This window comes from Zalophus californianus, chromosome 13 (genome assembly GCF_009762305.2).
Source record: "Zalophus californianus isolate mZalCal1 chromosome 13, mZalCal1.pri.v2, whole genome shotgun sequence".
NCBI lineage: Eukaryota > Metazoa > Chordata > Mammalia > Carnivora > Otariidae > Zalophus > Zalophus californianus.
This window is the reverse complement of record NC_045607.1, coordinates 61,598,219-61,670,307: the sequence shown is the minus strand read 5'-3', so window position 1 is coordinate 61,670,307 and position 72,089 is coordinate 61,598,219.

Sequence of the window (72,089 nt, the reverse complement as noted above, 5' to 3'; positions counted from 1 at the left end):
GCATATTTGTGGCAAATATGAAGAGAGTTGCATTTCACGATCTGGGGGCCTCTTCCAATAGCATGGCCTGGCTTTAGCCCACATCAGAGCACATGGGATTCCAACGTGTTCTCTCTGCTCTAAGCTCCATGTTATCTCTGGTCCAAAGCCCACTTGAAAGAAAGATTAACTACCTCTGCTAACCTCTCACCCCTTTCCAGAGCTGAGATACCAACAACAATAACTAGTCCCTATACTAGTATTAATTAGGAGGGATATTACCCATCGGGTCAAAGATAGTTATTGCTTAAGAAGACAGCTTTCTTATCAGGAACTACTGGTCAAAAAGAATGTGAACAAAGTGAGTATCCAATAACCTCCAGAGTTATATCAGGCAGTTTTACACATATTAAGTCACTGGGTCCTCACACTACCTCTGACAAATATGTGAGATTATTCCTACATTACAGATAAAATATTGAGATTCAGAAGGGGTAGGTGACTAGCACATAATCACACAACATGAAAGTGATAGGACAATGATTAAAAGTGAGACTGGGTTTTCTCAGTCTTCTTAACTGTCATGCTGAAAGAGCACTGTGGGACCAAGAGTTCCTTTGCTTGTAAGACCTCAGCCTGGTGGACACTGCTGTTTATACATGGCACTCATCCTTCTTATCTATAGATGTGGCTTGGCATTGATCTGCTGGCACTGCTGCACCCCATATGTTTTGGGATGTCTATATTCAGAATTTTTTTCTGGGTATCTTTTTTTTTTTTTTTGATTGACATGATGTCTAAATCAGGATGGTGTTGTGAAAATTGAAGGGGTTGTTGCTTATAAGTTACAAGCTCTAGGATTTGGATTCCAGGTTTGCCATTTACTGGTTATGGGACTATGGGCAAATTACTTCTCTAAGCTGTATCCTTAAATTGGAAATCCTCATACCTTTGTGGCAGGGTTAACTTTGTAATAACAAAAGTCATGCATCCTTATTTTCTTTAAATCAACTTAAATCTGATTCTGAGCTCCCTCCTACTAGCTCACAGAAAATGTGTTCTCAAACAGTATAGGGGCTTCCCTTGCTAAGACTGTGAAAGACTATGTGTCAAAGACTTGTGTGGTATGTGCAAAATTGGGGAGGAAATTGGAAGGTTGCCTGAGGATCTCCATACCAGCCATTTACTCATCAAACAACCAGTATGTTCTACTCTGTGACAAATGATGAGGACAGAATGGAAAACACACAAGACTCAGTCACCACAGTAAGGCTGAGGAGACAAATAATGTTACAATAAAGTGTGATAAATAGTAGAAGAACATAGGGGTAACTAACTTAGTCTGGTGGTATGTGTGTGTGGTGGTGGTAGGGTCTCTTAATCCTGGCACAGAGAACAAGAAGGGAGAGTAGCATGAGATGGGGCTGGGGAGTTGGGAGGGGCCAGAAAGTTGAATATTGAGGTTCAGAAATATTGAGGTTCAGAAAGGGTAGGTGACACCCTTGTAGGATAGCCCTCAATCACAACAACTAAATGGTGGCCATGACTAAGATTGAGACTGACCTGTTCCTTTGTCTGGCTCAATCTTGTTATCAAGGCTCACAAAGTCTTTTCCCAAAGGATTTACCCAACAGCTTTATCTAAAAGGAAAATTTGTAAAGCAGAAGGAGAAATGGAAGCAACTGAAATTTATTGGTATGATTCGTGTATGTATTTGTTTCTTTAGTGTTTTTGGACATTTGCTGTGTGTCAGACATATTGCTATGAGCATTATCTCTTAAACACCTAAGGAAATATGCACCATTATCAATCCCAGTTTACAGAGCAGAAAATCAAGGATTGGTGAGGTCAAATAATTTTCTCAAGATCATACAGCTTGTAAATTACTTAACCATGATTTAAATCTAAGCAGTCTTATTTCAGAGTCCTTTTACCTTCTAATTTCCAACTAGTCAATTGGATAAATTGCCTCTTAACAGAAAGTGTATCCTAATGTTGTACATATAGAGTTGATACATTTTGATGGTGAGTGGAAGCTAGTTTTGGAAGGCTGTTCTAGAAAGTGAAAAGTGGGTGAAAGTGAAAGTCAAAGTGAAAGTCAAAGTGAAAAGCAACTATGATATTTGTGTGTGTGTATGTATATGCACAGTGATATAGTCGACTGAGGTCCTACACCACAATTTTTTAAGCTAAGCTCTGCAAAAATTTTAGTTTGACATGTTAAGAGATGTTTTTTCGAAAGAATGATTCTGCAGTCAAATTGGTTGAGGAGACATTGGGAAAAAATATTAAATTTCTTTACTGCAGGACTTCTCAGTTCTTTTATTATGGTATGTAAATAAAATATAACTCTTCAAGAGGGAATTCTTACTTTTCAAAAGTAATTGATACAAGTACCCATTATTACTTTTTCCTTGAGCATCTATTAAGTAACACCATGTATGGCATAGGTTGGGAATGCTGTTCTAAATAATCTTTATGGTTTTAATGATTTTCAATGGGTGAAATCAATTATGGTAATTAGTTTAATTTTATGAATAGCTTTTGATAAATATCACATGGAGGGATGCTTTCTTTGAGGTACAGAGATTATTTTTTATTGGCTTGTTCACTTTAATAGGAAGGGTCTTTATTATTGTCTTGGGGCAATCTGAACCTAAAGGAAAGTCCTTAGATACATTTTAACAGCTGTGGATTATACTGAAATTTAATAATACCTTCAATATTTTATTACAATGTATTTGTAGAGGTGGATAAATTTGGCACAGGAGGGATCCAAATTAGACTTTAAATCCAGAGATGGAAATATAAAGTCACAATATAAAGTCTTTTGTATCAAAAAGACTTACCTATGTTGTAAAGACAAGAAGATGAGAAACGGAGTGGAAATCTGACTTTTGGAGTTAGCAAAAGTAGAGAATGGAAATGCAAACAGAAGAGAGGAAGGGGAATTTACTGAATTGTAATTTCCTTTTAAAATCTGTTTGGAGGGTCCTTCGCTTTTACCACAATGTTCATCCATTACGCTTTCTCTTTTTAGCAGTAAGCATTTATTTGGGAAAATAATGGCTTCTGCTAGAAGATGAGAACTTCATTAAAAAATGCTACATTTTCTAGTTTATAGTGTCTTTAAAAAATCTGAAAGAAGAAATTACTAACTTGATTTTGTTGGTTTTCACTGGGATTTGTTTTTCAAATTCTTGGACTGTTTCCATTGATAGGAAACAATTTCAATGCCTATGGTTTGGCAGAGAAATGACTTTTATTTTTTTGTTGCCAATAATTGTTTTCTTTAATAGTCTCCAATTCAAAAACAAAAACTTTCTCCAGAAGATGAAAACTTGCTAAGGTTTGAGTGTTTAACAATTCCAAATTCATCCTTAAGAATGATGCCAATTAGAAGTAATCTTCATTGAATTTCCACATGGATCAGAAGGCTTAAAATTCAGCAAAGTGGAGCAGAGTAAACTTGATTCCACTCTTTGAGGTGAAAGGACAAATGCAGCCAGAGATACTTGTACCGAGTGACTCCAGGTGGCTGTGGTAGGAAGGAGGAAGTGAGGGGAACTGCTTTAAAAGTTCTTATAAGTTATATGGAAAAAGTACTCTCCAGTTTACATTGCCTTAATTAAATGTAATCTTGTGCCATGGGTGTTGCCATAATCCCCATTTTATAAGTGGGGAAAAGTGAAGCTCAGAGAGGTTAATAGACTGATATTCACAGACTGGGCAGTAGAGCTAACACTTAAACTGGGCTGTATTAACCAGGGTTCTCCAGAGAAACAGAACCAATAGGATATATACAGTATACCAGTTATTATATATATATATATATATATATATATATGTGTGTGTGTGTGTGTGTGTGTGTGTGTGTGTGTGTATTTGTATATGCATATATTTGTGTGTATGTACATATATATATATATATATATATATAGAGAGAGAGAGAGAGAGAGAGAGAGAAAGAGAGAGAGATTGATGATTGATTATATGGAATTCGCTCATGTGATTATGGGGGCTGACAAGTCCCAAGATCTGCTGTCAGTAAACTATAGACCCAGGAGAATGTACCTATAATTCTGCTCCGAGTCTGAAGACCTGAGAATCAGGAGAGCTAATGCTGTAAGTTCCAGTCTACAAGCTGGCAAAGCTTGAGACCCTAGAAGAGCCAGTATTTTGGGGTGAAGCTCAGGGCTGGAAAAGACCAATACCTCAGCTCCAGAGGTCAGACAGCAGAAGTTTCCTCTTAACCCAGCCTTTTTGTTCTATTCAGGTCTTCAGTGGATTGGATGTGGCTCACCCAAATTAGGAGGGGGCAATCTGCTTTATCTCTTTAAATGTTCATGTCATCAAGAAATACCCTCACAGACACACCCAGAATAATGTTTAACCAAATGTCTGGACACTCCATAGCCTGATCAAACTGACACACAAAATTAACCATCACACAGGCCTTCTGAGTTGAATACTATGCTCTGCTTTCATAATAACAATATTAAACCCCTTTTCTGTTCTATTTTTGAAGCTGTCATCAATGCTGTTGTTTATATTTATATTCCTGTAACAATTTTACTTATTGCCATTCATGGTTTATCTCTATGTGATTCTATTGATCAAGGCTGCCTCCTCAAAATTTTATATTTCTATTGATCCTTTAGAGCTAAAAAGGCTCAACCAGCGACAATTTTTGCCCTTATAAATATATGTCTGAAACATTTTTGGCTATCATAACTACAGTGTAGAGTGGCAGGGACATTTCTGGCAGCTGGTGGATAGAGGCCAGGGATGCTGGTAACAATCCTGCAATGCACAGAACAGCCCCCAACAACAGAGAATTATCCAGCCCAAAGTGTCAGTCAGGTCAAGGTTCAGAAACTGCTCTAGTATAAGGATTCTTAGGGTCCATGGTGGATTTTGGCGCATTTGTATATACCATGAAAATGTATGCAAAATTTTATATGTACATTGTTATTTCCCCCCCCCCCGGGGAGAGTCCATAACTTTTAACTTAATATGACAGAGTCCCATGCTCTTTATGATGGATATGGCAGATTAACACTTAGCATCAAGTTTCTTCTGTTGTGCCTTCCTGCATTGCAAAGTCTGGATGGCTAAAAGCTACATTTCCAAACTTGCTTGTAGCTATAGTACTGAGTATAAATTCAGTTCTTCCAGATATGTAGAAGGCAGAAACAAGGTAGGGTCCATATTCCTGCTGCTTTGGGTGTTTTCTGATCTTGGATCACTGTTACCAGAGAGTATGTTCTTGACATCCACAGTTCCAAAGGCAGTCTTCTTTGTTCCCATCTTTCCAATAGAGGCAAAGATTTTAGAAGCTACTCTGATGGACCATTTTTTGAATATCTTTCTGGGAGTCATTTCTGGAGGCCTGACCTGGAATCTGTTCCCCTAAACCTAAAATCTGAAAGCACCTTAACTCCTTATATGAAGTCTCACCCTACTTAAAAAAATGAGATGGGTATCTGTTTTTTTGTTTTGTTTTGTTTTGTTTTTGTAACTGAACCCTGCTGATACACCTCTAAAAAGTTTAGAATCACTGATTTGCTCTACTTCTGGCCTGATGGGGTTGTTGATTATTTTTTCACTGTAAAATATCATTTACCTAGATGGCAAGATCTTCTGGATATCTCTGTCAGGGAACTATTCAAAAATGACCTGGTGCATTAGTAAGCTTGTCGTTCTGGGGAACAAGCAAAGACCACAGTCCAGTGTGAAATAAAACAGACTTCACTGGCATAGCAGTATTACCATGCATGTAAGAAATATTGAAAGGTTAACACTAGAAAAGCCTTAGAGACCATCTAGTCCAGCTATTTTCAAAGTGGGAAATTTAAGGTTGTCACAATGACTGGGGAGTGCTACTGGCATTTAGTGCCCAGAGGCTATGGATGCTAAACATCCTGCCATGTGCAGGTCAAACCTATACCTTAAACAATTGTTCCTTGCCCATCAGTGCCCATAGAACTCTTGGAAAACACCAGCTTGATCTCCTTGCTTTGCCAAAAGAGCAAGTGGAGCACAGGAAAATAAAATGATTCTCCTAAAGTCATAGAACCCAGGCCCTCTGACTCTCAGAGCAGAGGTCTTTTCTCATTACAATAAGAGAGGTTCTCTGATGTCACCAAAGGAGCCAGGGAACCAGTTTATAGTCCTGGAAATGGAATTAAAGAGAGAAGGAGCTGAAGCAGATCTATCAGGTACCTGATATTCAGTCAACATGCACCCAAATAGCCAGACTGTTGTTTTATCTTGTATGTGGGCAGAGTGAGTTCTGATTGCTTGTTATTCAGTGCTGTAATGTTAACTGTTTTGTATATTATCCTGAGTTAGAGAATGTTGTTGATGAATAAAAGTCAATGGAGAGTTGCTGGTTTGGCATTTGACTTTGTTCTCAGCATGGTTACCCCATGTTGAGCTGTTTATTTCTCAGTGCACACAGGGAATTTTAAATTCTTCCTCATTACATTTAATTGCCACGCAGTAATCCACTTGCTATCATGTCTCGAAAGGACACCCCTCCCCATAGATTTTCTCTCTGTCATGGTATTTTCCTTTCTGAGATATTCTAGATTCAATGAGAAAGTTTTGCAAATGTTTTTGAGATTCTCAAACTGTCCCTAGGATTCCTGGTGCAGAACTAATTGTACAGGAATTAATGATTAGTTCTTACTTTGGGAAAGAATATTTCTTGGCTGAATAGGAAGCAGATTTACTGAGTAAGTTGCCGCTTTTCAGTGTAAAATACGACCATATTCACCTTTCTCTATGAATGAAGCTTCTGAATTATTTTGAATTTCATTGTAAGCCTGTTATTTACACATATGGTAATTTTTAAATTGTGGGTATTAGAAATAAGATAATTAAGTTAGAAATGAAGATATACTAAGTTAAATCTTGACATTTTTCTCTGCACATATAGGCAATAATCATCCATACCTTCTGTAACAATCAATTGCTTTTTGACAAGAGTGATGTCTTATTGCCTTTTCACCTGCACAAAGTAGGCATTCATTCATTTGTTCGTATCATCAACAAATATTTCCTGAGCACCTACAGTGTGTTAGGCACTGCTGTATATAAGAGATTTATCTAAGGTGACTTATCTAAGACTATTTTGCCCAGCAAGGTGTCAGTCTGTTTGGGGGTACTATAATTTTATTACTGGTATTTTACAGTGGCCTAGGTTTCTGCATTCTATTTCTGATTTTGACCAGAACCTGAAGATGATATTCTGCTTAATAATAGTACAATGAACTAGAGTTAAATACCTTATCTGAGTATTATAAGGATTAGTGAGAAAGGAAATAAAGAGTTCAGTATAATGCCTGACTCAAGTGAGTACACAATAATTTATAATGCTTATTATATTAGTTATTAGGTGAGTTTTTCATAGCTATTTTCTGGTTTTCTGCCCATCCCAAATGCATGGGTACCAACCAGTCTCCCTCTGTTCAAATCACTGTCAGTTTCACCTCCAGGCATCTGCAATAATAAAATTACTGTACAACAAACTGACTGGCACCTTGGCTGGGGCATAGTTGTAGATAAATTAGCTAAAATTTCTGCATTTGTTTCTCCATTCAGGAAATGGAAATCATAATGCATGTCATCTCCTCCTCCTCCTGGAGCTAGGAGGATTAATGGGAGAGTAGATTACAAGTTTATTAAGCATGTAGCATGTAGTCTTTCTCAATGGGTAACACACTATGATAATAAGCTGCTGTCCCAACAATAACACCACCCAAGCAGAACAACAGATAAAATGATGACTTTATGCTCCATTTGAAATTTGATATGTGTGAGGATGGAGTCCACACATATCATATAGAAAAAAAAGTGAAATTAATAGAGAAAACTGAAAAACACCCAAGAATTAGAACAAGAAAAATAATGGGGGTGCTTAGAAGACATTTGAAATGAGGAGTATAAGGTAGGCAATTGTGCGGAGTATGGTGTAAGCACAGCAACAGAATTTTACTCTGCAATGGAGAAAGATAGGCATTGTTTGAGAAGAGAGAATAGTCAAATCTGGGCTCTGGCTAGCAATAACCTGGTGACTTTGAGTGTCACTCAAGCTCTCTGGGTTCCAGTTTTCTCATCAGTCCAATATTAATACTTTCCTTGATCCTCAGAAATTGTCTTTAAGACTTGTGAGAATAGCAACAGTGCAAGGATAAGAAATGTATAAGGGCTTTGTTATGGGCTGAATCATGTCCCCCCACCCCCACCCTAGTCAAAGGTTGAAGTTTTAACCCACAGTACCTTAGAATGTGAGTGATTTGGAGATAGGACCTTTAAAGAGGTGTAGGAGTGATGACAATACTGACCCCATCTTTGGCCCTCCATCCTGTTCACGCCTGTGCAATGAAATGACCTCCCTGGGGTCTACATGTTCCATGTCCTGTGGAGGTTAATGTATGCCCTGACTAGAATGTGGGAAGGCTGTTCTAGTCTTCCCTAAAATTGTTTAGATAACTAGTAGAGATAACAGTTTCTTCCCCCACCATCAGACTCAGGTGGCACCACAAGGTCTGTTAAATGTTAGACCCTTTGACCTCACCACGAGGTTCTCTGCACGTCCTCTCACTCTATAAAATCTGTGGGCTAAGATCCAGACTGTGGAGAATAGCTCTATAGTGCCTGAATCATCACCTGCTTAATTCCCCCTATTGGTAAATTACTGTGAGTAAAACTCTGTATAAACCATATGGAGTCACTTCCTTTGTTTTCTGGTCTCAAGGTGCTTTCTCAGTTTGAACATACTTTACTGTCCCTCTACCAGCTTCTAACAAGAATTAGTTAAAGTTAAATGAGATCATTAGGGTGGGCCCTAATACAATATGACTATTATCCTTATAAGAAGAAGAAATTAGGACACAGACAAATATGGAGGGAAGACCATAGGAAGACACAGGGAGAAGATGGCCATCTACAAAGCAAGGAGAGAGGGCTCAGAAGAAACCAACCCTGTAAATGTCTTGAATTCAGACTAGTAGCCTCTAGAATTGTGAGAAAATAAATTTTTCTTGTTTTAAGCCACCAGTCCATGGTACTTTGTTATAGGAGCCCTATCAAACAAATACAAGCTTTGACAAGATAAACTACTATCTACTTTTTGTAGTTTCCCATTGCTATGGACTGCATACTTGTGTTCCCTCAAAGTTCATTTGTCTAAACCCTAATATGGTGGTATTTGGAGATGGGGCTTTTGGGAAGTAATTAGGTCATGAAGATGGGTCCCCATGATAGGATTAGTGTCCTTATTAGAAGAAAAAGAAAGGTAGTGCTTTTTCTCTCTCTCCCTGCCATGTTAGGATACAAAGAGAGGGTGGCCATCTGTAAACCAGGAAGAGAGCCTTCACCAAGAACCAGAGCATGCTGGCACCTTGATCTTGAACTTCCAGTCTCTAAAACTGTGAGAAATAAGTGTTGTTTAAGCCAACTGTCTGTGATATTCTGTTATCATAGTTCAAAGTGACCATGACACCCATGTAGCACTGAGCACACAATAAATTCTCAATAACTCAAATGGGGCTATCAATAATTCCTGGTAGCAGTGCCTGATATGGAAATATTATGGCCTGTTCTAAGTGGAGATGACACTGAAGGAACACAATTGAGTCATTTAGGCTGTAGTCTTTATTCTACTGAATAACTTAATGTAGAAGTTGAGAAGTATAAAACCAGGCTGACTAGTGTGGTAGCATCTTGGCAGCTGGGCAGGTGATGGTTCCATTTCCATGGATAGCAAACCCAGGAAGAGGAGGCAGGATCTGGGATAACTGATTAGGTAAGTTTGATTTATGCTGAGTATAGCACATGTTCATATTCCTAGATTGATTTTAGTACTTCCTATTCACTTAAAAAAAAAAAACAACACTAGGGTGCCTGGGTGGCTCAGTCTGTTGAGCATCCAGTTCTTGATTTTGGCTGTCATGATCTCACAGTTGTAGGATAAAATCCCTCGTGGGGCTCCACACTCAGTGTGGAGTCTGCTTGAGATTCTCTCTCCTTCTCCCCTGCCCCTTCCCCCCCCCCTCATTTTCACATGCTCTCTCTCTCAAAATAAATAAATAAAATTTTAAAACAAAACAAAACAAAAAACAATACAGTATCCTGTAGTTCTACTTTTCATGAGTGGTCTTAGGCAGCAGCCAGGTCGGCAGGGTCCTCCTAGGAGATCTGGCTGGCTAGGTGAGGGTAAGCAATTGTAACAGGGAGAAACTTAGCATGGCTGACTTCATATTACTTCTATTACCCTTACTGCCATGACCTATAGCTTGGAAACTTGTGCTTAGCCCTGTACATGGGTATGTTAATCAAAGGAATTTTGCTTACAGCTAATATTTCCAAAAACCACTTTTCGCCCAAAACCTACCTCACCTGGAGAGAGGTAAGCACAAAAATGACTATGCTATGTTTAAGATTTACAGGAAGGACAGGGCAAGATTCTTGTAAGCAAAGGTCAATTGATGAAGGACAAAGAAGTTATAGGAACTTCATCAGATGTCTACAAATGTCAGTCACTTTTTGACTCCAACCCCTTCACACGTCTGCCTTTCACTAACATAAAAGAAGCTCAAATCTCATGATCAGGGAGATGGTTCTTTGGAACAATAGTCTGCCATCTCTGTGATTTGCTGGCTTTCCAAATAAAGTCACTTTCCTTACCCCAACATCTTGCCTCTTGACTTACTGACCTGTCATGTGGTGAGCAGAATGAGCCTGGACTCAGTTATATAGCCACCTTGTTAAACAAGGAGTGGTCTATTGCCTTTCTGTGTGTCTAGAAGTTGCATTAAGGCTTTTGGTGCCAGTTAGCAATTACTACTTAATCAGGTCTTCCAGCTGAAATATTTGTCAGCAGCTACTGAGAATTGGCTTGGGTTTGAAGAGATATTTCCACCCTCATTTTGAGCCCAGGGAATGTGGATCAGGAGCTCATTAGCATGCAGAAACCATGCAAGAATGGCTTTTATTGCAGATAGCATTTTATCACCCGGAATGATTAGTATATTTACAAAGGGACTCTTCAAAAATCTTCCTGGGAGGAACATAAGCCCTGGCCTACCCAGCCTCCTTGACCCTCCCTTGTCCCCAGCTGTTGATTTGGGATTGCTGATTTCACGACTTGGTCGTGGTTGTTGTTTCAAAAGCACCAAGACCTCTCTGTGTTTTGTTTTGTTTTGTTTTGTTTTGTTTTGTTTTGTTTTGTTTTGTTTTGAGCTGACAAAATTTTGAAGCCAGTCAGACTTTGGGGAACTCAGTGGCCCCACTGTGTATTTTAAGGAATGAATGTACTAGAAAGGAAATAAACGAAATTTTACAATATATCTTTTTTTGCCCATCCTTTCTGCTGAAAACAAACAAACAACAATTCCATTACATCTTGTCTGATTTTCCAGGGTGGGGTGGGGATAAGGGAAGGATATAAAGCCTGGGAAAGAATAGCAGAAAAACACATGCACAGCACTCTCCCCCAGTCCCTACCCCGTGAACCTGCACCTCACCCACACTCAACCCCTGCTAAACCTGTGCAGAAAAGAGCCATTTCAAGTCTGAAGGGTGGAAGAGGCCTTCAAGTAAGAAAGAGAAGGTGTTTCCTCAGCTTCCTCTGTGTTTGAGCATTAACACGTTAACTGAGTAAAGCAACCACCAGGCACAGCTGTTTTATTCCAAATACTTGCTGATCCACACAATTTCTACAGAGCTCCAACAGTTGTTCTGGGCTCATAAAGGACATTTGAATAGATTGTTCTAATTCTGACTGGCACTGGAGTGTAAGATTCTGACCTCCCCAGAAACGGCATTTTTCCAAGGGGAGAGATGGTAAATAGAATATTTCCCGCCTCTTCCCTCCCCTTTATGGCCTGTGCCGGCTGGGCAGAATTGTTTAGAGACCGATTTCATACTCCATCTTCCTTTCAGAGAGGCTGCAACATTACAACTCAATTACCATATGGCAATATTTAGAAATGATCTGAATAAATGAAAGCAAACAAGCACATAAAGACACACACATACTCATATAATTTCTAGCTAAAGAGCTAATCTATTGAAAATGTAACTCTAAATTGGTAGTTCCTTATTGACACCCAGGACAAACACGAGGGCAGTAGATCATTACACATTTCTTGGTACCATTAAAATTCCTCCTAATGCAATCTGGAATAAATATAAGATATTAAAGACATCTTTACTGAATCCCTATCCAGAACATATCGAAGGTTTAAACCATTCTATTTTATCAAAAGTTCTTTGTCTCCCAACACTGTGAAAACCCAATCCCTTTCTTGATTTTTTTTTCTGTTAGTGGTTCTTGATTTTTTATTTTTCATTAGGACCACAAAACCACACACCAGAATTTGCTTCCCACTGTAGTGCTGCTTCAGCATGTCTGAATGACCTGTGGATCTTGGATCCAAGCACTGTGAAAGGGGAGAAAGGCATAAGTAGCCTGTACTTCTTCAGCTAGACTCTGAGCATCTAGTTTATCACGTAGTGTAGATAATCTAACACTATTTTTGTTTTGCCTCCCCTCCCCTGAAAGAAATATGTGAGCTGAGTGGTAGTTAGGGCAGTCACAAAGTGCCTCTGTTTCAGGGATTTGAGTGGAGAATAGCATCATTATATGGTGGTAGGATTCCTTTTTTCACACTTCTTAAAATGGCCCCAACTTGTGATCTCAGTATTAAAAGTATTGAAACTTAAGAGGTGTTTGTCTAAGCACAGCGTGTACATATACATCCATTTTGTTTGTGGAGATTCAACTTTTTTTTTTTTTTTAAGATTCTATTTATTTATTTGAGAGAGAGAAAGAAAGCACAAGCAGGGGGAGGAGGCAGAAGGAGAGGGAGAAGCAGGCTCCCAGCTGAGCAAGGAGCCCCACGTGGGCCTCAATCCCAGGACCCCGGGATCATGACCTGAGCTGAAGGCAGATGCTTAACTGACTGAGCCACCCAGGCACCCTGAGATTCAACTTCTTCACAAGAAAATTCAACACCTTTTGAGGTCTCACTAAGGGGAGGAACAGTGATCTGTAGTTAGAAAGCATTTGAATTTTTGACCAGGAAATTAATCATTACTGCAATTATAATCATTAAATAAAAGGTGGTATTTTTTTAGCATACAGTGTTTTATTAGCTTCAGGTGTACAATATAGTGATTCAACACTTCCATGCAACACCCAGTGCTCATCACAAGTGCACTCCTTAATTCCCATTACATATTTCACCCATCTCCCACTCACCTGGTATGTTCTCTATAGTTAGGAGTCTGTTTCTTGGTTTCTCTCTCTCTCTTTTTACTTTGCTAATTTGTTTTGTTTCTTAAATCTCACATACGAGTGAAAATATTGTCTGTCTTTCTCTGACTCACTTATTTCATTTAGCATTGTACTCTCTAGCTCATCATTGCAAATGGCAATATTTCAATCTTTTTATGGCTGAGTAATATTCCATTGTGTATATATATATATATATCCCTCTTATTTATCCATTCATCGATCAATAGACACTTGGGCTGCTTATTGTAAATAATGCCGCTATAAATATAAGGGTGCATATAGCCCTTTGAATTAGTGGTTTTGTATTCTTTGGGTAAATACTCAGTAACACAATTGCTGGATGATAGGGTAGTTCTATTTTTAACTTTTTGAGGAACCTCTATACTGTTTCCACAGTGGCTGCACCAGTTTGCATTCTTACCCTCAGTGCAAGGGGGTTCCACTTTCTCCACAACCTTGCCAACACCTGTTGTTTCTCGTGTTGTTGATTTTAACCATTCTGATAGATGTGAGGTAATATCTCATTGTAGTTTCAATTTGCATTTCCTTGATGGTAACTGGTGATGAACATCTTTTCATGTATCTGTTGGCCATCTGTATGTCTTCTTTGGAGAAATGTCTGTTCATGTCTTCTCCCTATTTTTAAATTGGATTATTTATTTTTTAAGGTTTTGAGTTGTATAAGTTCTTTATATATTTTGGATACTAAGCAAGAAGGTGGTATTCTTGATCCACAGTCTGCCCCATCTGCTCTTAGAATGGATTTGGTTTTGTTTTTGGTGGAGAAAAGAAGAGGCATTATTTTGTCTTCCTAACAATTGTCACATATAAAAAAAATATGGTGGTTATAACTTATACATTGTTATTCTTGAACTATTTGGTTTTATAAACAGAACTGAGACTAGGGTAAGGCAAGAGAAGCACCCAGGGCACAGAATTTAAGGAAATATTCACTCTTAGCGTCACAAAAGTCCCATTCCTATTTCTAAACATAAGGATCTACTTTCCAGAAGCAACACAGAACATCTCCATTCTGGGCCTTTGACAGAGGGTAAATCTTTGTCATTTGATCTTTAACAAAGCCCTGCTAAGAGAATGAAGTATTATTCAAAGGATCTGTTTTTCACCTATTCCTCTAGGTACTACAGGTTCTATTCTTGGATCAAGTTATTCTCAGAACAATACACAGCTGAACTCTTTTTACTTTACTGCTTTCAGAATTATATCTTACTGAGTTTTCTTTTTAATGGCATTCCCTTATCTTTTATCAGAAAATAGTATTTTTAAGAAGCCGAATCAAATCTTAACCATATCTATTGAAGAAACCTTGCTTAGGACCTTTCCTCCAGAGTATTCAGTGCTTCCTAGATTATTTTAGAATTCAGTGCTAGGAAAGTTTTACCTCCCTTGAGGAATAGTTCTGAATCATCTTGTGTTGGTTAATTTATGTGTCAACTTGACTGGGCCATAGGGTGACCAGATGCTTGATTTTAAATATTATTCTGGGTACGTCTGTGAGGGTATTTCTGCATGAGATTAACATTTGAGTTGGTTGACAGTAAAGCAGATTGCCCTCCCCAAGTGGATGGGCCTAATCCAATCTGTTGAAGGCCTGAATAGAAAAAAAGGCTGATTAAGAAAGAATTTGCTATCTGCTTGATGGTCTTTGAGCTGAGATGTCAGTTTTGTCCCACCTTCTACTCAGACTGGAACTTATACCATCATTTCATCCTGGTTCTCATACCTTTGGACTACAGATGTTGGGACTTCTCAGCCTCTCTCTCTCTCTCTGTGTATATATTTATTCCTATTATCTATTTATACCTATTGGTTCTGTTTCCATGGAGGAACCTAATACACACCTTTTCTGATAATTGATTTTATGTACTTGTCTATATCCTCTTTTATTTTGGCATTTGGGATGTTCAGATACAAATTTGAAGTTTACCTCTGACATTTATATTAACCACAGTTTGTCTGTGTCTTAGTGTGTTTGGGTTGCTACAACAAAAATATCACAAACTGTTTGGCTTATAAAAAGTAAGCATTTATTTTGTGGAGTTCTGGAAGCTTGGAGGTCCAAGATCAAGGCATCAGCCTATTCAGTATCTGGTGAGAAGTGGCTTCCTAGCCAGCTGTCTTTTTGCTGTAGCCTCACATGGCAGAAAGGACAGGAGAGGTCCCTGGAGCCTCTTATCTAAGGGTGCTAATCCCATTCATGGGGGCTCTGTCTTCATGACTGAATCACTTCCCTAAGATCCCACGTCTAAACATTGTCACTTTGGGATTTCAATATGAATTTGGCAGAGGGAGGGACATTCAGTCATAGCAATCTGCCTTTTTGTCTTCTTTTTTTAAAACTCAATTAATATATAATGTATTATTAGTTTCAGAGGTAGAATTCAGTAATTCATCTGTTGAATATAATACCCATTGCTCATTATATCAAATGCCCTCCTTAATATCCATCACCCAGTTACCCCATCCCCCCACTCCCCTCCACTCCAGCAAGCCTAAGTTTGTTTCCTATTATTAAGAGTCTCTTATGGTTTATCTCCCTCTCTGATTTCATCTTGTTTTATTTTTCCCTATGATCCTGTTTTATTTCTTAAATTCCACATATGAGAGAGATAATATGATAATCGTCTTTCTCTGATTGACTTATTTCACTTAGCATAATACCCTGTAGTTCTATCCACATCCTTGCAAATGGCAAGATTTCATTTTTTTGATGGCTGAGTAGTATTCCATTGTGTGTGTGTGTGTGTGTGTGTGTGTGTGTGTGTGTGTATTTATATATATACCACATCTTCTTTATCAATTCATCTGTCAATGGACATCTGGGCTCTTTCCATAGTTTGGCTATTGTGGACATTATTGCTATAAAAATTGAGGTGAAGATGCCCCTTCATATTACTACATTTATGTCTTTGGGGTAGATAACTAGTAATGCAATTTCTGGGTTGTAGGGTAGGTCTATTTTCAACTTTTTGAGGAACCTCCACACTGTTTTCCAGAGTGGCTGCACCAGCTTGCATACCCACCAACAGTATAAGAGTGTTCCCCTTTCTCCTCATCCTTACCAACAACTGTCATTTCTTGACTTGTTAATTTTATCCATTTTGACTGGTGTGAGGTAGTATCTCACTGTGGTTTTGATTTGTATTTCCCTGATGCTGAGTGATGCTGAACATTCTTTTCATGTGTTTGTTGGCCATTTGTATGTCTTCTTTGGAGAAATATCTGTTCATGTCTTCTGCCCATTTCTTGATTGGATTATTTGTTCTTTGGGTGTTGAGTTTGATAAGTTCCTTATAGATTTTGGATACTAGCCCTTTATCTGATAAGACATTTGCAAATATCTTCTCCCATTCTATTGATTGTCTTTTATTTTAGTCCACTGTTTCCTTTGCTGTGCAGAAGTTTTTATCTTGATGAACTCCTAATAGTTCATTTTTGCCTGTGTTTCCCTTGCCTTTGGAGACGTGTCTAGCAAGAAGTTACTGTGGCCGAGGTCACAGAGGTTGCTGCCTGGGTTCTCCTCTAGGATTTTAATGGATCCCTGTCTCACATTTAGACCTTTCATCCATTTTGAGTCTATTTTTGTGTATGGTGTAAGAAAGTGGTCCAGTTCCATTCTTCTACATGTGGCTGTCCAATTTTCCCAACACCATTTGTGGAAGAGATTATCTTCTTTTTTTTAATTTTTATGTATTTATTTGAGAGAGGGAGAGAGAGTGAGAAGAGAGAGAGTGTACGAGTAGGGTGAGGGGCAGAGGGAGAAGTAGACTCCAACTGAGTGGGGAGCCCTATGCGGGGCTCAATCCCAGGTCTCCGGGATCATGACTTGGGCAGATGCTTAACTGACTGAGCCACCCAGGCACCCAAGACTGTCTTTTTTCCATTGGATATTCTTTCCTGCTTTGTCAAAGATTAGATGACCATAGAGTTCAAGGTCCATTCTGGGGTCTCTATTCTGTTCCATCTATCTATGTGTCTGTTTTTGTGCCAGTATCATACTGTCTTGGTGATTACAGCTTTGTAATACAGCTTAGAGCCCAGAATTGTGATGCCTCTAGCTTTGCTTTTCTTTTTCAGCATTACTTTGGCTATTCAGGGTCTTTTCTGGTTCCACACAAATTTTAGAATTGTTTCTTCCAGCCTGTGAAAAATGTTGTTGTTATTTTGATAAGGATTGCATTGAATATAGATTGCTTTGGGTAGTATAGACATTTTAACAATATTTGTTCTTCCAATCAATGAACATGTAATGTTTTTTCATTTCTTTGTGACTTCCTCAATTTCTTTCATACGTGTTCTACAATTTTCAGAGTACAGATCATTTACCTCTTTGGTTAGGTTTATTCCTAAGTATCTTATGGTTTTTGGAGTAATTGTAAACAGGATTGACTCCTTGATTTCTCTTTCTGCTGCCTCATTGGTGTATAGAAATGCAACAGACTTCTGTGCATTGATTCTATATCCTGTGACTTTGATGAGTGGGTTTGACTTCTTTGCTGATTCGGATGCTTTTCAATTCTTTTTGTTATCTGATTGCTGAGGCTAGGACTTCTAGATCCTAGAATAACATCAGATATGTTATTCAGCATAGGACTATGCTGAATAACAGTTGTGAGAGTGGATATCCCTTTTGTGTTCCTGACCTTAGGGGACAAGCTCTCAGTTTTTCCCCATTGAGAGTATTTGCTGTGGGTTTTCCTTGGATGGCTTTTATGATATTGAGGTATGTACCTCCTATCCCTAGACTGTGAAGAATTTTAATTAAGAAAGGATGCTGTACTTTGTCAAATGCTTTTTCTGTATCTATTGAGAGGATCATATGGCTCTTGTCCTTTCTTTTATTTATGTAGTGCAACATATTGATTGATTTGCAGATGCTGAACCACCCTTGCAGCCAGGAGTAATCCACTTGGTCATGGTGAATAATCCTTTTAATGTACTGCTGGACCCTAGTGGCTAGTATTTTGGTGAGAATTTTTGCATCCAATTTCATCAGGTATATTGGTCTGTAATTCCCCTTTTTGGTGGGGTTGTTGTCTGGTTTGGGGATCAAGGTAATGCTGGCCTCATAGAGTTTGGGAGTTTTCTTCCATTTCTATTTTTTGAGACAGCTTCAGAAGAATAAGTATTAATTCTTCTTTAAATGTTTGGTAGAAATCCCCTGGGAAGCCATCCAGCCCTGGACTCTTGTTTGCTGAGAGATTTTTGATTACTGCTTCAATCTACTTGCTGATTATGGGTCTCTTTGGTTTTCTATTTCTTTCTGGTTCAGTTTTGGTAGTTTATATGTCTCTAGGAATGCATCCATTTCTTCCAGATTGTCTAATTTGTTGGCATATCGTTGCTCATAATATATTCTTACAATTGTATTTCTTCAGTGTTTGTTGTGATCTCTCCTCTTTCATTCATGACTTTGTTGATTTGGGTCATTTCTCTTTTCTTTTTGATAAGTCTGGCCAGGGGTTTATCAATATTATTAATTCTTTCAAAGAACCAGCTCCTAGTTTCTTTGATCTGTTCTACTGTTCTTTTGGTTTCTATTTCATTGATTTCTGCTCTGATCTTTATTATTTCTCTTCTCCTGCTGGGTTTAGGCTTTATTTGCTGTTCTTTCTCCAGCTCCTTTAGGTGTAAGGTTAGGTTGTATATTTGAGATATTTCTTATTTCTTGAGAAAGTCTTGTATTGCTATATACTTCCCTCTTAGGACCTCCTTTACTGTATCCCAAAGGTTTTAAACAGTTGTGTTTCACTTTCATTTGTTTACATGAATTTTTAATTTTTTTTTTAAGGAAAGAGCTGGTGTGCGCCAGTATGGGTGGATCTCACACAGCAGTCAGGGAAAGGCAGTGAAGCAACACCAAAGAGACTCTTTCTTTTCCTTTTTCTTTCTTTCTTTCTTTCTCTTTCTTTCTTTCTTTCTTTCTTTCTTTCTTTCTTTCTTTCTTTCTTTCTTTCTTTCTTTTCTTCTTTCAAGATTTTATTTATTTATTTGACAAAGATAGTGAGAGAACACAAGTAGGCTGAGCAGCAGGTAGGTGAAGCAGGCTCTCAGCTGAGGAAGGAGCTGATACGGGACTCGATCCCAGGACCCTGGGACCATGACCTGAGCTGAAGGCAGACGCTTAACGGACTGAGCCGCCCAGGCATCCCTAAAATTTTTCTTTAATTTCCTGGTTGATCCATTCATTCTTTAGTAGCATGCTCTTTAACCTCCATGTACTTGAGTTCTTTCCAAATTTCCTCTTGTGATTGAATTCAAGTTTCAAAACATTGTCATCTGAAAATAAGCTGGGAATGAACCCAATCTTTTGTTACCAGTTGAGACCTGATTTGTGATCCAGTATGTGGATCTATTCTGGAGAATGTTTCATGTGCACTCATGAAGAATGTGTATTCTGTTGCTTTAGGATGGAATGCTCTAATGTATCTGTGAAGTCCATCTCGTCCAGTTTGTCATTCAAAGCCCTTGTTTCCTTGCTGATTTCTGCTTAGATGATCTGTCCATTAGAGTGAGAGGGCTGTTAAAGTTCCCTACTATTGTATTATTATCAATGTGTTTCTTTAATTTTGTTATTAATTCGTTTATATAATTGGTTGCTCCCAGGTTAGGGGCATAAATATTTACAACTGTTAGATCTTCCTGCTGGACAGACCCTTTAATTATGATATAGTGTCCTTCTTCATCTCTTATTACAATCATTGGTTTAAAATCTAATTTGTCTGATATAAGGATTGCTACCTCAGCTTTCTTTTAATGGACATTAGTATGATAAGTGGTTCTCTCCCCCCTCACTTTCAATCTGCAGCTGTCTTTGGGTCTAAAATGAGTCTTGCAGATGGCATATCAATGGGTCTTGTTTTATCCAATCTGATACCCTGTGTCTTTTGATTGAGGACAATAAGCCCATTTACATTCAGAGTAATTATTGAAAGATATGAATTTAGTGCCATTGTATTACCTGTAAAGTAACACTGTTTCTGTATATTGTCCCTGTTCCTTTCTAGTCTATGTTACTTTTGGTCTCTCGCTTCACTTAAAGGATACATTTTAATATTTCTTTCAGGGCAGGTTTAGTGATTACAAATTCTTTTAGTTTCTGTTTTTCCTGAAGATTTTTATCTCTCCTTCTATTATGAATGACAACCTTTCTGGATAAAGTATTCTTGGCTGCATAATTTTCCAATTTAGTACCCTAAATATATCATGCCAGTCCTTTCTGGTCTGCCAGGTCTCTGTGGATAGGTCTGCTGCAAGTCCAATGTTTCTACCCTTGTAGGTTATGGACCTCTTCTCAGAGCTCCTTTCAGGATTTCCTCTTTGATTCTGAGATTTGCAAGTTTCCCTACTATATGTTGGGCTGTTGACCCTATTTTTAATGATTCTGAGGGGGGTTCTCTGTGCCTCCTGGACTTTACTTATTGTTTCCTTCCCTAGATTAAGGAAGTTCTCCACTATAATTTTCTCTGATATACCTTCTGCCCCCCACCCCTTTCCTGTTCTTCTGGGATCCCAATTATTCTAATATTGTTTTACTTTATGGTGTCACTTATCTCTTGAATTCTACCCTCATGATCCAATAGTTGTTTATCTCTTTTTCTCAGTTCTTTATTCTACATCATTTTGTCTTCTTATCACTAATTCTCTCTTGTGCCTCATTTATCCTAGCGTTTAAGAGCCTCCATTTTTTATTGCATCTCATTAGTAGCCTTTTTGATTTTGACTTGATTAGATTTTAGTTATTTGATTTCTCCCAAAAGTGATTCTTTAGTGTCTTCTATGCTTTTTTCAAGCCCAGCTAGTATCTTTATAATCGTTATTTGGAACTCTATTTCTGAAATATTACTTATATCCATATGATTACGTCCCAGGCATTCAGTACTGCTACTTTTTCTCTTTTATGAGTTTTTCTGTCTTCTTATTCTTGCAGAAAGTGGTTGCTTTTCTATTTGTAGAGTTGCAGCCATTCTTTTCTTAGATCTCTGGTTGAGTTCGCAGGTGTTCAGAATGATTTGAGAGCTATCTAGCTGAATTTCCGGGGTCAGACAAAACTAAGGTCTCCTACTCCTCCTCTGCTCTTGTCTTTTCATCTTCTTTACCTTGGAATTGATTTTCTTCTTTTATTCATATACTTTTTAGCCATGACTGACTAGTTTACTTTATATTTTAAAATAAGAATACTTAATATTTATTGAATGTTTATCATGTGACAGGTATATTCTAAGCATTCACTGGAGATTATTCTATTCATTTCTTACAAAATTCTACTCATTAATTAACTCTATTTGAAATATGAAGAAACTGAGGCATGGAGCAGTTAAATAATTGGCCCACACTCATGTAACTATCAATGATAGAGCCACAATTTAAACCAACAAATCTTATTCCTAAGTCAGTATTTTTTTTAAATTTTTTGTTGTTATGTTAATCAACATACATTACATCATTAGTTTTTGATATAGTGTTCCATGATTCATTGTTTGTGCATAACACCCAGTGCTCCATGCAGAGCATGCCCTCTTTAATACCCATCACCAGGCTAACACAGCCTCCCAACTCCTCCCCTCTAGAACCTACAGTTTGTTTTTCAGAGTACATGATCTCTCATGGTTTGTCTCCTCCTCTGATTTCCCCCCCTTCATTCTTCCCCTCCTGCTATCTTCTTCTTTTTTTTTTTCTTAACATATATTGCATTATTTGTTTCAGAGGTACAGATCTGTGATTCAACAGTCTTGCACAATTCACAGCGCTCACCATAGCACATACCCTACCCAATGTCTATCACCCAGCCAACCCATCCCTCCCACCCACCACACCTCCAGGAATCCTCAGTTTGATTCCTGAAATTAAGAATTCTTCATATCACTGAGGTCATTTGATACATGTCTTTCTATGATTGACTTATTTCGCACAGCATAACACCCTTCAGTTCCATCCACATCGTTGCAAAAGGCAAGATCTCATTCCTTTTGATGGATGCATAATATTCCAGTATACATATATACCACATCTTCTTTATCCATTCATCTGTCAATGGACATCTTGGCTCTTTCCATAGTTTGGCTATTGTGGACATTGCTGCTATAAACATTGGGGTGCACATACCCCTTCGGATCCTTACATTTGTATCTTTGGGGTAAATACCCAGTAGTGCAATTGCTGGATCGTATGGTAGCTCTATTTTCAACTTTTTGAGGAACCTCCATACTATTCTCCAGAGTGCCTGCACCAGCTTGCATTCCCACCAACAGTGTAGGAGGGTTCCCCTTTTTCCACATCCCTGCCAACATCTGTCATTTCCTGACTTGTTAATTTTAGCCATTCTGACTGGTGTGAGGTGATATCTCATTGAGGTTTTGATTTGGATTTCCCTGATGCCGAGCGATGTTAAGCACTTTTTCATGTGTCTGTTGGCCATCTGGATGTCTTCTTTGGAATGTCTGTTCATGTCTTCTGTCCATCTCTTGATCGGATTATTTGTTCTTTGGGTGTTGAGTTTGATAAGTTCTTTATAGATTTTGGATACTAGCCCTTTATCTGATAGGTCACTTGCAAATATCTTCTCCCATTGTGTCGGTTGTCTTTTGGTTTTGTGGACTGTTTCTTTTGCTGTGCAAAAGATTTTTATCTTGATGAAGTCCCAATAATTCATTTTTGACCCTTGCTTCCCTTCCCTTTGGCGACGTTTCTAGGAAGAAGTTGCTGTGGCTGAGGTCGAAGAGGTTGCTGCCCGTGTTCTCCATTAGGATTTTGATGGACTCCTGTCTCACACTGAGGTCTTTCAACCATTTTGACTCTATTTTTGTGTGTGGTGTAAGGAAATGGTCCAGTTTCATTCTTCTGCATGTGGCTGTCCAATTTTCCCAACACCATTTGTTAAAGAGCCTGTCCTTTTTCCATTGGACATTCTTTCCTGCTTTGTCAAACATTAGTTGACCATGGAGTTGAGGGTCCATTTCTGGGCTCTCTATTCTGTTCCATTGATCTATGTGTCTGTTTTTGTGCCGGTACCATACTATTTTGATGATGACACCTTTGTAATAGAGCTGGAAGTCCGGAATTGTGATGCTGCCAGCTTTGCTTTCTTTTTCAACATTCGTCTGGCTATTCGGGGTCTTTTCTGGTTCCATACAAATTTTAGGATTATTTGTTCCATTTCTTTAAAAAAAAGTGGATGGTATTTTAATCGGGATTGCACTGAATGTATAGATTGCTCTAGGTAGAATTGACATCTTCACAATATTTCTTCTTCCAATCCACGAGCATGGAACGTTTTTCCATTTCTTTGTGTCTTCCTCAATTTCTTTCATTAGTACTTTATAGTTTTCTGAGTACAGATCCTTTGCCTCTTTGGTTAGATTTATTCTTAGGTATCTTACGGTTTTGGGTGCAATTGTAAATGGGATAAACACCTTAATTTCTCTTTCTTCTGACTTGTTATTGGTATATAGGAATGCCACTGATTACTGTGCATTGATTTTATATCCTGCTACTTTACTGAATTCCTGTATGACTTCTAGAAGTTTTTGGGGTGGAGTCCTTTGGGTTTTCCACATAAAGTATCATATCAACTGCAAAGAGTGAGAGTTTGACTTCTTCTTTACCAATTTGGATGCCTTTGATTTCTTTTTGTTGTCTGATTGCTGTGGCTAGGACTTCTAATACTATGCTGAATAGCAGTGGTGATAGTGGACGTCCCTGCCGTGTTCCTGACCTTAGGGGGAAAGCTCTCAGTTTTTCCCTATTGAGAATAATATTCGCTGTAGGTTTTTCATAGATGGCTTTTATGATATTGAAGTGTGTACCCTCTATCCTTATACTCTGAAGAGTTTTGATCAAGAAAAGATTCTGTGCTTTGTCAAATGCTTTTTCTGCATCTAGTGACAGGATCATATGGTTCTTGTTCTTTCTTTGATTAATGTATTCTATCACGTTGATTGATTTACAGATGTTGAACCAACCTTGCAGCCCAGGGATAAATCCCACTTGGTTGTGGTGAATAATCTTTGTAATGTACTGTTGGATCCTACTGGCTAGTATTTTGGTGAGAATTTTTGCATCCATGTTCATCAAGGATATTGGTCTGTAATTCTCCTTTTTCATGGGGTCTTTGTCTGGTTTGGGGATCAAGGTAATGGTGGGCTCATAAAATGAGTTTGGAAGTTTTCCTTCCATTTCTATTTTTTGGAACAGTGTCAGGAGAATAGGTATTAATTCTTGAAATGTTTGGAGAATTCCCCCAGGAAACAATCTGGCCTGGGCTTTTGTTTGTTGGGAGATTTTTGATGACTGCTTCAATTTCCTTAGTGGTTATTGGTCTGTTCAGGTTTCAATATCTTCCTCGTTCAGTTTTGGTAGTTGATACATCTCAGGAATGCATCCATTTCTTCCAAGTTAGGAATTAGGAATTTGCGGGCATATAGTTGCTCATAATATGTTCTTAAAATTGTATTTCTTTGGTGTTGGTTGTGATCTCTCCTCTTTCATTCATGATTTTGTTGATTTGGGTCATTTATCTTTTCTTTTTGATAAGTCAGGCCAGGGGTTTATCAATCTTGTTAATTCTTTCAAAGAAGCAGCTCCTAGTTTCGTTGATCTGTGCTACTGTTCTTTTGGTTTGTATTTCATTGATTTCTGCTCTGATCTTTATTATTTCTCTTCTCCTGCTGGGTTCAGGCTTTATTTGCTGTTTTTTTCTCTAGCTCCTTTAGGTGTAGGGTTAGGTTGTGTATTTGAGACCTTTCTTGTTTCTTGAGAAAGGCTTGTATTGCTATATACTTTCCCCTTAGGACTGCCTTTGCTCTATCCCAAAGATTTTGAACAGTTGTGTTTTCACTTTCATTGGTTTCCATGAATTTTTTTTAATTCTTCTTTAATTTCCTGGTTCACCCATTCATTCTTTAGTAGGATGCTCTTTAGCCTCCATGTATTTGAGTTCTTTCTGACTTTTCTCTTTGATTGAGTTCTAGTTTCAAAGCCTTGTGGTCCGAAAATATGCAGGCAATGATCCCCATTTTTGGTACCAGTGAGACTTGGTTTGTGACCTAGGATGGGATCTATTCTGAAGAATGTTTCATGGGCACTAGAGAAAAATGTGTATTCTGTTGCTTTGGGATGGAATGTTCTGAATATAACTGTGAAGTCCATTTGGTCCAGTGTGTCATTTAAAGTCTTTATTTCCTTGTCGGTCTTTTGCTTAGATGATCTGTCCTTTTCAGTCCAGGGGGTGTTAAAATCCCCCACTATTATTGTATTCTTGTCAATGTGTTTCTTTGCTTTTGTTATTAATTGCCTTATGTAATTGGTTGCTCCCATGTTATGGGCATAGATATTTACAATTGTTAGATCTTCTTGTTGGATAGACTCTTTAAGTAGGTTATAGTGTCCTTCCTCATCTCTTGTTACAGAGTCAGTTTAAAATCTAATTTGTCTGATATAAGGATTGCCACCCCAGCTTCCTTTTGGTGTCCATTAGCATGGTAAATGATTTTACATCTCCTCACTTTCAATCTGGAGGTGTCTTTGGGTCTAAAATGAGTCTCTTACAGACAGCATATTGATGGGTCTTGTTTTTTTATCCAATCTGATACCCTGTGTCTTTTGATTGGGGCATTTAGCCCATTTACATTCAGGGTAACTATTGAAAGATATGAATTTAGTGCCATTGTATTGCCTGTAAGGTGACTGTTACTGTCTGTTGTCTGTGTTCCTTTCTGGTCTATGGTGCTTTTAGGCTCTCTCTTGGCTTAGAGGATCTCTTTCAAAATTTCTTGTAGGGCTGGTTTCGTGTTTGCAAATTCCTTTAGTTTTTGTTTGTTCTGGAAGCTTTTTAGCTCTCCTTCTATTTACAATGACAGCATAGCTGGATATAGTATTCTTGGCTGCATATTTTTCTCATTTAGTGCTCTGAATATATCATGCCAATCCTTTCTGACCTGCCAGGTCTCTGTGGTTAGGTCTGTTGCCAATCTAATGTTTCTACCATTGCAGGTTACATATCTTTTCTCCCAAGCTGCTTTCAGGATTTTCTCTTTGTCTCTGAAAATTGTGAGTCTTACTATTACATATTGGTGTTGACCTATTTTTATTGATTTTGAGAGGGCTTCTCTGTGCCTCATGGATTTTGATACCTTCCTTCCACAAATCAGGGAAGTTCTCTGCTATAATTTGCTCCACTATACCTTCTGCCCCTCTCTCTCTTTCTTCTTCTTCTGGGATCCCAATTATTCTAATGTTGTTTCCTCTTATGGTATCGCTTATCTCTTGAATTCTGCCCTCGTCATCCAGTAGTTGTTTATCTCTCTTTTTCTCAGCTTCTTTATTTTCCATCATTTGGTCTTCTATATCACTGATTCTCTCTTCTGCCTCATGTATCCTAGCAGTTAGCGCCCCCATTTTTTATTGGACGTCATTAATAGCCTTTTTGATTTTTGACTTGGTTAGATTTTAGTTCTTTTATTTCTCCAGAAAGGACTTCTCTAATAACTTCCTTGCTTTTTCAAGCCCAGCTAGTATCTTTAAAATCATGATTCTGAACTCTAGTGTCAACGTCTAGTGCGTTGGGGTCCCTGGGTAAGGGTCGCGAAAGAACCGGGACACAGGGGATGCAGAGCAAAGGCAGCACTTGCAACTGCATGCTGCTGTTTATTTCCCACGCGGTTATATACTTGTAGCTATCAGATAAGCATAACAATATGTACCTTCACACATAATGGGATTAAACTAACATCCTTGAAGAAAGATACACAAGATTTATCAAGAACAGCATGTATTCTGTTTATGTTTGCAGAGTTAAAGAATTCTCCCAGCCACCCTTCTTCAAGGAACAGTATGTTCTTGTCCTAAGGAGGAACGCCTCTAATCTAGGCAACAGCCACTTCCTGCTGATGCAGGCATTCAGAACTTGCAACATGAGATAAGGAGAAGAGAACATTTTCTCCTCCTTGCTCAGGTTTGCCTGGCTTTCCTAACTCTCACTGCAGTCCTTGAATGACCCTGGCTCGCAAGGGGCCTGCAAGCCTATGCCATCTCACTCTAGGTCCAACATCGTACTAATGTCCTTATTGAAGTAGGTCCCTGGCAGTCGGTACTACCTCTTTTTCTTTTTTTTTTTTTTGAGGTGATTTTTTCTGTCTTGTCATTTTGTCCAGAGGACAATAGATGAATGAGAGAACAAAATGCTAACAAGGTAACAACATCCCTAGAAAATATACTCTGAACACATCAGAAAAGACCTGAAACCAGGGGAAAAGAAAGGGAAAGAAAGAAAGAAAAAAGAAAAAGGAAAAAAAGAAACAAAAAGAAAAAGATAATAATAAACAAAAACAGAACAAAAGAAAAAAACAGAATATGATCAGGCTGGTACATAGATCAGTGCCACACACTAGATTTTGGGTGTATTTTGGTCTGTTAGAAGAAAGTGCTCCTATAATTTGAAAGAAAGAAGAACTTATATATGTACTAAATAAGGTTTGATAAGATGAAGGGTTGGATTATAACTGTATAGATGAAAAGTATAAAAAAATTTTATAAAAGTAATTGATAAGAAGTTGTTTGAAAAAAGAAAGGATTTAAAAAAAGAAAAAAGAAAAAAAAGGGAGAGAATGTGATCAGGCAGGAGACTAGTACAAATTCAAACACTAGAGATTTAGGGTATATTTTGATCTGTTAGAAGAAACTATCTCAAAATTTTAAAGAGAGAACAACTTATATATATATATATATATATATGCCAAAAATAAGGGTAACTGCTAAGAAGGGATAGAATATGACTCTAAAAATGAAAAATAAAAAGTTTTTTAAAAGGGGGATTGATAAGATGTTGGTTGAAAAAGGCAAAAAGAAAAATTCAAAAAAGATAGTTAAAAAAAATTAACTTTGAAAGTCTAAAGAATCATGGTAAAAAAAAACCATGAATTCTATGTGCAGTATTCCCCTAGCGCTGGAGTTGTGCCATTCTCATTGATCAGTAAACTTGGTCTTGGCTGGCTGTTCTTGCTGACATTTCGGGGGAGGGGCCTGTTGCCATGGTTCCCAAATGTCTTTGCAGGAAGCGGAATTGCCCCACCCTTGTCGGTCTGGGCTAAGTAATCTGCTCGGGTTTGCTCTCCGGAGCTTTTGTTCCCTGCAAGCTTTCAGTACAGCTTTGGAGGATGAGAGTGAAAATGGCACCCTCTCAATCTCCACCTCAGAGTGCCAAGAACTTGGGGGCCCCGCTCCTCAGTGTGCCCCCAGAGAAAAGCAATCACTCCCATCTCCCCGGTCTCTGGCCGCACTCTGTGCTCACCCGGCCTGTGACCGAGCATTTCTATCTCTGGCACCTGACTCCGTGTGGAGTCTCCCAACCCAGCAGATCCCTGCAGTGCACTCCCACTCTGCTCCTCCTGGGGCAGGAAGGGGAGTCTCCCCGGATCTGCCACTTGTTGGGTCCCTGCTGGAGGAGCAGTGGCCTGACTGTGCCGTGGATCACGGTTTATGGCACCCCCAGCTGAGACCCTGCCCCTCAGCTCCGTCTCGGCAGCCAGCTTCCCTGCTCCAACACCTGGGAGCTCTACCGCACTCAGACACTCCCCGGTCTTTCTGTGACCCCAAGGGTCCTGAGACCACACTGTCCGCGAGGGTTCCACCCCCTGCTTAGCCACTGGAGCGATGTCCCTCAGTGGAACTGACTTCTAAAGTTCTGATTTTGTGCTCTGCTGCTCTATGACTTGCCAGAGGCGGCCGACAGATGCCCCCCCCACCCCCGGCCGTCTATCCTCCTGAATATCGCCTTGGATTCACTTCTCCACACGTCCTACCTTTCAGAAAGTGGTCGCTTTTTTGTTCAAGGAGTTGCTGCTATTCTTTTCTTCCATCTCTTGTTGGGTTTGTAGGTGTTCAGAATGGTTTGATCCCTATCAAGTTGAATTCTTGAGACCAGACGAATTCCAGGTCTCCTACTCCTCTGCCATCTTGCCTAAACTCCCTAAGTCAGTATTTTTAGCCAACACCTATGTGACCTTTGTTTGAATGCATTAACATATTTTCTTTGTCTTTATATAAACCATTTAAAATAATTTTAGGAGAGATATCCATATAAGTATTTATTTTGATTTTTCTTCTGCCTCAAATTTATATTTAAACTACAAGGGCTATATAACTCCTTAATATCTCTCTGCTATATGATTTTTTTTAAATGAACATTTTATTTTGAACAATTCGAGCTTACAGAAGAGTTGCAAGAATAATACAATGAACGCTTGAATAGTTTTCACCTAAATTCCTTAATTGTTTAGCTTTTTGCTATACTTGCTTTATCACTTTTATTTCCATCAATATCATTATTATTATGATTACTATTTTCTAAACTATTTGACAGTAAATTACAGACATCTTGGCCCTACATCATTGAATATGTCAACATGTATCTGCAAAGAACAAAGATACTACCTTACTTTTTATGATTATCAAGTTCAAGGAATTTGACATCAATACAATGCTATTCAACTTTCAATTAGCCCAAATTTCCTTTATAGTATTTGTCTCTTTCTTCCCTTTCCCCCTTCCTTCCCTCCTTCCTTCCTTCCCTCCCTCTTTCCTTCCTTTCTATTTTCTTTCAGTCCTTCTCTCTCTCTTTGTCTCTCTCTTACTCACTCTCTTTTTTCTACTCATGATCTAGTTCAGGATCATATTTTGCATTTAGTTTCCATGACTTGCTATGTGCTTTGAGCATTAAGTGTCCTGGAACATTCACTTTCTCTCCCCACCCAAGCCAACTTTCCTCTAATTTGGAGTTCCAAACCTCTTCTTTCCTCACTTTGCTTACAAGTATTTTTGAACGACTTCACAAGGAAGAATGAGCTGTAAGTTTTCCTAAACTTCAAGGCTTCTTTCTGGAGAAGAATCCACTTTTCTTATCTGGTTTCTTAAAGTGGTTGCATCCTATTACTTAAAAATTTAGAAACCATCAGACAAAACATGCACCAAAAAGCCAAAGTTAGTTTTTTTCTCCTTACTTTTTCATTGGAAACTTTCTAAACCTGATTATAGACCAAATTTGACTGCTTTTGCCCAAAAGCTGTGTACGATTAACAAAGCCCAAAGCAGAGGAGTGTAATTTGAAGACCAGGTGTGCTACTGAAAAGACTGTTTCAGATTGTGTTTCTGAGACTGACTATATATATATATCACTTCAGAGGGAATCTTAATAAAAGGAATGATCAAATGAGCACATCTCTGTCAAATATAACTAATTGATATAACATTATCTTCTGATCTTGGAGCAGTTAGGACAAGAGCAAAAAAGATTCCAAAAGTGAAAAACAAGGCCGTTTCAGTAAGTTCCTAGAACACATATCCTAGAGCTCTTTCAGAGTGTTGTTTGCCTTTGAGCCCATTGAAGTGGATGTGGACAAATGCAAGGATCAGATCATCAGTTTTCCATTTACCTACCCCTTGAGGAACCAGCATTTTCAACTTATCTGAGTTTATTTTGATGCTTAAGATTATATTTTCCATTGTTTTACAATATAATTGAAGTAGTTTTTATTTTTATTTTATTTTTTTAAAGATTTTATTTATTTATTTGAGAGAGAGAATGAGAGAGACAGCACATGAGAGGGGGGAGGGTCAGAGGGAGAAGCAGACTCCCTGCTGAGCAGGGAGCCCAATGCAGGGACGCAATCCCGGGACTCCAGGATCATGACCTGAGCCGAAGGCAGTCGTTTAACCAACTGAGCCACCCAGGTGCCCCTGAATTAGTTTTTATTTTTAAAATAATCCTCTCCATCAGTTAGTTAAATATTTTAACACTCTAATTTAAGGCTCTTTCCTTCCATCCCCAGTCTTCATGTCAAATACTTAATGATCTATAAATATTTAGAAAGTTCTAATGGAGCATGCTATTAAAAGCAAACCTATAAGAAAGTCTGGTATTGTTTGAGTAATCTCCTCTAATTTGTCTCTTTGTAAGTTTAGATACATGAAGATTGAATTTTTTTAAAAGATTTTATTTATTTGTTTGACAGAGAGAGACACAGCAAGAGAGAGGGAACACAAGCAGGCGGATTGGGAGAGGGAGAAGCAGCCTTCCCACGGAGCAGGGAGCCGGATGCAGGGCTCCATCCCAGGACCCTGGGATCATGACCTGAGCCAAAGGCAGATGCTTAATGACTGAGTCACACAGGTGCCCTGACATTGAATTTTCTCAAATGGAATTTTATCATCACTTACAAGCTGGTAGGGAGATGAAGGTCCAGATCCTGTTACCCTCAATGCAGGTTGTAGGATAGAGGCGTTAGCTGACAGTAGTGGTAGGATAACAGAAATAGTGAGGAAGATCCTTTGTTAAAATAGTATTATTGTTACTATTAGGGAATTTCATACAATGATTGAGAATACTTATAAACAATCCAGCCATTTGACTGTTCCTGAGTTTTTCATATTTGCCTTTCAGTTCAGGTTAGAGGGTATGTTTGGAGGTAGTGTGGTCTACAGGAAAGGGCAGTGATCTGTAAACTGGAAGATCTTGTTTCTGCCTGGAGTCTGTCACTAACAAGCTTTGTGACTCTGAGCCAGAAGTTTCACCTCTCTGGAACTCAATCCTCATCTTCAAAGTAATGGACCAGATGATTTCTAGCAGTAACACACAATCTTATGAGCCTTAAGGATATCAGATAGAAACATGGAATGTTCACTGACTTCTGATTCATATTTATACTTAAGCAATATCTTTATTGATATCTGTATTAATACTTCGATTGATATTGATTGATATTTATACTCAAGCAATACCTTTATATTACTGTAGATTTATTTTTATTTTTTGATGTTTTGCCCAGTGCTCTCCTGCATCTGAATCTAGGTGAATTTCTTAAATTATAGATATAAGAAAATTGAACATAATGTAGATATGTAGAATTTAGATTAAATATTTTAATTAAAGAAAGTAATTTATTTATTTTTAAGATTTTATTTATTTGACAGAGAGACGGTGAGAGAGGGAACACAAATGGGGAGTGAGAGAGGGAGAAGCAGGCTTCCTGTGGAGCAGAGAGCCCGATGTGAGGTTCAATCCCAGGACCCTGGGACCATGACCTGAGCTGAAGGCAGACACTTAACCGACTGAGCCACCCAGGTGTCCCTAAAGAAAGTAATTTAAAGGGATGCTTTTATTCACATGTCTTTTCTGTAGAACTTTTTAAAAAAAAATGGGTCTTAATTTATTTACCTTCCAAATAAGGGGCTTACACTTGGACTGGGATGGAAAATAGGTCTTATCTGAAGTACTGACTCAAAGGCTCAGCAGGAAAGAATGCTTGCTATGGTTAATAGTCAACGTCTACCATGGGTAAGAGAAACATTCAATGCCATCCACTTCTTGAACTTGGACCAGGCCATCTTTAAGAGTTCTTCCTAAATATAGTCTTCTTCTACTGTTCTTTGTCTTATGGAATGACATTATTCATCCATCTGCCCACCCCAAAGCCTGGGGGTCATCTTTGACCTTTCCTTCCCTTTTTTTCCCACTAGCAATTTGTCACCTAAATAGTTCATTATTTCTTAATTAGTGCATCACCACCATCCTCATCCAAGCCACCAGCATATCTCACCCGAACCACTGCCTCCCTTTACTGAATAATAGGTTACCCAATAAGTGACTGAGTCTGCACTTAGGGTACCAGCAAGTTGGGAACACATTTCCTTCCCCAACCACATAAACATACATAAGGGAGTGAAAAGAAGTGGGAAAAAACTTAATATCAGTACCCATTTACATTTAGATTAAGTAAAGATTAAACAAAATTTTTGTATAATGTTATATGATTGCTTTTATTTTGCATTTCAGCATGCTAGTCTTGTCTTTTGAGTGTGTGTGTGGGGGGGGCAGTGTTTTGGCCAGGAGGTCAGTTGGGGAAACATAGTACTATTTTAGGGAATAGTGTTTCTAAAGGTCTGATTCTAGCTCTGCCACTAATCCATTTTCCATAGTGCTGCAGAATAATCTTTTAAAAACAGATTTGTTTTTATTTTATTTATTTTATTTTTTTAGATTTTATTTATTTATTTGACAGAGAGAGACACAGCGAGAGCAGGAACACAAGCAGGGGGAGTGGGAGAGGGAGAAGCAGGCTTCCCGCTGAGCAGGGAGCCTGATGTGGGACTCGACCCCAGGACCCTGGGATCATGACCTGAGCCGAAGGCAGACGCTTAACGACTGAGCCACCCAGGCGCCCAAAAAGCAGATTTGATCTTGTCAGTTGCTGCTTCCCACTCCCCTTTATGATAAGGCCTAAACTCCTTACTATGGCCATGTATACTCTGGTTTCTGCCTCATTCTCCTACTTATGTTCTACCCACATTCTCCCTTTGTTTTTTGTGTCCAATTATATAAGCCTTTGTCAATTCACCCAGAAGACCTGTGCAGCAATTTATTCCTCTCCCTGCAGTTATTCTGCTTCTCTCTCTTTAGCTTTTTATACTGTGACTCATACTTCGATCTCAGCTCAAACATCCCTTACTTGAGGACACCTCTGTCAGCCCTCCAAATGAGATCAAAAGCTGCCATATTTGACTGGTGTTTGTCTTCCGTACTAGAGTAAGCTTTTGTTTATTATTGTTTCAGGGCACCAGCTTAGTACATAGGTAGATAAATACTGATGGAATGGATGGATGCTTCTACAATTCCATGCAATCCAGGATTCCTTAGTAAAGCAGTAAAATAGAAACAATCTAAAGAAGTTAAAGCCCTGTTCTTAACATTCAGTCTTTCATCATGGTACAAATTCTACAGTTAGTTGATGAGAAATATTCCAGGTTTTTAGGAGTTCTTGATTATAGTAATTACCTCAAATATTTCTAATAAGTCCTTCAACTTTATATGCCAAACAGAACTCTTGATACCCTCCCTTTCCCCCTCTTTAAATAATATATTCCTCTTCCAGAAATCCCTCTTAATGGCTCAAATCTTTGAGTTCAATCTTGGTTCCTTCTCTTCTTTCCTCTACCAAACCAAATCTATAAAAAAAGCATATTGGTTCTATCTTAAAAATACATGTGCAGTCTGACTCTTCTCACCTCCTCAGCTATCATCCCATTTCCAACCACAACTATCTCTTACCTGCACAACTTCAATTGATAAGGAAAAATCTGTGTCCTAAAATGGCCAACCGAGCTGACAAGGGAGTCCCAGCCCCTGCCCCAGGGCTCTTCTGGGTTATTCTCTCTGCTCTGCTTCCTGCGCGCACAGTCTGGGTTCCTCTCCCTGCCCTACTTTGCGCAAGCGCCAAGAGTGCCCAGTAAGCAGAAGTAGAAGTGTATAAATTACCCCCCTTTGTTTGTGCTCAGGGCTCAGAACTTTGGGGATCACTCTCCTCTGAGCCTGCCAGTTAAATAAATCTCCTATCTCCAAGATCTCTGAGTGCCACTTTGTTCTTCCGTTGGACAATCCAGTCCATGTTCTGTAACACTTGGTTCACTGACCAGGAAACCCAACCGTGCTGTCCCATTGTTGCCACCAGTTTGGGAGCAACGGCGGGGCAGTGACAGAATGAGAGTTCATAACAGAGAAGGCATGCCCCGCCTTATTTTTGGCAGTCTCCTGCCCGGTCACCTTGGCCCGGTTCCGCTCCGCTGTTCCCACCGGACTTGAGGAGACTTGGCAGGTTAGGACCTGGTCCCGATGTCAGATTATGGTAAGGCCTGGGGCCCCAGGACCAAGATAGGCCCAGCCATTGGCGTGGAAGGGGAGCCTGATCTTTCCCAGAGACCTCTTAGAGGTCTCACAGGTAGGGATTCCCAGGGAGGGAATGTAATAACTTCTGGAGTGAATGTCTGAGTGAATGTGCAGTCCAACCTGGCTTACTCAAGCAGACTGATTCTGTGACTCCACAGGCAGGCACCCTTATGGTCCCCAGAAGCTTATGGAGTCTGAGTGGACCTGTCTTTGATTCCATGGTGAACGGCCTACAGTCTATGCTGGCATCGGAATAGTTTCTGATCATAAGTCACAACACTGAGACCGCTATGGCTAAGCCTCACCTAAACTCCTTTGGGACACGGCCAGATGGGCATCTGGTTGTCTCCTCAGGAGGCCCCCCCCCTTTTGTCTGTCTCTGTGCCACTGCACATGGGAACATCACCATGAAGTCAGAGCAGAGTAAACCTACAGTTCTAAAGACCATGATCAAACACAGAGCAAAGGAGGAGAATAATGAAAGGTGCACGGCAGTACCTAGAAGAGCATGCACCAGCAGGAGTCATCGACCCTGCTGCCTGGGCTAATACGGCCGCACCCGAAGAGCACCCAGCATGGGACTTCACCACAACCGAGGGGACAGGCCCACATCTGCCGGTACCAGGAGTCCCTCCTCTGGGGAATCTGGGCAGGTGCTAGGAAACCCATGAACATGACTAAGGTATCCTCGGTCACTCAACAACCAGGGGAGTCCCCCAGGGACTACTATGAAAGACTATGAGAAGCCTACAGGATATACACTCCATTTGACCCCGAGGCACAGGAAAGCCAACAGATGGTAAACACCTCCTTAGTGGCTCAGGCCACCCCCAGACATCAGAAAAAACTTCAGAAACTAGAGGGTTTCACCAGGATGAACATTGCCCAGCTAATAGAGATTGCCAATAAGGTCTACATGAATAGGGAGGTCGCAGCTGAACAGGAAGCTGACAAAAAGATGAAAAAGAAAGTCAGCCTCCTTGCCGCTGCCCTGAAAGAAAAGGACAACACAAAGGCAGGGACTACTGGATGCAGAGAGATGGTCGCCTTTTTTGATGGCCTGCAGGTCTTGAACTGGTTGGACCATCGAAAGGGGAGAGACCAGAACCCCCTTGGCAAGGGATCAATGTGCCTACTGTAAGGAGAAAAGTCATCGGAGAAACAAATGTCCCAACCGGGGAAAGGGTCAGAAACCCAGCAGCTATAAGGAAGAACCCTGAGAGGAGGACGTCATAGGCCTTGCGGGAATGGACTCAGACTGAGAAGGATTGGGCTCTTACCTCCTTGGTCCCCACGAGCCCATGGTCAGAATGAAGGTGGGGGGCTAACCAATGACTTTCATGGTTGGTACTGGGGCCAAGCCCTCTTTTGTCACCTCCCCCAGTGGTCCCTTTCAGCAAAAGGACTGCGACCATCCTTGGGGCCACTGGGATGCAGGCGATACAACAGCCCTTTTGCCAGGCTTGCCAATGTGAACTCGGGGGGCCGCAAGGTCTGACATGAATTCCTTTATCTGCCTGATTGCCCCATCCCTTTCCTGGGCTGAGACGTACTCTCTAAGCTTGGGGCTCAGATAACCTTTGAGCCCACCAGACACACTAGCGTCTGATTGAGCCAAGGCAAGAGGAAACGGGGGTCTCTGGTACTAGCAATTACCACGCTGAGGGAAGAAGAATAGAGGTTATTCTGTGCCCCACGCCCAACCGAGCAGCCCGCCAGAGTTCAGACTCGCCTTCCTTCAGTATGGGCTGAAAACAACCCACCTGGACTAGCCCGGAATCAGGCCCCTATCATTGTTGAACTGATCCCAGGAGCCCAACCTCAGAGGCAAAGGCAATACCCCTTTCCACAAGAAGCTAAGATTGGCATCAAGAACATCTGGCCAAACTCAAAGAAGTAGGTATTCTAGTCGAGTGCCAGTAGGGCCTGGAATACCCCACTCCTGTCAGTCAAGAAGCCAGGAGGGGGATACCAACCAGTTCAAAACCTGTGACCATCTCTCTGCACCCAGTGGTCCCAAATCCATACACCCTCCTCGGCCAAATCCCAGGGTCGGCCAGATGGTTCACTTGCCTAGATTTGAAGGATGCCTTTTTCTGCCTCTGCTTAGCTCCCCAGAGCCAGCCTTGTTTGCCTTTGAATGGTCTGAACCCGATACAGGGTGCCAGCAGCAACTGACTTGGATGCACCTCCTGCGGGGGTTTAAAAACTCACCACCCCTCTTTGGGAAAGTTATGGCTGTGGACCTCGCCAGCTTCCCAAGAAAGGCCACACAATGCACCCTCCTCCATTATGTGGACGACCTTCTCTTCGCTAGAACAAAGGAGTAGAATAATGAAAGGTGCATGGCAGTACCTAGAAGAGCATGCACCCAAGAAGACACACAAGAAGAGAGCACAAAGGGCACAAAGGCCCTCCTACAGCTCCTGTCAGACTCAGGATAATGAGTCTCATGCAAGAAGGCACAAATCTGCCAACAACAAGTCCGATACCTTGGTTTCCCTCCCCACCTAAGGTAAGAGAGAACTAGGGCTAGAAAGAAAGAATGTCATCATCTCCCTGACACAGCCCCAGATAAAAAGGGGCCAATGAGAATTCCTGGAGGCTGCAGGATTCTACCACATCTGGATCCCTGGGTTCTCAGCAATAGCAAGACCCCTCTGTGATCTTTTAGGGGGACCAGATTGAGAACCCCCAGCCTGGACTGAGGAAGCAGAGCCACTTTCATAGAGATAAAGACTGCCCTGGGGAGGGCTCTGGCCCTGGGCCTACCAGATACAGAGAAACCCTTCAATCTCTTTGTACATGAAAAAGAAAAAATAGCCCCTTGGGTACTCCTCCAGACTGTTGGGCCCTGGCAATGGCCAGTAGCATATCTGTCAAAGAAGCTGGACTCCGTGGCAGCCGGATGGCCACTGTGCCTCAGGATGCTGGCAGCCTCAGTCCTACTCGTCAAAGAGGCAGAAAAGCTCACCTTGGGACAAGAACTTAATGTCAAGGTCCCTCACGCAGTTGAGTCCCTCATGAATGCACAGAGGCACAGCTTCCTTTCCGACTATCAGGCTAGCACAATATCAAGGGTTTAAACCTCTACAAAAACCCGTGGGTCACCCTCGAAACAGTAAAGACATTAAACCCAGCAATCTTTCTCCCCACAGAAAAGGGGGAAACAGACCATGACTGTTCCGAGGTAACTGATGAGGTCTACAGAGCCATCCAGATCTGCAGGATCAAGCCATAAAGAATCCAGAGCTCACGCTGTTCAGCAATGGCAGCAGTTACCTACAAGAGGCTGCCCGGAAGTGGGTTATGCAGTACCACAAACCACTAAAGTCCTAGAAGCTAAGGCATTACCAGCGGGATGGTCAATTCAATGGGCTGAGTTATATGCCTTAGTCTGAGCCCTCACCCTCGGTGAAGGCAAGCGACTCAACATCTATACAGACTCTTGGTACACCTTTACTACTATACATATACATGGGGCCATCTACAAGGAAAGGGGCCTCCTAACCACTGCAGGAAAGGCTATCAAAAACCAGGAGGAGATACTGAGACTCTTGAAGCCATCCAGCTTCCAAAGGAAGTAGCAATCCTGCACTGTATGGGACACCAGAAAGGAGACGACCCTATAGTGCAGGGAAATCATCTGACAGATGAGGCAGCCAAGACTGCACCTAGTGAGGACATGAACAGAGCCCCTTCCCTCACCATGGCCCTGACACCCCTGGAAGAAGTCCCTCCACCCAGTCACACTGAAAAGGAGAAAGAATAGGCCATGGCTGAGGAAGCCACCCTGACTGAAAAGGGATGGTGGATGATGCCAGATGGGTGCATGTTCCTTCAAACAGCAACTGGAGGGCATCTAGTCAAGGAATACCACCAACTCACTCATCTGGGAAAAACTGCATTAGAGGGCCTTCTCAAGAAGCACTGCTACATCAGTCAGCTGCCAGCACCATGCCAAGCAACGAGTGAATGGTGCCTAATATGTGCTAAAAATAATGCTTGGATGGCACCGCAGCCCCTGCCAGGTGTCCAGAGGGTGGGAGCAACCCCCTTCAAGGATCTAGAGGTAGATGTCACAGATGTGCAGCCGAGCCGGGGGTTCAGATATCTCCAGTAATAGTATGCACATACTCTGGATGGGTTGAAGCCTTCCTGCCCAGGATGGAGCAAAGCCAGGAGGTAGCTAAAGTCCTCTTGCTGGAGATTGTGCCCCAGCTCGGCCTGCCATTAACAATCCATAATGACAATGGATCCGCATTTGTAGCAGACATTGTACAGGTCTTGACAAAATCTCTCAGCATCACCTGGAGACTCCACACCACTTACCGGCCCCAAAGTTCAGGGAAAGTAGAGTGAATGAATCGCACCCTCAAGGGAAACTTAGCAAAGTTTTGCCTGGAGACTAACCTCCCATGGCTGGATCTGCTACCTCTAGCTCTCCTGTGTGCTTGCTGCATGCCTGGGACATTAGGTTTCTCCCCATTCGAATTAATGTATGGACGGCCTCCCTGGGGGAGGCCGCCTGGGGAGCCTTCAGGAAACTTACATCAGGTTGGAGATAAAAAAAATAGAGGAGCAGCTTCAGGCCCTGGGGGCCACCCTAAACAAATTACAAAAGTACACCATTGAAAGGGCCCCAATCTCCTTAGGGTCTCAGGTACACTCCTTCCAGACAAGGGACTCAGTCTGGGTCAAAGATTGGATGAAAGACCTCCTTAAACTGCAGTGGACAGCACCCCACACTGTTGTTCTAACCATCCCTACTGCCCTCAAGTTATCAGGTGTCACCTTGTGGGTCCACCACTCAAGAGTGAAGAAAGCTCATCATTTGGATGAGGAGCCATGCCAGTAGAGAGTCCAGCGTGACCTCACGAACCCACTCCAGCTTCACCTTTGACGAGACCCCACTGACTGATGGACACCTGCTCACCATGGTCCCTGGCTCTCATTGGCATGATTTCCCTCATCTTGGGAGTCAGACTCTACACTGTTGCCCCTCCTGACTGGAATTTCCCCCAAAGGTTTACTATTGTCATTGCTTATTGGGTGACCCTAGGATGTATTACTGCACTCACTTGTCCACAGGTTTCATCTGCTGCTGGGTTAGCCATGATGGCTCCCTCTACCTAAGGTCATAGACCCCACTTTTACTGGCCCTCTGCTGTCTACTCCTAAGCACATGTCACCTTGGTTTTCCTGGCCCCAGTCAGTCCTGGTCTTCTGCTACCTGGTGTGCTGTCACTGCCTCTAGGTTGCCCGGCCCAGCAAGGTGGGGGGCAAACTCTTTTATCACCATTACTGGCAAATGGACTTTCCAGCTTATCCCCATCAATCCCACACCAGCACTCCCACTGACTTCTTCCACCTGGGATGGACACACACCGAAAGTTGACCTCCACTTTGATGGATGCCAACTTCTTGATACCTCCTGGGAACCTCATAGATGATGTTCCTACCATGGCCCTCGCTCAGGTTACTGGCTGGTAGATATCTACATCTGTGGGGGCCCTATGCCTCAACAGCCAAACACCTGCCCCCAGTTCTGCTCACAAGCCTGGGGTTGCGAGTCCTGGGTGTCAACTTGGCTGGGAATGGAACAATGGTCCAATAGGCGGTGGAAGCTCAAACAGCACAGTGACATCCAGATTTCCTTGTCACGCAATGCCACCCCATCCTCTTGCCCTAACAATCACTGTATACTGCTCACTCTCTGTCCTAGAGCCCAATGCCACATCATAGGCCACAGGAATCACTCTCCTGTTGGGCCAATATCACTCTATAGGGACCGATCCCATGGCCAAGTTGATGATTAAGTCCGTGGTCACCCCAAGCCTTGTAGTCAACCCTCAGAGTCAGACAGAAAATAACTTGCCCTGGCATATCCCTGGGTCCCCCATCCAAACAAAGCAAGCATCTATAGCGCAATTGTTAGGTATGATTAATGCTTCCCACCAAGTGCTTAACCACTCAAATCCACCCTTAGCATCTGACTGTTGGATCTGTATGAAGCCTGGCCCTGTCCAATACCTAGGTGTCATCCGCAACCAGTCCACCATGTCACCTCCCACCTTAGCACTGGGGACCTCAGATTATCCCTTTCTGGCTCCAGTACCACTGTATGGAAACTCTTCCTCTCCCATCACGGGTCACAGTCAGGTCTGTGCGCCTAACAACACTTTTCTGGCTTGTGATCAAGGCGTATATATCTACATCACCCCACAAAATCAATCATACATGTTTGTCAATCTCTTACCTGATCTTTCAGTCCTCCCTGGGAGCAATGCCCCACTTATATGGAGACCTCCTAGCCGCTCCCGACATTCCCCCATGGCCATCCCTCTTATCGTGACCCTGCTGGCCACATCAGGTGTTGCCCTTGGCCCCACTGGCATCGGGATGTCTTAAGTTCAGTGCCAGGGGCTAACTCAACAACTCATGGCGGATTTTTCCACCCTCACTCAATCAGCCCTGGCCCTACAATGCGAACTTGATTCACTGGCCTCAGTGGTCCTCCAAAACAGGTGCGGGCTCGACTTGCTCATGGCCGCGCAAGGGGGACACTGCCTCTTCTTACAGGAGGAATGTTGTTTCTGTGCTAATGAGTTGGGGGTGGTCCAAGAAACTCTGACCCAATTACAGGAACAAGTAAATCACCGGTGGGAAGTACCCCAGTGGAGGGCTTGGTGGGATTCCCTCTCACAGTGGTTCCCTTGGTTCGCCCCCCTCATTGGCCCCCTCCTAATGCTCCTCCTCACAGCAGCATTTGGTCCTTGTAGTCTTAATGCCCTTACTAGGTTTATCACTGCTCAAATTGCTAAGATCAGACTCCAGTTTTTCCTTACTCATTATCACCCTTTCAAGAATGAAAATGATGCCCTCTAAACTAGGAGTTTAAAGGGGCATGGGGGGGGTAATGATAAGGAAAAATCTGTGTCCTGAGATGGCTGACTGAACCAGCAAGGGAGTCCCAACCCCTGCCCCTGCTCTTCCAGGTTCTTCTCTCTGCTCTGCTTCCCACTTGCACCAGTCCAGGTTCCTCTCCCTGCCCCACTTCGCACATGTGCCAAGAGTGCCCAGTATGCAGAAGTAGAAGTGTATAAATTACTCCCTTTGTTTGTGCTTGGGGCTCAGACCTTTGGAGATCACTCTCCTCTGAGCCTGCCGGCGTTAAATAAACTTCTTATCTTCCAAGATCTCTGAGTGCCACTTGATTCTTCTGTCAGGAGATCCAGTCTAGGTTCTGTAACACAATAAGCTCCTTACTGGTGTCCCTTTCTCTGATGTTGGGCTCCCTCAGTATGATTTTCACATAATGGCCAATGTAATTTCTAAAAAATCATATGATAGGCCATATAATGCCCTTACTCAAACTTTGTTTTCTTGGCTTGACTGCACCCTTAATATAAAATTCCATTCTTTACCATCATTTCTTGTCTACAACTTTGCTCTCATCTCTTTCTACTTCTCTTCCCTCTCTTGATAATTTCCAGCTACAGTGATGGCCTCCTTACAATTCTTTAATCACACGTTTAGTCTTACTTGAGGGCATTCATGCTTGCTGTTCCCTTTGCCTGGAATTATGTTCTTTATTCCATCACGTGTGACTCCTTAACATTTGGGTCACAGCTCAAAGACTGCACCCTGAAAAGGCCTTGTCTGATCACCTAATTGAAAAGATTCCCTCCAGCCCCATCACTATTCTCTATTTTATTATACCCAGCTTTGTTTTCTTGATAGCATTTATCACCATCTAAAATTATTCTATGAATTTATAACCTACTTATTTTTTTTTACTATGTCCACGTGCTGACATATATAATGTTCAAGAGAAAAAACTTTTAGTCACTTATTTCCTGTTGCTTGTTGTGTGGTAGTTTCTCAAAATGTAGTTACTGAATGAATGAATAAGTGGAAATTCACTTCAGAATGTAGTGGTGCTGGGTAAGGACTGAAAAACAATAAAATATTTCTTGGAAAACGCTTGGAAAGACCTGCCATTGTGTTTATGCCTTTGCAGCCCCAGGCCTCTATATTACAGAGTTTTGCTCACAGCTTTACCTGAAAGCATATTCAATCATGTGACTATTTTTGAGTAGTAGAATTTCATGATGGACTGCGTAATTTGCATGATTGTGACCTTTTTTTTTTTTTTCCTTTTTCCAAGAGAACATTTTGGTAAAATAAGTAACTAGATGTTAGTTTCCTGGCACCGGTCAGTCAGTTCATTACTTAGAGCTCATTGCATTTTTTTTTCTGAGTATCATTTCCAATACTTAAGTCTAAAATTCACATTCTCCAGCCATTTTATGGAAGGGCCTAGGAAGCCTCCATTTTCATTAAGCTTTGGATTCTTAGACACTGAAAAGTGCCCTGGAAGTGGTTTCTATCAGGACCCTCTTTTGACCTTTATACCTGCTGGTACCGATTTGACCACTAGGTGGCACACATAAGACGTTAAGGCAATAAGTGCGGGCTGATGGACTTGTGGAGGAGTCACGGGAAACCTGGAAATGAATGTATAAAAGTCAAGGGCTGGTGAAATGTAGGTAATTTCCAAAAAAGGAATCACTAAAATGAATTATGGAATGATCACTTGTGTTTCCTCAGAATAATCAATGCAAAATTAAAAACAAAAACACCATTATACAGTAATTTAGCAATAGTTGTAGAGATTGTAGGTTGCTTACCATGCTCTGGACTTTAGTTATATTAAAATTTTTAATGAATAGCTCAGTATATTACCATATTCCTCTTTGTTACCGGGGAGGACAAATCTAGTTAAATGAGAGCTTCATTTAGTTGAATCAAGATAAAATAAGAATTTTTATTTTATCAAAATAATAAATGTATATGGTAATATATCAAATAGTACATAAATGTTTATAATAAACACCAATAATCTTTTTTCCTCACTAGATTACCCAGAGACAACTTAAAAAAAAAAAAAAAACTTTGTAAGGTCATTAGTTAAATAGCAAAATCATGAAATAGCTTTGACTAGAAATATGTTTCTTCAAGCTATATTCCAAAGCCATGATCACCAAGACAGCATGGTACTGGCATAAAACAGACATATAGACCAATGGAACAGAATAGAGAGCCCAGATATGGGCCCTCAACTCTATGGTCAAATAATCTTTGACAAAGCAGGAAAAATAGCAATGGAAAAAAGACAGTCTCTTCAATAAATGGTGCTGGGAAAATTGAACAGCTATATACAGAAGAATGAAACTCGACGATTCTCTAACACCATACACAAAGATAAACTCAAAATGGATGAAAGATTTCAATGGGAGACAGAAATCCATCAAAATCCTAGAGGAGAACATAGGCAATAACCTCTTTGATGTCAGCCACAACAAATTCTTTCAAGATTCATCTCCAAGACAAGTGAAACCCAAGCGAAATGAAGTTTTGGGACTTCGTCAAGCTAAAAAGCTTCTGCACAGCAAAGGAAACATTCAACAAAACAAAGAGACAACCCACAGAATGGGAGAAGATATTTGCAAATGACACTACAGACAAAAGGCTGATATTCAAGATCTATAAAGAACTTCTCAAACTCAACACCCAAAAACAAATAATCAAGTCAAAAAAATGGGCAGAAGACATGAACAGACACTTCTCCAAAGAAGACATACACATGGCTAACAGGACACATGAAAAATGTTCATCATCATTAGCCATCAGGGAGATTCAAATCAAAACCACATTGAGATACCACCTTACACCAGTTAGAATGGCAAAAATTGACAAGGCAAGAACCAACAAATGTTGGAGAGGTTGTGGAGAAAGGGGAACCCTCTTACACTGTTTGTGGGAATGCAAGTTGGTACAGCCACTTTGGAAAACAGTGTGGAGGTGCTTCAAAAATTTAAAATAAGAGCTACCCTATGACCCAGCAATTGCACTCCTGGGTATTTATCCCGAAGACACAGATGTAGAGAAAAGAAGGGCCATATGCACCTCAATGTTCACAGAAGCAATGTCCACAATAGCCAAACTGTGGAAAAAGCTGAGCTGTCCTTCAACAGACAAACGGATAAAGAAGATGTGGTCCGTATATACAATGGACACAGCCATCAGAAAGGATGAATATCCAACTTTTGCATCAACATGGATGGGACTGGAGGAGATTACGCTAAGTGAAATAAGTCAAGCAGAGAAAGTCAATTATCATATGGTTTCACTTATTTGTGGAACATAAGGAATAGCATGGAGGACATTAGGAGAAGGAAGGGAAAAATGAAGGGGGGAAACAGAGGGAGAGATGAACCATGAGAGACGATGGAGTCTGAGAAACAAACTGAAGGTTCTAGAGGGGAGGGGGGTGGGGGGATGGGTTAACCCAGTGATGGGTATTAAGGAAGACACGTACTGCATGGAACACTGGGTATTATGCAAAAACAAGGAATCATGGAACATTACATCAAAAATTAATGATGTACTGTATGGTGACTAACATAAAATAATAAAATTAAATTAAATTAAAAAAAGATGAATATGCAGTGATAATGTGGCATGGGCATGATTCTGTACACTTGTTTCAAGCTGGTATGTCAATGTGTGCTTTGAAATGACATTATAGACATCTGTTAAAAATCCTCTTTAAATTGTGTACAAAACGTTTATAATTTTGGACGCCCTTTTTTTTTTTAAAGATGTTTTATTTATTTTTTTGACAGAGGGAGAGACACAGCGAGAGAGGGAACACAAACAGGGGGAGTGGGAGAAGGAGAAGCAGGCTTCCTGCTGAGCAGGGAGCCCAATGCAGGGCTCCATCCCAGGACCCTGGGATCATGAACTGAGCCGAAGGCAGATGATTAATGACTGAGCCACCCAGGCGTTCCTGGAAGCCTTTTCTTATAAAATGATTCTACCAGTGAGGAAGGGAGTGGAAAAGAGAGAGAAAGCCAAGACTGAGTGAAAGCAATAATGGGAAATGGAGAGATACCAAGGTACTGGTCCTCACACTTCACTCACTATTAATCTTTGGTTTGTTAATTCCATATTGAGAGTCACTTAAGGCCACCAAAACTCAGCAAACAAAACTGCCAAATCCTACACTTCGATCCCTTGCTCTGAGAACAAGCTTAGCCAAAAAGCTTCTGAAGGCTATCTAGCTTACCAATGAAGTCATAATATAGGTAGGCATTGCACTGCCTGGATAATATGAATGTCTGCCTTTTGTAATAGTTATTTTTTCCATTGACCACTTGTGAGCCAGATTATCCTGGATGGATGGGACAGTCTTGGTTGTAGACAAAATTATGTTTGTAAGCAGACAAAACTTCCCATGAAGACTTATCATCAACTTTCTGGGGAGAATCTTGTGGGACTCCCAGAGGACAGCATCTATTTCTTTCAACCCCCAAACATGCATTCTCCATAATCCACAGCTTGAGGAAAGCCCACTGGATGGGGACGGGAATAGATCCATATTGCCCCAGTTTTTATTGACACGTCCTAAGGAGTTCATTTCTGCATACTTGTCTCATTCATGACATATTTATTCTGTGTCATTTCACTCTCTTAGGTCATATATCTTAAAGTTCTGGGGTGCTTCGCTGTATCCATTTATACTCTGCTTGTATCTAAACTGTAGAATGAGGATAATTAACAATAAATGACATTCCCATTGGTTCTACTGTGATCATTTGTGCAATAAGATATTCTCTTAGGGAGGAATTAAAATGGCAGAGGAGTAGGGGAACCCTAAGTTTGTCTCATCCCTCAAATATAGCTAGGTAGTTATCAAATCATTCTGAACACACAAGAAATCAATTGGAGGTCTGAGAGAACAAATACTGCAAGTCTGCAAGTAGAATAGTGACCACCCTTTGGAAGGTAGGAGGTACAGAGACTTAGATCTGGTGTGATATAGCTGTGGATATAGTGGCAGGGAGGGAGCTTGCTTACGGAGGCTACTGCAAAGTATTATAAATAGTGAAGCACAAAATCTGAACTTTTAAAAGTCCACTACTGTGGGGGATGTGCCTGGCTTAAAGGTGCAAAGTGGGGCAGAATCCCAGGGGTGATACCGTGGTCTGAGGATTCCCTGGGTTGCAAGAAGAATGGGTGATGTCTAAGTGCTGCAGTATTCCCCGGCTTGGAGTGCAGAAGCCAGCTGACCACAGAGTCTAGGCGCCAGCTTTCTGCTCTGTATTGCCATAAACTGCAAACTGCTACACAGTTATATGACCACTTTCCAGCAAATGACAGAAATGTGGTGAGACCCTTCCCAAAAGGAACAGGGTGTGTCTGTGCCATGGGAGTCCCTAAAATTTGGAGTTTTGAAACTCAGTTGCATGCCTGAGATAAAAAAGTTCAGACACAGGGGGGTGAACAAAGAGTTCTGATGGAAACCAGGAGACAAGAGTGATTGATTACTCATCTGTGAGGACTCACTGAAGAGTGGGGGCATGAATTTTCAGCTCTGGGGCTAGAGAGCTGGGCGCTACCATATTCATCCACCCATCAGTGCTGAAAGCCTTCAGAGCTTTGCCCAGTGGAGCATTGCCCAGGGGAGTCTGGAGCCACTTTACTAAGCCCCGCCTCCCTACCTTTGGAGGCACATTTCTACTAGGGCACATATACCTGAGGATCAGTGCAGCAGGCCCCTCCCCCAGATGACAAGTACAAACAACTCACTTGTACCAAGTTCACTGATCATGGAGGGCTGCAAAGATTCAGCTCTAGGGGAAAACAGTATCTAGCTTCTTTTGTACTTTTATCTTTTATAAAAAATTATTTCTTCATTTAATTTTTTTTCAATTATTTTTTATTTTTTATATATACTTTATATATATTTTGTTCCCTTTGATTATATTTTATTTTAGATATGTAAAATAGTATATATATATTTCTTTCTTTATTTTGGAATCTAGTTTCTTTTCCTTTTTTTTTTATTATGTTCAGTTAGGCAACATATAATACATCATTAGTTTTTGATGTAGTGTTCAATGATTCATTAGTTGTGTATAACACCCAGTGCTCATCACAACATGTGCCTTCCTTAATACCCATCACCCAGCTACCCCTCCACCCACCCTTCTCCCTTCTGTAACCCTCAGTTTGTTCCCTGGAGTCTAGTTTCTTTTAACAAGCAAACCAAAACAGACCCAGGATCTAGTTTTCTTTAGTCTTGTTATTGTTGTTGTTATTTTTTCTTATTCTTTCTTCTTTTCTTTCCTGGACAAAATGATGAGATGAAGAAATTCACCCCAAAAAGAAAGAACAGGAGGTAATACTCACAGTCAGGGATTTAATCAATACATATGTAAGTAAGATATCTGAACTATAATTTAAAATTGTTATAAGGATTCTAGCTGGGCTTGAAAAAAAGCATAGAAGACACTAGAAAATCCTTTACTGTAGAGATAAAAGAACTAAAATCTTGTCAGACTGAAATTAAAAATGCTGTAACTGAGATGTAGTCCCAAGTGGAGGCCATAAAAAGAAGGAGCGAATCGGAGGAGTGAATCAGTGATATAAGAAGACAAAATTATGGAAAATACTGAAGCTGAAAAGAAGAGGGACAGAAAACTATTAGATCACAAAGGTAAACTTAAGGAACTCAGCAATTCCATAAAGCAAAATAATACCTAGATCATAGGAGTCCCAGAAGAAGAAGAACAGAAGAGAAAGACAGAGGGTTTATTTGAACAAATTGTAGCTGAGAACTTCCATAATATGGGGAAGGAAACAGATATCTAAGTCCAGGAGGCACAGAGAACCCCACTCAAAAATCAATAAAAATAGGTCAACAGCCCAACATATAATAGTGAAACTTGTAAATTTCAGAGATAAAGAGAAAATCCTGAGAGCAGCTTGGGACAAGAGGTTCTTAAGCCACAAGGGTAGAATACTTTCGGTACTATAAGGTTGGCAGCAGACCTGTCCACAGAGACCTGACAGGCCTGAAAGGACTGGCATGATATATTCAGGGTACTAAATGGGAAAAATATGCAGCCAGGAATATTTTATCCAGCAAAGCTGTCATTCAAAATAAGAGAGATAAAGAAGTTCCAGGACAAACAAAAACTAAAGGATTTTGTGAACACTAAACCGGCCCTGCAAGAAATGTTAAAGGGGAGGGGCGCCTGGGTGGCTCACTTGGTTGAGCGACTGCCTTCGGCTCAGGTCATGATCCTGGAGTCCTGGGATCGAGTCCTGGAGTCCTGGGATCGAGTCCCGCATCGGGCTCCCTGCTCAGCAGGGAGTCTGCTTCTCCCTCTGTCCCTCTTCCCTCTCGTGCTCTCTATCACTCATTCTCTCAAATAAGTAAATAAAATCTTTAAAAAAAAAACAAAAAAAAAACAAACAAACAAACAAAAAAATGTTAAAGGGGATCCTTTGAGTGAAGAGAGATCCCAAAAGGAACAAAGAACAGAAAGGAATAGAGACAATCTACAGGAATAGCGATGTTAGAGGTAATACAATGGCACTAAATTCATGTCTTTCAATAATTACTCTGAATGTAAATGGACTAAATGCTCCAAAAAATACATAGGGTATCAGAATCTATAAAAAAACCCCAATATTCATTGATATGCTGGGTATCGAGCATATAAAAGACTCATTTTAGACCCAAAGAGAGCTCCAGATTGAAAGTGAGGGGGTGGAGAACCATTTATCATGCTAATTGATATCAAAAGAAATCTAGAGTAGCCATCATTATATCAGTCAAACTATATTTTATTTTTTAATTTTTTATTGTTATGTTAATCACCATACATTACATCATTAGTTTTTGATTGTATTGTTCCATGATTCATTGTTTGTGCATAACACCTAGTGCTCCACGCAGAATGTGCCCTCTTTAATACCCATCATCAGGCTAACCATCCCCCCACCCTCCTCCCCTCTAGAACCCTCAGTTTGTTTTTCAGAGTCCATCATCTCTCATAGTTCGTCTCCCCCTCCGACTTACTCCCCTTCATTCTTCCCTTCCTGCTATCTTTTTATTTTTCTTTTTTCTTAACATATGATGCATTATTGTTTCAGAAGTACAGATCTGTGATTCAACAGTCTTGCACAATTCACAGCGCTCACCATAGCACATACCCTACCCAATGTCTATCACCCAGCCACTCCATCCCTCCCACCCCCATCACTCCAGCAACCCTCAGTTTGTTTCCTGAGATTAAGAATTCCTCATATCAGTGAGGTCATATGATACATGTCTTTCTCTGATTGACTTATTTCACTCAGCATAACACCCTCCAGTTCCATCCACGTCGTTGCAAATGGCAAGATCTCATTCCTTTTGATGGCTGCATAATATTCCATTGTGTATATATACCACTTCTTCTTTATCCATTCATCTGTCAATGGACATCTTGGTTCTTTCCACAACTTGGCTATTGTGGATATTGCTGCTATAAACATTGGGGTGCACGTACCCCTCTGATCCCTACATTTGTATCTTTGGGGTAAATACCCAGTAGTGCAATTGCTGATCGTAGGGTAGCTCTATTTTCACCTGTTTGAGGAACCTCCATACTGTTTTCCAGAGGGTTGCACCAGCTTGCATTCCACCAACAGTGTAGGAGGGTTCCTCTTTCTCCGCATCCCCGCCAACATCTGTCGTTTCGCGACTTGTTAATTTTAGCCATTCTGACTGGTGTGAGGTGGTGTTTCACTGAGGTTTTGATTTGGATTTCCCTGATGCCAAGAGATGTTGAGCACTTTTTCATGTGTCTGTTGGCCATTTGGAAGTCTTCTTTGGAAAAATGTCTGTTCATGTCTTCTGCCCATTTCTTGATTGGATTATTTGTTCTTTGGGAGTTGAGTTTCATAAGTTCTTTTTAGATTTTGGATACTAGCCCTTTATCTGATAGGTCATCTGCAAATATCTTCTCCCATTCTGTCGGTAGTCTTTTGGTTTTGTGGACTGTTTCTTTTGCTGTGCAAAAGCTTTTTATCTTGATGAAATCCCAATAGTTCATTTTTGCCCTTGCTTCCCTTGCCTTTGGCAATGTTTCTAGGAAGAAGTTGCTGTGGCTGAGGTCAAAGAGGTTGCTGCCTGTGTTCTCCTTTAGGATTTTGATGGACTCCTCTCTCACATTTAGGTCTTTCAAACATTTGGAGTCTATTTTTGTGTGTGCTGTAAGGAAATGGTCCAGTTTCATTCTTCTGCATGTGGCTGTCCAATGTTCCCAACACCATTTGTTGAAGAGACTGTCTTTTTTCCATTGGACATTCTTCCCTGCTTTGTCAAAGACTAGTTGACCATAGAGTTGAGGGTCCATTTCTGGGCTCTCTATTCTGTTCCATTGATCTATGTGTCTGTTTTTGTGCCAGTACCATACTGTCTTGATGATGACAGCTTTGTAATACAGCTAGAAGTCTGGAATTGTGATGCCGCCTGCTTTACTTTTCTTTTCAACATTCCTCTGGCTATTCGGGGTCTCCTCCTGTTCCATACAAATTTTGGGATTATTTGTTCCATTTCTTTGAATAACGTGGATGGTATTTTGATGGGGATTGCACTGAATGTGTAGATTGCTCTAGGTAGCATTGACATCTTTACAATGTTGGTTTTTGCAATCCATGAGCATGGAACGTTTTTCCATTTCTTTGGGTCTTCCTCAATTTCTTTCATGAATATTTTATAGTTTTCTGAGTACAGATCCTTTCCCTCTTTGGTTAAATTTATTCCTAGGTATCTTATGGTTTTGGGTGCAATTGTAAATAGGATCGACTCCTTGATTTGTCTCTCTTCTGTCTTGTTGTTGGTGTATAGGAATGCCACTGATTTCTGTGCATTGATTTCATATCCTGCTACTTTACTGAATTCCTGTATGAGTTCTAGCAGTTTTGGGGTGGAGTCTTTTGGGTTTTCCACATACAGTATCATATCATCTTCAAAGAGTGAGAGTTTGACTTCCTCTTTGCCGATTTGGATGACTTTGATTTCTTTTTGTTGTCTGATTGCTGTGGCTAGGACTTCTAATACTACGTTGAATAGCAGTGGTGAGAGTGGACATCCCTGCCGCATTCCTGACCTTAGGGGAAAAAGCTCTCAGCTTTTCCCCATTGAGAATGATATTCACTGTAGGTTTTTCACAGATGGCTTTTATGATATTGAGGTATGTACCCTCTATCCCTATACTCTGAAGAGTTTTGATCAAGAAAGGATGCTGTACTTTGTCAAATGCTTTTTCTGCATTTATTGAGAGGATCATATGATTCTTGTTCTTTCTTTTGTTAATGTATTGTATCACGTTGATTGATTTGTGGATGTTGAATCAACCTTGCAGTCCAGGGATAAATCCCACTTGGTCATGGTGACTAATCCTTTTAATATACTGTTGGATCCTATTGGCTAGTATTTTGGTGAGAATTTTTGCATCCATGTTCATCAAGGATATTGGTCTGTACTTCTCCTTTTTGATGGGGTCTTTGTCTGGTTTGGGGATCAAGGTAATGCTGGCCTCATAAAATGAGTTTGGGAGTTTTCCTTCCATTTCTCTTTTTTGGAACAGTTTCAGGAGAATAGGTATTAATTCTTCTTTAAATGTCTGATAGAATTCCCCTGGGAAGCCATCTGGCCCTGGGCTTTTGTTTGTTGGGAGATTTTTGATGACTGCTTCAATTTCCTTAGTGGTTATAGGTCTGTTCAAGTTTTCTATTTCTTCCTGGTTCAATTTTGGTAATTGATAAATCTCTAGGAATGCACCCATTTCTTCCAGGCTATATAATTTGCTGGCATAGAGTTGCTCATAATATGTTCTTTTAATTTTTTGTATTTGTTTGGTATTGGTTGTGATCTCTCCTCTTTCATTCATGATTTTGTTGATTTGGGTCATTTCTCTTTTCTTTTTGGTAAGTCTGGCCAGGGGTTTATCAATCTTGTTAATTCTTTCAAAGAAGCAGCTCCTAGTTTCATCTATCTGTTCTACTATTCTTTTGGTTTGTATTTCATTGATTTCTGCTCTGATCTTTATTATTTCTCTTCTCTGGCTGGGTTTATGCTTTATTTGCTGCTCTTTCTCCAGCTCCTTTAGGTGTAGGGTTAGGTTGTGTTTTTGAGACCTTTCTTGTTTCTTGAGAAATGCTTGTATTGCTATATACTTTCCTCTCAGGACTGCCTTTTCTGTATCCCAAAGATTTTGAACAGTTGTGTTTTCACTTTCATTGGTTTCAATGAATTTTTTAAATTCTTCTTTAATTTCCTGGTTGGCCCATTCATTCTTTAGTCGGATGCTCTTTAGCCTCCATGTATTTGGTTCTTTCTGACTTTCCTCTTGTGATTGAGTTCTAGTTTCAAAGCATTGTGGTCTGAAAATATGCAGGGAATGATCCCAATCTTTTGGTACCGGTTGAGACCTGATTTGTGATCTAGGATGTGATCAATTCTGGAGAATGTTCCATGGGCACTAGGGAAGAATGTGTATTCCATTGCTTTGGGATGGAATGTTCTGAATATATCTGTGAAGTCCATTTGGTTCAGTGTGTCATTTAAATTCTTTATTTCCTTGTTGATCTTTTGCTTAGATGATCTGTCCATTTCAGTCAGGGGGTGTTAAAGTTCCCCACTATTATTGTATTGTTGTCAATGAGTTTCTTTGCTTTTGTTATTAATTGCCTTATATAATTGGCTGCTCCCATGTTCGGGGCATAGATATTTACAATTGTTAGATCTTCTTGTTGGATAGACCCTTTAAGTAGGATAGAGTGTCCTTCCTCATCTCTTATTACAGTCTTTGTTTTAAAATCTAATTTGTCTGATATAAAGATTGCCACCCCAGCTTTCTTTTGGTGTCCATTAGCATGGTAAATGGTTTTCCACCCCCTCACTTTCAACCTGCGGGTGTCTTTGGGTCTAAAATGAGTCTCTTGTAGATAGCATATCGATGGGTCTTGTTTTTTAATCCAATCTGATAGCCTGTGTCTTTTGATTGGGGCATTGAGCCCATTTACATTCAGGGTAACTATTGAAAGGTATGAATTTAGTGCCATTGTATTGCCTGTAAGGTGACTGTGACTGTAGATTGTCTCTGTTCCTTTCTGATCTGTGCTGCTTTTAGGCTCTCTCTTTGCTTAGAGGACCCCTTTCAATATTTCTTGTAGGGCTGGTTTCGTGTTTGCAAATTCCTTTAGGTTTTGTTTGTCCTGGAAGCCTTTTATCTCTCCTTCAATTTTCAATGATAACCTAGGTGGATATAGTATTCTTGGCTGCATATTTTTCTCGTTTCGTGCTCTGAAGATATCATGCCAGTCCTTTCTGGCCCGCTAGGTCTCTGTGGATAGGTCTGTTGCCAATCTAATATTTCTACCATTGTAGGTTACATATCTCTTCTCCCGATCTGCTTTCAGGATTTTCTCTTTGTCTCTGAGACTCGTAAGTTTTACTATTAGATTTCGGGGTGTTGACCTATTTTTATTGATTTTGAGAGGGGCTCTCTGTGCCTCCTTGATTCTGATGCCTCCTTCCTCACATTAGAAAAGATCTCTGCTATTATTTGCTCCAATATACCTTCTGCCCCCCTCTCTCTTTCTTCTTCTTCTGGGACCCCAATTATTCTAATGTTGTTTCATCTTATTGTATAGCTTATCTCTCGAATTCTGCCCCTGTGATCTTTTAGTTTTTTATCTCTCTTTTTCTCAGCCTCTTTATTTTCCATCTTTTGGTCTTCTATATCGCTGATTCTCTCTTCTGCCTCATTTATCCTAGCAGGTAGTGCCCCCATTTTTTATTGCACCTCATTAATAGCCTTTTTGATTTCGACTTGGTTAGATTTTAGTTCTTTTATTTCTCCAGAAAGGGTTTCTCTAATAACTTCCACGCTTTTTAAGCCCAGCTAGTGTCTTTAAAGTCATGATTCTGAACTCTAGGTCCGACTAATGTCCGTATTGAGTAGGTCCCTGGCTGACGGTACTACCTCTTGTTCTTTTTGCTGAGGTGATTTTTTTCGTCTTGTCATTTTGTCCAGAGGGGATACATGAATGAGAGAACAAAATGCTAACAGGTTAACAACGTCCCTAGCAAATATACTCTATACAAATCAGAAAAGACCTGAAACCAGGAGAAAAGAAAGGGAAAGAAAGAAAAAAGAAAGAGAAAAAAAAGAAAAATATAAAAACAAAAACAGAACAATACAAAAAAAAACAGAATATGATGAAATATGATCAGGCTAGTGTGTAGATCCGTGCCACACACTAGATTTTGGGCATATTTTGGTCTGTTAGAAAAAAGTGCCTCCTAAAATTTTAAAGGAAGAAAGTCTTATATATTCTCAGCCAGCTGAGGGTTAATAAGGGCTAATGCAATGAAGGGATTGAAGATGAATGTAAAGATGAAAATTATAAAAGATTTTATAAAAGGAATTAATAAGATAAGAAGTTGTTTAAAAAAAGAAAGAAGAAGATTTAAAAAAAAAAGAAAAAGAAAGGGAGAGAATGTGATCAGGTAGGAGACTAGAACAAAGTCATACACTAGTGATTTAGGGTATATTTTGATCTGTTAGAAGAAACTGTATCTCAAAATTTTAAAGAGAGAACAACTTATATATATATGCCAAAAATAAGCGTAACTACTATGAAGGGATAAAATATGACTCTAAAAATGAAAAATAAAAAATGTTTTTTCAAAAAAGGGATTGATAAGATGTTGGTTGAAAAAAGGAAAAAGAAAAATAAAAAAACAGTTAAAAAATTAACTTTGAAAATCTAATGAATCACGGTAAAAAAAAACAAAAACGAATTCTATGTGCAATATTCCCTTAGCGCTGGAGTTCTCCCGTTCTCCTTGATCGGTAAACTTGGTCTTGGCTTGCTGGCTGTTCGTGCTGATCTTCTGGGGGAGGGGTCTTTTACCGTGGTTCCCAAATGTCTTTGCCGGAGGCGGAATTGCCCCACTCTTGTCGGTCCGGGCTAAGCAATCTGCTCGGGTTTGCTCTCAGGAGCTTTTGTTCCCTGCAAGCTCTGGTACAGCTTTGGAGGACCAGGGTGAAAATGGTGGCCTCCCAATCTCCACCCGGAGGAGGTGAGAACTCGGGGCCCTGCTCTTCATTTTGCCCCCAGAGAAAAGCTGTCACTCCTGTCTCCCTGGTCTCCAGCCGCACTCCGTGCTCACACGGCCTGTGATTGAGCATTTCTATCTCTGGCACCCGACCCCATGTGGAGTCTCCAAACTCAGCAGATCCCTGTGGTGCATTCCTGCACCGCTCCTCCCCAGGGAGGAAGGGGAGTGTCCCCAGCTCTGCCGCTTGTTGGGTCCCTGCTCGAGGAGCAGTGGCCCGACTGGGCCGCGGATCACAGTTTATGGCCACCCCGAGCTGAGACCCCATGCCTCAGCTCTGTCTCTGCAGCCGGCTTCCCTGCTCTAATACCTGGGAGCTCTGCTGCACTCAGGCACCCCCGGTTTTTCTGTGACCCCGAGGGTCCTGAGACCACACTGTCCCGCAAGGGTTCCACCCCCCGCTTAGCCACTGGAGTGACGTCCCTCAGCGGAGCTGACTTCCAAAAGTTCCGATTTTGTGCTCTGCAGCTCTATCACTTGCCAAAAGCTGCCGATGGAGGCCCCCTCCCCCGCCGTCTATCCTCCCAAATATTGCCCCGGATTCACTTCTCCGCACGTCTTACCTTCCAGTAAGTGGTCGCTTCTCTGTTCAGAGAGTTGTTGCTACTCTCTTCTTCAATCTCTTGTTTAGTTCGTAGGTGTTCAGAATGGTTTGATCCCTATTCAGCTGAATTCCTGAGACCAGATGAAGTCCAGGTGTCCTACTCCTCCGCCATCTTGCTCCACCCTCCCAAACTATATTTTAATCCAAAGAGTGTAATAAGAGAGGAATAAGAACACCATATTATCATAAAAGGGTCTACCTAACAACAATTGTTAGGAAGATCTAACAATTGTAAATATTTATGCCCCTAACTTGGGAGCAGCCAAATATATAAATCATTTAATAACAAATTTAAAGAAACTCACTGATAACATTACAATAATAGTAGGAGAATTTAACACCCCACTCACAGCAATAGACAGATTATTTAAGTATGAGATCAACAAGGAATGGCTTTGAATGACACACTGGGCCAGATGGACTTAACAGACATATTCAGAGCATTTCATCCTAAAGCAGCAAGTAAATATTCTTTTCAATTGCACATGGAACATTCTCCAGAATAGATCACATACTGGGTCACAAATCAGGACTCAACCAGTACAAAGACTGAAATCATACCATGCATATTTTCAGATCACAATGCTATGAAACTTGAAGTCAACTGCAAGAAAAAATTCTGAAGGACCACATACACATGGAGGTTAAAGAATATCCTACCTACTAAAGAATGAATGGGTCAACCAGGGAATTAAAGAAGAATTAAAAAAAAATGCATGGAAGCAAATGAAAATGAAAACACAATAGTCCGAAACCTTTGGGATGCAGCAAACGTGGTCCTATGAGGGAAGTATATTGCAATACCGGCCTACCTCAAGAAGCAAGAAAAGTTTCAAATACACAACCTAAGTTACACCTAAAGGAGCTGGAAATAGAACAGCAAATAAAGCCTAAATCCAACAGGAGAAGGGAAATAATAAATATTAGAGCAGAAATCAATGATATAGAATTAAAAAGGAAAACATTAGAATAGATCAATGAAACTAGGAGCTGGTTCTTTGAAAGAATTAACAAGATTGATGAAACACCTAATCAGACTTATCAAAAAGAAAAGAGAAAGAACCCAAATAATAAAATCATGAATGAAAGAGGAGAGATCATAATCAACACCACAGAAATATAAATAATTATAAGAGCATACTATGAAAAATTATATGCCAACAAATTAGGCATTCTGGAAGAAATGGATAAATTCCTAGAAACATAAAACTGAAACAGAAAGAAATGGAAAACCTGAAAATACCCATAACCAACAAAGAAGTTGAATCAGTAATTAAAATCTCCCAGCAAACAAGAGTCCAGGGCTGGATGGCTTCCCAGGGTAATTGTATCAAACATTTAAAGAAGAATTAGTACCTATTTTTCTGAAGATGTTTAAAAAAAATAGAAATGGAAGGAAAACTTCCAAACTCATTCTATGACGTCAGCATTACCTTGATCCCCAAACCAAAGATCACACTAAAAAGGAAAATTACAGACCAATATCCCTGATGAACATGGATGTAAAAACTCTCAAGATACTAGCTGATAGGATCCAATAGTACATTAAAAGGATAATTCACCACAGCCAAATGAGATTACTCCTGGGTGGCAGGGTGGTTCAACAATTGTAAATGAATCAATGTGATACACCATATTAATGAAAGAAAGGATAAGAACCATATGATTCTTTCAATAGATGCAGAAAAAGTGTTTGACAAAGTACAACATCATTTCTTGATAAAAATCTTCAGCAAAGTAGGTATAGATGTTACATATCTCAACATCATAACAGCCATATACAGCAGACCCACAGCTAATATCCTCAACAGGGAAAAACTGAGAATTTTCCCCTAAGGTCAGGAACACAACAGGGATATCCACTCTTACCACCATTGTTCAACATAGTCCTGGAAGTCCTACGTTCAGCAATCATACAACAAAAAGAAATAAAAGGCATCCAAATCATCAAAGAAGTCAAACTTTTACTCATCACAGATGACATGATACTCTATGTGGAACACCCAAAGACTCCACAGAAAATTGCTAGAACTGATACTGGAACTCAGCAAAGTCACAGGGTAAAAAAATAAGTGAAGAGAAGTCTGTTGCATTTCCATACACCAACAATGAGGCAACAGAAAGAGAAATCAAGGAGTCAATGCTGTTTACAATTACTCCAAAAATCATAAGATACCTAGGAATAAACCTAACCAAAGAGGTAAATGATCTGTACTCTGAAAATTGTAGAACACTTATAAAAGAAATTGAGGAAGTCACAAAGAAATGAAAAAACATTCCATGTTCATGGATTGGAAGAACAAATATTGTTAAAATATCTATATTACCCAAAGCAATCTACATTCAATGCAATCCTTATCAAAATAACACCAGCATTTTTCACAGGGCTGGAAGAAACAATTCTAAAATTTGTGTGGAACCAGAAAAGCCCTGAATAGCCAAAGTAATGTTGAAAAAGAAAAGCATAGCTGGAGGCATCACAATTCTGGACAAATTAATCATCAAGACAGTATGGTACTGGCACAAAAAAACAGACACATAGATCAATGGAACAGAATAGAGAACCCAGAAATGGACCCTGAACTCTATGGTCAACTAATCTTTGACAAAGCGGGAAAGAATATCCAAAGAAAAAAAGACAGTCTCTTCAACAAATGGTGTTGAGAAAATTGGACAGCCACACGCAGAAGAATGAAACTGGACCACTTAGACCCATACCCAAAAATAAATTCAAAATGGATGAAAGACCTAAATGTGAGACAGGAGTCCATCAAAATCCTAGAGGAGAACACAGGTAGCAATCTCTTTGACCTTTGTTGGTACAGCTTCTTACTATACATGTCTCCAGAGGCAAGGGAAATAAAAGCAAAAATGAACTATTGGAACTTCATCAGGATAAAAAACTTTGGCACAACAAGGGGAACAATCAACAAAACTAAAAGGCAACATATGGAATGGGAGAAGATAATTGCTAATGATATAGTAGATAATGGAGTAGTGTCCAAAATCTATAAAGAACTTATAAAACTCAATAACCCAAAAATAAAAATCCAGTCAAGAAATGGGCAGAAGACATGAACAGACATTTCTCCAAAGAAGACATACAAATAGCTAATAGACACATGAAGAAAATGCTTAACATCACTTAGCATCAGGGAAATACAAATCAAAACCAAAACAAGATGCCACTTCACACCAGTCAAAACGGCTAAAATTAGCAACTCAGGAAATCACAGATGTTGGCAAGGATGCAGAGAAAGGGGGACCTTCTTACACTGTTGGTGGAATGCAAACTGGTGTAGCCACTCTGGAAAATAATGTGGAGGTTCCTCAAAAAGTTAAAAGTAGAACTACCCTACAATCCATCAATTGCACTACTATGTATTTATCAAAGGGTACAAACATAGTGATTTGAAGGGGCATCTGCACCCCAGTGTTTATAGCAGCAATGTCTACTATCGCCAAAATATGGAAAGAACCCAGATGTGCATCGATGGATGAATGGATAAAGAAGAAGTGGTATACACACACACACACACACACACACATACACACACACACAATGGAATATTAGCCATCAAAAAGAATGAAATTTTGCCATTTGCAACAACATGGATGGAAGAGGAGTGTATTATGCTAAATGAATAAGTCTATCAGACCAAGATGAATACCATATGATTTCTTTTATATATGGACTTTAAGAAACAAAACAGATGAACATATGGGAAGGAAAAGAAAAATAAAATGATAAAAATAGAGAGGGAGGCAAACAATAAGAGACTCCTAACTAAATGAAACAAACAGGAGCGCCTGGGTGGTTCAGTCATTAAGTGTCTGCCTTTGACTCAGGTCATGATCCCAGGTCCTGGGATGGAGTCCCACATTGGACTCCCTGCTTGGCAGGAAGACTTCTTCCTCTCCCACTTCCCCTGCTTGTGTTCCTGCTCTCTCTCTCGCTGTCTCTGTCTCTGTCAAATAAATAAATAAATCTTAAATAAATAAATAAATAAATGAAACAAACAGGTTGCTGGAGGGGGGTGGGGGGATGGTTTTACTGGGTGAAGGGCACTAAGGAGGGCACTTGATGTAATGAGCACTGGGTGTTATATGCAACTGATGAATCACTAAATTCTACCCCTGAAACAAATAATATACTACATGTTAACTAACTTAAATTTAAATTAATAAAAAAGAAAGAAAAGAAATTCTTTTGCTCTAGACTCTTGAGGACCTGGTAGGACTCTCCACATGATCTCTTCCTATGTGCACTCCAGGATGATCTCTATGAACTTTACTGGAGAATTGGTTAAACCCAAGATGGCTAATTTGCTTGTACTTCCCTGCCTGTAGTCTGCCTCTCTGCCTTGAGAAACTCTCTCCATTCCTTGATATTGGGACATTTCATTATATTAAAGTTTTTTCATATTATCATATCCCTCTTTGTTACTGAGGAAGACAAATATAGTTAAATAAGAGTTTCATTTAGTTGGATTAAGATGAAATGGAAATTTTTTATTTTATCAAAGTAATAAATGTATATGGTAATACATCAAATAGTACATAAGTGCTTATAATAAATAGCAACAATCTTTCAGCATGTTCTCGTAGCTGGTACTTTTTTCTTAATTATTCTGACCATGGCAGTTGAGTTTTAGGAACCAACTTTCATCCTAATTAACCAGGAACATAGTACAAGAGATCATGAGTGTATCAACTCAAGTCTCTCTGTAGCCTGTAGGAGAGGCTATAACATAACCACATAGATATAGTGTTTCATAAACACCATGACCCTAGTAATAATTATATTTTATATTACAGTGCATTAGACAGACACATGATATATAACTGAAAAATTTATAAAATAATATTTAACTTTAGTATCTATGAAAAGTACAAGCACAACAGAATAAATTTAAATCTAAGTATTTATTAACATAGAAAAATCCTTAAAAATACAAAACAAAAGAAACAATTTGGTTTCATAATCCCTTAACAGGTTATAACTCTCAGTTTGAAATATACTTACCTTGAATAAATGGGAGAAGTGCTTCCTAAGTACTTTGGTGAATGGTGTCTCCTTCACACTCAGAGACTGCCATTTGTCTTTGGATATCTTATTATTTCCACTACGTTCAAGTGCAAACATCTTTCCTATTCATGGACCTAAGTTCTGGGTCTGGGAGAGATGCACTGAGGGTTATGATTCCTCTGAACCTTTAGTTTGCCTCAGTCTCACCCAGGTCACACAGAATTTATGAGTGAGTCATATCACTAGCAATATTTTCCAGAACAATCAGATACTCTGAGATATTTGCTATGTTGGTTTTGGTCATGAAGATGAAGTAGGAGAATAACCTGGCAAAACCACTGAGGGGCTTAAGAAAAATTTATCCAAGATACACAACTGCCTAAAAACTTGAATGGGTTCCATCTTGTCTAGGAGTTAGGTCATGCGCTGTAGCCAGGCCAGAATGTTCTGGTCCACTCTACCACTCAGTTAGACAGATCTTCAACAGTGGGTATTTGATGGCATCTATACTCAGGGCATTAAAGAAGGTCCATATGTCCATAACATTCTCCTTAAGATATTCCTGTTTCATCTAGAGTATCATGACTCACAGCTGATCAATCACCAGTCCCATTCTAGTAACCTCAGAGAAGCTATCCTCTAACATGTCAAGTAGTTCCAAATATAAGAAGCAGTAGTTCCAAATATAAGAAGCAGTTAGATAGAGGTTACTACATGTTAGATAGAAAAATCTAAAGTCTTTCTCTTTCTTGGTGGTTCTCCTTTGGGTGTGAACCCTGCTGTATTTAGATCCATAGACCCTTGGAAGTTCTGGATACCAGGGCATCTGAGTGTTTGAAGATCAGGGTTTTGGACATCACCCTTCATCTTTTTTGGTTCTGTCCCAGCCTTTACTATGAGCTCAGTCTTCAGGAGTATGAACTTACTCTAGTCTAAATATTCCTGTGTTATTGGAGTTAATACCTTATCAGGAGTTGAGAACCTATAAGGAGAATTTTGTAGTTTTCCTATTATTGGCTTCTACAGCTTCTTTCTCAAATAAGATAGTTAGTTGGAACTGTTGGTCTCTTTAGTTCTAGAAGTGGTCTCCATAACTGTAAATAACATGCTTGTACATACTTCTGTTTCTTGACATATCAACATTAGAATTACCTCTTGATGTCCCACTCTGAAAAGTGAAGATTTATTTCAAATGTTTTTTCTTCCATTCAGTTACTTAATCAAAATTACAGCACATTTTAATGTGTATTCATGAGTTGCTTGTTTGGTTTTACTTTTTTTCTAGTTTTTCTATTCATTCACTCTTTTATGTTAAACCAGAAGACCAAAGTGATATTTTTAGCTGTAAATGTAAACCACCATGCTCTTGAGGTACTTACTTTAAAAAGTCTGGATTACTTCTTCTCATATACCTTGGGAAAGGCTTTAATTCCCAAGCACGTATCTGGCAGTACAGTCCTATAGGAAACCATGAGGTTTCATGGAACCTGTAAGTACAACTAGCAGATGCTCTTCCTGTCCTTTAAGTTCATCTGGGAATATAGTTTTGTTTTTAACTTGATTTAGCTGAACAAGAGACTAAATGAAGGGGGGAACTGGAAGGGGAGATGAACGATGAGAGACTATGGACTCTGAGAAACAAACTGAAGGTTCTAGAGGGGAGGGGGGTGGGGGGATGGGTTAACCTGGTGATGGGTATTAAAGAGGTATTGAATGGAGCACTCAGTGTTGTACACAAACAATGAATCATGGAACATTACATCAAAAACTAATGATGTGATATATGGTGATTAACATAACATAATAAAATAAATAAATAAATGAAATGAAAAAAACGAAGTTTACATTGTAAAGGCCTCTTCAAGCTTATAGAATGAGATCTAATCTTAAATTTGTAAAAGATAACATAGTGCCATATATCACTAGTTGTATTGCTCAAGCCCTGGCCAATGTGATACCATGACTTTTCTATTCTTATCTCATCAGTCTTCCTCTTTTTTTTCTTTCTCACACCCAGGATAACATGCTTACAATTCCCTTCCTTGCAAGAGCATTACATGTTACAACAACCTCAGCTTATACAGTCCATTCTTCTGAAAAAGTGATGGGAGAAGTCAGAGTTCTCTCAGTTTCCTCTGACTGTTCCTTTGTGTTCCCTTCACTCTCTAAAGCTTCTCTTTCCTGGAGTAAGAGGGATTCACTTATTCACTTAATAAGTAAGTACTCATAACTTTCTCTTTCCAAGTACTCTAATGATAAATGAGGCAGATAAGATACCTGCTCTCAGGGGACTTAGAGTGTAGCTGAGAAGACAGACAATTAACAGGTGTTAACAGTAAGGAATGGTGACCATTGTAGCAGGGGAAACATAGAGTCACAGGTGGGGTGATCAAAACATAGTCCAGATGTGAGAGAAGGCATCCCTCAAGGAATGACTTTTCAGCTGTACCCTGAAGAATGATACAGAAAATATCTGCAAGGGACAGATTGTTCTATGTAAGGGAATAGCATGCAGAGAAATTTCAGAGATGAGAGAGAACCTGCATGAGTTTTTCAAGGAACTAACAGCAACCAGGAAGGCTGGTGGATGGAGTCTTGCAGACAGAGGCAAGAGCCACATTATGTCTAGCTTCTAGTAAGTCAGATTGAAAACATTCAAATGTCTTTATGGCCAAAAAGAATGGAAATGCATTAAAATATTTTAAGTGGAAAAGCAACATAAACCCTATTTATGTTTTAGAAAGCTCACTCTAGCTTTAGGATGGGGAATGACATGGTCAGGGCTTACTGGTTCACTGCTTTGAGGGTGAGGGAAAGGGAGGAAGCAAGAATGGACTCCCAATCTTGTGGGCAACTGGGTTGATGGTAGTGGCATTTAGTAAAGTAAGAAACACTAAAGTAGGCACAGATTTGAGAAAAAGATCTGAACATGTTCTAGGAGGCTACAAGGCACCCATATTGAAATGTCCAGAGGGATTTGGATATAGGGGTTGCCAAACTGCCAGACAGTAAATGTTTCAGACTTTGAGAGACAGGCAGTCTTTGTTGCAGCTATTCAACTCTGCCACCGCAAGGTGAAAATAACCACAGATAATATGTAAACAAATGAAAATAGCTATGTTCCAATAAAACTTTATTTATAAAAACAAGTGGAGTACCAAATCAGGCTGACTGATCCCTGAGCTAGAAAATGGAGCTGGGAGAATGGAGATGGGGAATCAAGAACCATCACTATGTGTGTAATGACCTTGGTTTGAAATGTCTTTTTTGATAAGTTTTGTAGAATTCCAAACTTTCTGAAGACCTTTTTCTAAGAATTAAAAGTTATAAATTAAAGTTTCCAGGAAAATATGGCTTGATATAAAGTAGAATAAATTGTGTACAGAAGCAATTGCTTAATTTTAGTTATTGATTTTTATTCTTTAGTGATTTTAGTAAGTTATACCCCCAAAACAATAACCTAAATCCCAAGCCAGAAATGAGGGAGATGTTGCTGGATGGAAAAGTGTGAAAGAAAAAGACATGGGGAAGCCTCATTATATGGGGCAGCATGTCACCAAAGCAGAAAGAGAAAGGTCTGGGGAAAGAGTCACACAGCAGAGTCTACTCCCTGTGATGCCACACTCCCCAGGCACACAGAAGTTTGTCTTTAGCAAAGCTGGTTTGCCTTGTCAAGTCAATAATGTTATGAGCAATTAAATTGCCTTTCCCACCTTGGGAGGGGACTCAATGTACAACCCAGGGGAAGAGTTGATCTATTAAAAGGCATTTTTTTTCTATGTCTTTCTTTCTACTCTCAAATAAACCACTATATTCTTGACTCCTAAATTATCCCTCTTATCTGAAAATGCTCTGCCTTGGAACAAAATGTCTTAAAAAAGTCTCTCTATTCCAGAGGAGAACTGTTGACTGCAGTAATTGGGGCAGCATGTTTCACTCAAGATGCCTCTACTTTGGGATTGTCAAAGCCTGGCTGTTAATAAGGCCTCAGGTAGGGCTCCACCCCATCCCTATGCAATCCCCTTTCTCTTGGAAGCTCAAGAAACTTAGCAAGTGGGGCTTAATTTAGCCTCTCAGGATTTCTGGGAGGCAAGTCAGAGTGGGCCTGTCAGCATCCTCATTTTCCTGTTGAGGACACCAGTACACAGGTGGGTCAAACAGTGCTTGGTCTGTTATCCAGCAAGTAGCCACAGAAGTTGGAAAAGAAGCAAGAAGCATGTCTCCTACTCTTTGTTCAAAGAGAGCAGTTATTTTTCACACTATGGAGCCCCAGATTTGTCACGGGGGTCTTATAGGCACACATGGCCCAGGGGGAAAGCTGAGTGGGGGACTTTAGGTTTCTCACTCCCTGAAACTCCCACACACTTCAACAAGAAGCAGCCCTACTGTTTCCTTTTTCTTTTTTTTCTTCTTGAAGTTGTGCTTAAAAATTCTATAACTTGAGGGAAACCCCTTTGGGTCCCGGGTCCCCTCCCTCCTTGGGAGCTTTGTACTATCACTTTGCTATCACTCAATAAACCTTGCTTTGCTGCCCACAAAAAAAAAAAAAAAAAGAATTCTATAACTTGAAAAAGAAAAGACTAAATACTCTGGTTGAAATCATGTGCTTTTGTTTATAAATCTGTGTTTCTTTCACTCCAAGTCTCCCTTTGACTTCCATAGCCTAGTTTTTACTCTGGATGCCCACTTTTCATTATAAATATATTTATTAGCACCTTTTGTGTGTTGCACTTGCCTGTGACTATGATGGAGAGTATCTCTAGCACATGCGCCCATGTGCTTTTCATCTATGTAAGCTCCTGGTATATGTGGCACTGAATACACATTGGCTGAATTGCTAATGAATGCATCAATGGATGGATAGATGAATTAGTTCCTGCTACAATTTTTATGTGAAGCTAGCCATAACCCAAACAGTAATTCATCTGTCTTTATATAACTCTAGACTACTAGCCAATGAGTGTTGTGGGTCATTTTTCATTCATCTTTGTGTATATGATGCCTAGAACAAAGCCTGGATCATAGTAAGCATTCAATAAACAAATGTTTGAATAATCAAGGCGATGACTTTATAGTCAAGGTGATTCTTCCAGATGAATTCCTGCCAGGAAACACATTGAGGAATTAATGTGTTCTAGGCAATAATGTTAGTGTTGGGATTATAGATACTAGTAAAATTTGGCTCATGCATGGGAGGAATTTTGCTCTCAAGAGTTGGGAGTTTGGCAATCCATGGAGGAGATGGGAAATGGCAGGCAGGATCAAAACATCTAAGAAACAAGGGAGGAGCCAGGCTCCAAGCTTGCAGTAATATTCAATTGGGTGTCAGGCATAGAGATGGGAGAAGGCTTACACTCCCAGGGCATGTCAGAATTCTGCAAAACTTCTTCCAGTGCCATATTCTGCCCTTCCTATGACAAGTACCTTTGGCATATTTCAATGAGCCATTATTGTTGATGGTAACATGTATTTTTCTTTAGGTATCTTGATACCTAGTATGGACTTTGGGGGTGAGACTTGCCTATACGGTGGCCTCTTCATGGATGCATAGGATGGGCTGATTTTTCTGCCTCAGCTCCTCTCCCTGACTTCAAGGGAAGAACATTTCCATGTGAACTTTCTTTCCCCACTTTAAATAAAAGAAAGCCCTCATCATTCCTCTTTCCACTTCTAGTTTCCCTATCAGTTGGTGAGATTCTACAGTCCATTTTTTTTTCAGTCAAAATACCAAAATTCTATCTATTACTTATAGCACTCTGTTGGATAAAAGGCCAGATTCTCCCCTTTCCAGGTCTACAAAATCCATCATCTTGATTATATTGTCCTTGAATATGGCCTACTCTGTTTCCCTTTGCTGGTCTCCATTCACGTAAAATAACATCTGTTCCCTGTGCTCAAGTTCTTCTCTGTCATGCTCACACTAGATCTCTCCCAATACCTCTGCATCACTTGGAAGCTGCAGACAGGGCTCATCAACACACTTCTTTTTTCCAGGCTGACCATGCCTTTCTCAAATTCTCTTCATCCTTGAAGTTCCTGACCCAATAAGATAATGCCTCCTTTCAGACGTCTCTCCAATTTCCTTCCCAAAAAAGTATGATATCTGTGGCTTCTTGTGTCTCCTTTAATCTCTTTGTGACTCTTATGAAGCACTTTTCATATTCTGCCTGTTATGAGAAATTATACACTGCTTCTTCAGACACCCCCATTTTACTGATCAAAGCTAAAACTCAGAGTGGTTACTTTAGAGAGTTTCCAAGGTTAATCCACTTGAATTATATCAGAGCAGAAACTAGAACTCAGTTCTCTCACATGCTTGCCTAGTTCTTTTTCATATGTGTATTGTGCTTGATTTAATATGTATATTAGACATGCTCTGACTTTGTTGTATAACCTAGGATTGATTAATCATAGGGGTTTCATGCTAGATTGAGCAGAAGGGCAAGCCCTAACTTGTGAGGAAGCATGTAGAAAGGAGAGAGTGGTGTGAAATGCATCTTTCAGCTCACACTCAAAACATAGGCAGTACCTTAACATCTGTATTAAAATTCTTTGGAGAAACAGAAATAATGAGATGATAGATGATCAGTAGATACATACACACACAGAGAGAAAAATAATAGATTTATTATAAGAAATTGGCACATGTGATTATAGAGGCTAACAAGTCCAATCTACAGGTAGACCAGCAGGCTGGAGACCCAGGGAGAGACGGTGTTAAAGTTCAAAGGTCATCAGACAGGCAGTCGATGTTCTTATTTGAAGGCCATGAGACAGGAAAAGGCAATGTTGCAGATGAAGTCGAAGGGCAGTCTGTTGGAGAATTCTCTCTTATTTGGAAAGGATTGATCTTTTTGTTATATTTAGGCCTTCAACAGATTAGATGAGGCCTACCCACATTATGGAGGGCAATCTACATTATTTTACCAATTATAATGGTAATATCATCCCAAAGTGCCCTCACAGAAACACCCAGAACAATGTTTGACCAAAATTTGGGCACCCCATGGTGCAGTCAAGTTGACACATAAGGTTAACCATATGACATCCTTCAACTCATATACAGGTAGTACTTTAAGCATCCTTCAACTTGCACACAGCACAAAGGTACTACCTTGAGTATCCTTCAACTCAAACTTAACACTCAGTATGTTGAGCATCCTTCAATTTAGCCTCAACACACAGATAGTATCTTTAATTTAATTCTCACATAAGATTGACCAGGAATGTAAGTCACTCATTTGCATCCAATTTCTCAAAAACATAAGTATTAAAAAAAAATAAGACACTGAATTTGCCTTCACTAATTGATTTTGTTTAATTGCTCATTAGGATCCAAGCCACTTGAGGGCAGGGACCATGTCCTCTTACCACATACACATTGTACAGGCTGAATAAATATGGTGGGTTAACCATCAGGTTTTTTGCCCAGATGGATCCTGCACTTGGTATTTTAGAGTCATTGGCTTCTCTCACTTGTTTCACATGCTTGGAACTTGCTGAAAAATCATCCTTTGGGCTTTAAATTTTCATGCTCAATTTCATCGCAAAGGTGAGGTTTTTGGGTTGTTCACTGTTGAGAGAAACATCTGTTCAGCTGTTTCTGACACTTGGGCAGCTGAAAAAGAAGAAGAAAAAGAAGCAGACCCTCAGTTTAAGATTATTTTTCACATGAATAACTCCAACACAGAGTAAATTTAAGATTTGAAACTTTCCATGCATCTGCTTTTCACAGGGGAGGAAGTAGGGTCATTTCAGATATATTTTTTTTTAAATGTGCATATCCAAAGCAGTTTCAAGTGACCAAAAATTTACTTTATATGCTCAGAGCCTAGATTTAAGGAACAGTTTCCATGGTTCTATGCTTGGTAAATACACTATAGCTCTATTAATACTCAGTGTATGGCTTTTGTATATCTGATTATAAATTTGCTTGAGTGAAGTGATACTGTATCATGACTAGACAGAAGGAATTGAGGTGTATTATTGTTTTTGTTTTATTGTTGTTGTTTTTTTGCCACTATCTTTATTTCCTTCCTAACCCATGTTCTTTATTTCTGGTGCTCAAAGAAAGGTAAGCTTTGCTTTTACTCAGTAAATCTCAACCCTGAGGCCTCTTTCCTCCTTGTTCTTCTGGGACCCATTACTCTTGGTAGTCTCCACTTCCTATTGTTACATATGTCATTATCTGTTTCCAATCCTAGACTGTAGCCTTTTATTTAAGGTCAGAAATTGTGTTTTATTTGCCTTTCCTTGAGTGCCCAACTCTGGGTCTGGTGTACTTGGGCACTCATTAAATATTGGATTACTGGATAAGAGAAGGCAGGTGTTCATCCAGATTGGTGGTAGATCCCCTGGTATGGAGGAGCTCTGGATCTCTGGTCTGCCTCCAAGCTGATTCTATTTGTCATTGCAAACATGATGTCAAAGCATTTCTTTTTTTAACAAACTGTTCACTCCTGTTCTCATTTTATAAACACAAGGTATTGACTTTCACCCTCTACTGCATTAAGAATCTTCCTGGCTCAGGGGCACCTGGGTGGCTCAGTTGGTTAAGCATTGTACTCTTGATTTTGGCTCAGGTGATGATCATAGGGTAGGGCTTCACACTCAGCAGGGAGTCTGCTTGAGATTCTCTCTCCCTCTGCCTTTGCCCCTCCCCCCACTCTCTCTTTCTCTCTAAAATAATAAATAAATCTAAAAAAAAAAAGAATCTTCCTGGCTCATGATATATAAAAGTCTTTGTTATACTTGACTTTTAAAGTTTAAATTATGAAAATAATAAGGCTGTTTGAGCTTTCCAGATATATTGAAATATATTGAATATATATAATACATAATTATGTATAAATTATATTTCAATATATAATATATAATTTATATATTCAATATATATAATTATAATATAATTAATATATATTATATATACACTGGTTATATAATATTTTCCAAATATATTGAATATGCTTTGAAAACTATCCTCTTGCCCCGACTTATGCTACTCCAATATGCTGATATGTCCCCATGGTGGGAGCATATGTCTTTCAATCACCTGTGCCCCCCTTCTCCCACCCATGAGGATGATGGCTTTTAACATCAGCAGGAATAGTGACTACCAAAGAACATGCCTTTTGAGTTCTGTTCCCATGTTTAATCATCCTTGTAGTAAAGAAGCTCTGACCTACATCCCTCTGGTTGCATATCCTCTAATGTTTAGTTCAGAGGACAACTGTTCGATGTCCTTTGTCCTAACCCTCCATATAGAGAAAGAAAGCTAATGAGGTTGCTTCTTGTTTTCTTCTAGATTAAGAGATCTGTAATCCCTTAAACTTTGTACCCATGGACTGATTTATAGATTCTTTAATTAATTTTAGTTGATACTGTATAATTATTTTTTAGTTTTTCTCATTTTTCTGCCATGTTCCTTAAACACTGCCCTAAAACATTTGACCAAAGCTAAGCATCATAGAGAAACAACTTATTAGCTTCCTCTTTGAGGGGAAAAGTAGAACCCCAGAGTCCTAATGATTGGTAAAATTGGACGAAATCAAACAACTCACAGCATGCTTAGTGGAGAGAACACTTGGAATCAAGAGAAAGGGATTTGAGTCCATGCTGTGTCACTTATCTGTCATCTGGGAAGTGGAAATAACAATATAATCTGCTTATTTCCTAGAGACATCATCACGTTCATAAGAAAACATACAAAAGATAATTGCAAATTGTACAGCTCTATACAGAGGGTTGTCAGAACCTAAGGGAAAGAGTAAAATGCCACTGGAATATCAAGATAAAGTTAACTCCTGAAAGTGCATTGCAGGAGAATTTAAGTGTAGCCATTGCGATCAGTGATTTGTTGTAGTAAATCTGAGCACCAGATAGTCTGAGAGTCTCAAATCCAATCAAGATGATCAAGTAGAAAATAAGGAAAAGCATAGTACTAAGCCCCTTAGTGTCTATTGTGTTAGGGTTAATGTATTTAAATTTTTCATATGCAAAAAGCGATAGTGGTAGTCTTTCTTGATCTTTCACAAAGGGAATCTCTGTGCCCAGGAAGATTATATGATTTGCACAAGGCAGTAAGGCCATTGGAGGCTGAGCCCTGAGAAGGGCCCTCTGTCACCGCATCCTCTCAGTTCTATTTTTATTCCTAAGTTTTTTTTTCAGGAACTTGATGTGGACTGAACACATGAGTCTACAAACACAGCTGAAACCATAACCTGATGTATTGTAAGTATATGACTGAAGGTGCAACACAATCAAGTATAAACTAAACCCTTTAGTATGTGCTATGGTGAGTGCTGTGAATTGTGCAAGACTGTTGAGTCGCAGATCTGTACTTCTGCAACAAATAATGCAACATATGTTAAAAAAAAGAAAAAGAAGAAGATAGCAGGAGGG